At 41.7% G+C, this 72,089-nt stretch overlaps 2 protein-coding genes across 3 annotated transcripts; both read left to right on the top strand.

Annotated features, from left to right (window-relative positions):
• Window positions 1-1,149: 1,149 nt before the first annotated feature.
• pdgfra (platelet-derived growth factor receptor, alpha polypeptide) lies at window positions 1,150-19,883 on the top strand. Its single transcript, XM_083911112.1, has 29 exons — window positions 1,150-1,309; window positions 3,680-3,754; window positions 3,844-4,134; window positions 5,130-5,390; window positions 5,996-6,135; window positions 7,019-7,181; window positions 7,975-8,167; window positions 8,287-8,402; window positions 8,630-8,926; window positions 9,013-9,279; window positions 9,410-9,540; window positions 9,633-9,801; window positions 9,911-10,100; window positions 10,238-10,353; window positions 10,520-10,646; window positions 10,788-10,984; window positions 11,585-11,679; window positions 12,093-12,225; window positions 12,518-12,622; window positions 13,186-13,296; window positions 13,646-13,799; window positions 14,982-15,130; window positions 15,451-15,566; window positions 16,155-16,277; window positions 16,372-16,483; window positions 16,573-16,672; window positions 16,897-17,002; window positions 17,708-17,943; window positions 18,036-19,883. The coding sequence occupies exons 2-29, from the start codon at window positions 3,697-3,699 to the stop codon at window positions 18,181-18,183; spliced, it is 4,404 nt and encodes a 1,467-aa protein (XP_083767238.1). The 5' UTR covers window positions 1,150-1,309; window positions 3,680-3,696; the 3' UTR covers window positions 18,184-19,883.
• Window positions 19,884-44,006: 24,123 nt separating this feature from the next.
• Window positions 44,007-66,992, top strand: kita (KIT proto-oncogene, receptor tyrosine kinase a). Of its 2 annotated transcripts, none has more exons than XM_083940511.1 (21): window positions 44,007-44,301; window positions 47,621-47,875; window positions 49,635-49,919; window positions 50,066-50,205; window positions 50,899-51,070; window positions 52,110-52,296; window positions 52,819-52,934; window positions 53,139-53,253; window positions 56,342-56,526; window positions 57,899-58,005; window positions 58,163-58,289; window positions 58,826-58,930; window positions 59,319-59,429; window positions 59,554-59,695; window positions 59,949-60,043; window positions 60,130-60,260; window positions 60,606-60,728; window positions 61,449-61,560; window positions 61,683-61,782; window positions 62,065-62,170; window positions 64,016-66,992. In XM_083940511.1, exons 1-21 carry the CDS (start codon window positions 44,247-44,249, stop codon window positions 64,181-64,183), a joined length of 2,937 nt encoding a protein of 978 aa, XP_083796637.1. In that variant the 5' UTR covers window positions 44,007-44,246; the 3' UTR covers window positions 64,184-66,992. The 2 variants fall into 2 exon arrangements, with proteins under 2 accessions (XP_083796637.1, XP_083796636.1); XM_083940510.1 differs by having other exon boundaries at window positions 50,878-51,070.
• Window positions 66,993-72,089: the final 5,097 nt, after the last annotated feature.

Below are 72,089 nucleotides of genomic sequence, written 5' to 3'. Positions count from 1 at the left end.
TGAATCATTTAGAGGGTGTTGTTTTAAAGGAAGATCGCTTAAAGTGAGAACCTCAAACCGGTTTGAGAGAAGCTTGGCCTTTCTTAGTTGAGATCCTTTGTTTGCAGAACAAGGACACTGTTCTTTTCGGCAACATGTGGAAGCAATTGGGCCAAACGGCTGCATGGAGCTGGGAGAGGGGGGTGCTCATCGGCTGGCCCCCGGGGCTCTGACTGCTCCATACAGGGACATCGGTCTGATGCCCCTCTTCTGCGACCAGAGATAGGTGATTCATAGCGGCCCATTATTCTCCTGTTGCCCGTCAGGGTAGCCTCGGGGTGAAAATAAAAACAAAAAATAAATAATGGCCGCGCTTTAGGACTCGGTAAGCAGCTGACGCCGGTTAACAGGAATCCCATTAGTTTTCTGTGGAAAAGATCTGGTGTCAGCCATTTCAATAGAATTCACAACAATAAAAAAAATGTTTGTGTATGTGACAGAGAGAGAGGGGGGGAGAGAGAGAGAGGGGGGGGGAGAGAGAGAGAGAGAGAGAGAGAGAGAGAGAGAGAGAGAGAGAGAGAGAGAGAGAGAGAGAGAGAGAGAGAGACTGGTGTGGTTAGCGATCTATGATGGTGTTGGAGCGCCCTCTATGACTTGACTTCAGCCCTCCACTCTTCCCAGTATGTGATTGTTGCGCAAAAACTGTGTCCATTCACTGAGCTGCACGCATGAAGCAGAACAAGGAGGGGGGAAATGCATTTGGCATCGTAATCTGGTGATAACGTTTGGTAAAATGAACCGATATGAATCTGAACATTTGTGCACATTCAAGACAGTGAAATTGAATCAGATGCAGCACAAATTAATAAAAAAAAAAAACCCACCTCAGACCGACTTCTGTCTTCCAAAAGTTCTGTCGCAGAAATAAACCCCATGAAAATGCCATTCCTCCCCTCGTTTCGCCTAGGTTATTGGTCTGCATATTCCCCTAAAAAAAGGACTCTTACTTTGAAAAGGGGTCCAGCGCTCGAAGGGAGGAGAGGAGGGGGGTGTCATTTCCTGAGAGTTATTTACTTTAAGCCAGATGATTACTTTTTTTCAGGGGGAGGAGGGAGGACTGTAACATTGAATCAGTTACAGGTCGTTTAGCTGGAGCGCAGTTGGGAGGACGCTCGCGGATGCGGACAGAGGGTCGCACATATGCTCTCACAGCGCAGGATCTCTGAGGATTACAGCCGCTGCAAAAGGACCCTTACTGCGCCTTTTGGAGCGACCAATTCACTGTGGATATACTTACACGAAAGGAATATAAAGAGGGGATTACTAAAAGGTAATTGAAAGGTTGCTGGAATCCAAAAGATGATTGAAATCACTTTTTTCTCAGTCTTTTTAAAGAGAAAAAGTTTAAGTTGTTTTTTTTATTTAAAGGAGAAGGAGCAATGTGAGATGGAGTAATACGCTATAGGTCTAACAGGGGTTTAGTTGTAGGCTTAATTAGTGTATCCAATTATTAAATTATCATCCGTTCTGGAGAAATTCCTTGAACAGTTTTATTCACTAATATATGAGTGCACTGCTTCCCCGCGAGTTGTATGCAACTTCTGTATTAGGCAACGCATTACACTCTTTTAGATTAGATTTACTTTTCCCGTGCAACATATGGTCTCACCCCTGAGCAGGGATAAAAGCTGCTGGATAAAAGCGCTCGGCTTCGGCCTCACAGCTGGAGGTGTCACCTCGAAGACTGAAGGCACCATTGTCGGATGCTGCCTGGCATATAATGGGAAACACATTGGAAATTGTACATCACATTGTTTTCTCGTCTGGACTTGGAACGTGAGGGATTAAAACGGAAAATCGACACTGGGGGCACTGGAATGAGCGCGACTTCAGAGCTGCAGCTGAATGGATTCAAGAGGGGGAGAGAAGAACTTCAGTGTGTCTTGGAGCCACGACGCATTCTTCATTAACCGCATACCCCGCTGTGTCACCAAGGGAATGCTGTTTGTGGTCAAAAGTGCTCAGATTTTTTTTAAACAAAGAGATATTGAAAACTTTTTTTCATGCTTATTCCACAGTTTTTTTTAGACAGATTCGCTTTCCATGGAAATCAAACTTTTTTTACGCGGGGTTGAACTGAGCCATGTTACCTTCCGTGGAGGGCAGAAAGCTGAGACCAGTCTTATCAGCTGTTGCTCAGATGTATCCAGCCCTGCATAGCGATGCATTTGCTGTCTGTCACATTTGTTGAGTCGCTCGGTGGGAGCGGGGAAATAAAAGAAGAGCAGCCCGACTGCCACTCGAGGCTTGGTTAGATTTACGCGCAGTGGCTGAAGGATCCTCGCCAAAGCCAAGGCAAAAAAAAAGTCCCTTTATTTAAATTGTTTGAGACAAGGCGTGTGAACAAACACGTCAAAACGCATTCAGCTTTTTTTCTGCAGATTCCCATGAGATTTGTGTACTTTTGTGCGGAGTGGGTCCGCTAATTGTAGAGTTATAAAGAAACTCAGGTTGCCCATGGGTAATTTAGGCCGTTTCGGATAAGCCAGAGCGGACAGCCACAGGAAGCTATGCACGGGCCAAAGGTTTTATTGTTTGGGGACACAGTGTCCATGGAAGATACAGAATATCCGCAAAGAAAGGGTTACAAGTGAAATATCACACTAAGTTAAGTTAAATTAATCCTGAAGCTGAAATGGGGATTTTTTTTTTTTTTAGAAAGAACATTGATGGTTTATGGAAATCAAAACGTTAGAAGCGTTTTCTTTTAGAGAGCGCCTCTCAGACTGTGTGGCCCCTGATAAACACCCTGATCCAACATCACACAGACAGACAGACAGACAGACAGACACACACACAGACAGACAGGCAGGCAGGCATGCAGGCATGCAGGCATAGACAGGCAGGCAGAGGGGAATGTCCACTGGAAAATTGATGACACAGATTAAACCTGACAGGATCTATAAATTGAGAGGAGTCTGGACTAAACTTGAGAATGTCTTAATTATGTCTCATTTAGCCAGGTCGTTGAACAATGGTTGGATTGAACACGAATATGCAATTTAGTTATGCTTTTTATGTTTATGTTAGAGCAGTTGTAAGTCAAAGTCATGGAAAGCGAACATTTTCTTCCATCCGCCGAAAAGAAAAAAACTGTATAAAAGGCGACTGGACAAACTGCAGACGACGAGACTCAAGCAGATGAAGTGCCCCTCAAAAGGCGGACTGTGTCGCCCTCTACTGACGGTCCTCATGTTCGCGTGGAGTTGCAGCGAGAGCGGCGTCCCGTCTCTCCTCTCCATCCTGCACACCACCCTTCCTCTCTACGGATTTACAGTCTTGTCATCTTTGGCCCCATCTTACGCAAAATAACTTATATCATCCTATGGTGCAATTAGATGATTACTTTTTCAGCTCCTCAGTGATGTGGGAGACCACAAGTGTTACAGCCAAGTTCCCCAAATCCCCCTGTAAATCTTTATGGGTTTATTATAGCAAGAGCATTTCCCCAGTGTAACTGAGCACAGGCTGGGACCTCGAGAACTCAATAAGCCATTGGCGTATTGGTTAAAAAGTAATGTTATACAACTGTTTAAAATACAGAGACAGTTGTATCATATCTTATCAGCATGGACCAAATAAACCAAACCGTGTTTGCTTTGCTTATTGACTAAATAACTCGCTTTCTCTGTCTTCACAGGCTGAACATCCATAGCCATGGATGGGGTAAAGGCGTGTGTCGTCTTTGGGGGTATCCTGGTGGTGCTGGTTTCAGGTAGAGCCTAAATATATTTAAGTAGTATTAGAGGCTGTTGGTAGTATGGATTTGACAGTTGCTCTAATGTTTTCAAAACTATCTTTCAGCCATTTCCGGACTGTCACCACCCACCATAGTGTCCAACGAAGAAGAGTTCATCCTGCAGCCTAACTCCGTGTTCAACATAAGCTGCACCGGCAAAATGAACGTAGTTTGGGCTGAACCCCTGCCGAAAAACACCTTTGTTTATCCAGGATACTACACGGCGACACTTTTCATTTACAACGCGACTGTGGAAAACACCGGCTATTACATGTGTACCTATGAAGCCCCTGAGGGTGACCTGCAGGGCGAACCGGAAGAAGACAATGAGGCGGGAATATATGTGTTTGTCCCAGGTGAATTTTTATCTGTTAGGTTGTTTTTTTTAACATGGCGGCCTTCCTACAGTCAGTTTCCTGTCTATACAAAGTTAAAGTGTGACTAGGTAACTGGCTACGAGTAACACACAATCATAGAACTAGCTAACACACAGCATTATCTAATGCAGAGATCTTCAACAGGGGGTCCGGGACCCCCAGGGGGTCATCAGAGTTACTGCAGGGGGTCCGCCAAAGTGTTTGATAACCTTCCCAAAGTTTTTTTTTCTCCATAAATATGTCTTGAAATATACATTAACATGAATGCAATATTATAAGCAAAGATAAACTAGTGAAAAAACAGGTAAATAATTTACACGACCTTGAGGATAGGCTTACTGTCTCATAGGCAAGGTAGCCACTCAGGTTGCCATGTACAGATACAACCGAGCTGAAGGATTCAAAGGGCCTTCATAATGTTTAACATTAATATATGATGTAAAAATATATGAATATGTTAACAATAATCATTGTAATATCTTAGTATTTACAGTACTTAGCTGTGTGTGTGTGTGTCTGTGTATAGGCTTTAGGCTGCCCTAGCTATGAGGACCAGTTTAATATGCAACTCAATTTAATACAATATGTGTAGGAGGGGGTCCCTGCTTCATCTCTTTTTAAGCTAAGGGGTCCTTGGCCTAAAAACACGTTTAAAACACCAGATCTAAGGATAGTTAGCAGAAGAACATTAGCCACCATTAACTGGTCTTGTCAGACCGAGCAAGGCTCAGCAAAACCTGAGTATTAAACTGAGCAAGGGCGCGTTTTATTACTGATGACTTCTTTCATCTTCAAAACTTATGTAATTTACTCTTTCTTTAAAGAAAATGAGTGTAGCCCTAAACATTTAGTAATTATGAGTGTGTTATATGTGTGAAAAAGAAGTACAACGGATTACAATAATGCTTTTCAATAGAACCAAATCCCATTATTGTACATAGTGTGACCTCATTCCTCTGCTTGCACGCACCTAGATACCCAGGCTCCATTTGTCCCTGAGACCCCTGAGAACTTGGTAGTGCCCATGGACACACCTGGGGTCCCCATCTCCTGCCGTGTGTCTGACCCCTACTCTCAAGTCACCCTGAGGAGTGTCCCCAGTGGAGAGGAGATGTCTGCCTACTACGACAATAAGATGGGCTTCTTTGGAAGCCTCTTGCCTGGGCAGTACCAGTGTGAAACTGTAGTGAACGGCCAGACCATGAGAAGTGTCATTTATACAGTGGAGACTGAGGGTAAGTCAAGACCAAGATGTATATAGAGAGTTTGGAGTGTTGAGGAAAAGGGACATTTCATATTTTCTTAAATTATTTTGATGTGCTGTATGAAAACATCAATGGAAATATCTGGATCTAGTATTTTTTTAAATGAAATGAACATCTCAGACTGAACAAGAGTCGTTGTTATTGTGTTTATCTTTTCAAAAAGCACTTGAGTAAGTAATAGGATAAGGATTTACAATCTGCACAGCTGGAATCACACCCCAAGCCTGTTTACCATGATAGGGCTGCCGGGTGATCTCACTGCATGAGAGCCATGACATTATGTCATTATCACAGAGGGAGATGACTTAACACGTCTGTTTTTACTCTATGTGTGTGTGTGTGTGTGTGTGTGTGTGTGTGTGTGTGTGTGTGTGTGTGTGTGTGTGTGTGTGTGTGTGTGTGTGTGTGTGTGTGTATGTGTGTGTGTGTGTGAGAGAGAGAGAGAGAGAGAGAGAGAAATGACGACGATCTGAGCCACCACTCAGTGATAAATGAGCTCATGGTAATCAAATTGTCACTATCTTGGGACGTGTGAGATGACGGTGCTGATATGTGCTCTCTGGTGGTCCCTCTAGCCCCTGCGGAGATGGAGGATTTTGATGTGGAAGTAAAAGCCAGCGGAGAGACGGTTAGAGCAGGGCAGCCCTTTAACGTCACGTGTGTCGCTCCCACTGGACTGGGCTTTCAGCAGCAGTGGCTCCATCCTAAAACACAGGCAAGATGCAGCCCTTTCCCCTGTCTCTGTTCTCCTCTGTGGCTTCATCCATATTAAGCTTTAACTTCTCAGCGTTTCTTGCCCTATTTCCTTCAACCCCATGTCATATTTCCATGTAGTTTCCTACCCAGCAGCACTGAGCCTTAAATTAGCGAATAATGGTTTTGGACCATATCCTACTGTAGCAGCGGCAAGTGGAATATAGCTCTGAGGACGGCCTTTAGTGGTCACAAAGTATGTGTTAGGGAAGCAGCCACTGAATGTTGTGTCTTTGTTATGAGGACGTTAGCCAAACTGCTCCTGCTGCAGTTAACCCCAAAACACTGACGGGAAGTTCAGGACAAATGGCTTGAGGGGAGCAGGCTGTTCAAAAGAAGGTAAAAAAAAAAAAAAAAGGATAGTAAATCCTTTAACCTCAGTGACCTTGAGAAGTGTAGGACAGATGCTCTCTGCACATTACAGCCAGCTAAACATTTATTACGTTTGAAGTGTTTAAAGGATATGAAAGAGTTTCAGCGTATGTTTGTTTGTATTTATATTCAGATCCTTGATCCATACAGCATGTAGTCTGTTTTTCTGCATGGGAATCCTCTAAGCCCTTTTCCAGAGGCGGTGAGGGTAGGATGGCTGGAGTCTTGACTCCTGGTTTTGGTCTCAGTTGCAATTACAGGCTTTTAAAAGGCTCTGTGATCCTGATTTATCTCCCTTGGTCTAGCAGGTGTTTTAACCATTAGCCTTCAGCAGCAATGCACCGATTCTCATACCTTGTACCTGTAAAATGGAAAAGCACAGAGAGTTAAAAAATCCAAATATCTTATTACCAAGTTCTTTTCTCTTTCGGTGAGTAGGTTCTTTAACCCATACTGTTCTTCTGTTCTTATAGGCTCTGTATGCAGTCCAGACGAAACAGACTTTTCCGGACCGGGTCATCTACACCCTCAGTATCCCACAAGCCACCTCTAAGGACAGCGGCACCTATGAGTGCTCCATCACCCAGATAATCAGCGGAGAGGTCAGAGCCAACAGCGTGTCTGTCACCGTCTTCGGTAAGTCTTTGTCTGGTCGGAAACGTTTCCTGGATACCATTTGAATACGGGCTCACAACACTGACTTGCATCCACTTAATCCAGATGTAACATCATCATTCAGTTAAATTTGTCGTGATTTCACATATGTGCACAAGGTGCTTTTAGTGGTGTGTTGAACTCATTTTCTACCGACTGTAAAACTTCACCTCTGCTTTCAACATCAGCTACTGTGTTTTATGGGATGGCTCCAGCAGATGTGTGTCAGGACTTCATTTGACCTCTCTGTCACTGATGTAGAAAAACTTATACTTCTGGTTCATCTCCACTTTGATAAATAATAGAACAAACTCGATGGGCCTCAGTCATCCTTACTTGAATATACGTATATGTATTGCAACACAAAGCTGGTAAGAGAAGCTTTTGGCACAACACGTGCATGGACAGAGCTATCTCTAAAAGTACAGAATAATCATTTCAGCCTTATACAGTGTGTGTCCCACATTATACTGAATCATGTGTAATCACAACACCCTGGAGGAAACATAGCAATGTTGAGTGCAACTCTCGGTTCAGACCGCTGGAGACAGAAATATCTTATCCTAACCTCGAGACACTGAGCCTCCTCATATGCATGCATGCCGAAAGTGTAGGACTCTGAGGCCTCTGAACATCATATGTATCTCCCAGAGTCACTCTGCCTTCATCTCAACCCTCATTCCTCTGTCCTGCAGTTCTGACTCACTGAATCAATTTCTTCACCATTTTCTTCCACAATCACCAACTTATTTTTCTTTTCTGTTTCTCTCCTCAGAGAGGAATTCCTTTGTGGCACTGGACCACAGCGGGATTCTAGCTACGGAGTTTGTCAGCCTTTTAGAGGAGACAGAGTTTACCATCCTCGTTGATGCCTACCCGGCTCCCAAAGTTACTTGGCTGAAAGACGGCAAAGCCATGCCACAGAACTATTACATCCTCACCAAAACTAGCCACCTTGAAGGGAATCGGTGAGAATAAAGTTTGTGATTTGTTTATAGATTACTGGATGAGGCTTTTCCAATTTCAATTCTGGCAGTACGTTGTATGTTTGGATACAAAAAAATATCTGCTCATTGTCTTCTCACAGGTATCAAAGTATTCTGACATTACGGCAGCCTCTGGTGAAAGACAACGGGAATTATACCATCACAGTCCTCAGTGGCTCTCGCACTGCTCAGTTCTCCTTTACCCTCAAAGTAAAAGGTAAGAAAGATAGATAGATAGATAGATGGATAGATAGATAGATAGATAGATAGATAGATAGATAGATAGATAGATAGATAGATAGATAGATAGATAGATAGATAGATAGATAGATGGATAGATGGATAGATGGATAGATAGATAGATAGATAGATAGATAGATAGATAGATAGATAGACACACAGATAGGTATTTGTGACTGAGCGCTGTACATTTCTTTCTTTCAGCCCCCACATCAATGATGTTCCCACCATCCTCAGCCCCTGTGCTGCTGCCACAGCTAGAGGAGATGGTGGTGCAGCTCAACACTCCTTTCACCTTGACCTGTCAGGGAGAGGCAAAACTAGCCTGGGAGACACCACTCGATGTGCACGAGCAAACACAGGAGGACAACAGCGGCCTGTTTGTCACCACCATCACTGTGGATAAGCCCACTGCGATGCACACTGGCTACTACACATGCTTCTACAGCAAAAATAGCACGGAGGAAACAGAGGAGAGCAGCATCTACATCTATGTGCCAGGTACACAGCAGCCTCGAGCATGTGTGTGTGTTTTTATGATTTGGCTTTGTCATTTGTTCTAAGAATTCATTTTTACTCCAACTCAGATCCAGATGTTCCATTTGTGCCATCACCGGTGCCTTTCGGCAATCATGTCCTGTCCGACCAAGAGGAGATGGAGATCCAGTGTCGAGTGTCTGATCCCAGTGCTAATGTGACCCTGGTTAACGTCGACACTCAGCAGCCTGTGCCCAGTGTATATGACAGCAAGAGGGGCGCTTTGGGAGTATTCACCGCTGGAACCTATGTCTGTAAGGCTCTCATAAATGGAGAGGAACACTACAGCGAGGAATACATCGTCCATGGCTGGACAGGTGTGTGTTCACGTGTATGAGAACATATAAATCTGTGATAGAGGTGTTTGCAGTCGATTCAGTCAGCTCTATGTTTTCTTTGGTGGATCTGTGCCCCAACACATTTGACCCGTCAATTGCTGCTTCTCAGGTGGCGCTGCGCTGCATGTTGAGCTGACAGCCAAACGGACTGCTTTGCTGGTGGGAGACACCATAACAGTCACCTGTCTGGCTCGGGGATCTGAGATCCTCGAAGACCACTGGAAATACCCTGGCAAACTGGTGAGGGCATAAAAAATGATTCACACTGAGCGTGTGTTTTGGTGTCAGTTTCCTAAAACTCAAAGTTCCTGATGTTCCTTTTTGTTTGCCAGGCTAATCGTGCTGTCAAAACAGTACATGAGAATAAGAGGGACCAGGAGATCCTTTATACCCTGACGATCCTGCAGGCTTCAACCAAAGACAGCGGCATCTACTCTTGCTCCATCACTGATATTATAAGTAATGAGAGCCAGACAAAGGAACTAGCTGTTCAAGTTTTTGGTATGAAAGCCATACTTTGTTTACTTGGTGTTGTTTCAGATTTGTTTTCTCTTTCCTGTGGTGATGAATGATTGCTGATTCTCTGTCTGCCTCTCCTCTTTTCTAACAGCAAGTGAGTTTATGTCTGTCTGGCCGGAGTTTGGAGAATATGAATCGTCAGATCTGGATGAGGTCCGGGAATTCAGGGCCAAAATCAGCTCCTTCCCTACTGCTCATGTCACCTGGCTCAAAGACGGCATCCCACTCAGTGATGTGACAGCGGAGATCTCCACCAGCCTCCGGCAGCTCAGCGAGACCAGGTGAGACTCCCATACAAGGTTGACTAATGACAAGCTCAAAGTTGAAATTCCCAAACACTAACCAGGCCTGTCATTAGTGCGACTGTGAACTCTGCGTGTGTGTTTACAGCAGTTTCTGGCTTTGTTGTTCTGTTTAGTTACATGAGTGTTCTTACCCTGATCCGGGCCAAGGAAGAGGACAGCGGGAACTACACCATGCGAGTGCAGAACGGAGACCAAAGCCGTGACCTGGGATTAATCCTGGAGGTCAAAGGTCAGAAAGAGGACTGCCCCGAGTCCTTCATTACCTTTTTTCCCTTGCTCTCACAACCTTTTGGCCCCTGTTACAGTCTGTCTGTCTTTCCCCATGTTCCCATCCTTTTTCACATATTTACACACACTTTGCCATTCTTACCATCTTCTGTCCGACTGTGTTACAGTTCCTGCAGTCATTGTGGACCTGATGGACATCCACCATGGCTCAGCCACAGGCCAGTCTGTGGTGTGCATTACCAGAGGGCAGCCCACTCCTGTGGTGGAGTGGTTCATCTGCAAGAACATCAAACAGTACGTTCAGTCTACTTTAGTATGAGGGTCATCTGCTCAACAGCCAACAGAGATTCTTCCAGACTCCTCAATCCACACACATGCAGCCATTCCACCATTCTTTAATTGATTATATATCTCGCTTCCTTTGTTCACATAAAGCTGTGCAAATGACTCGTCTTCCTGGGTGCCCCTGCCTGCCAACTCCACGGAGATCACAATGGACTCACACATGGACGAGGAGAGTAACCTTGAAAGCCAGGTCATGTTTGGTCATCTGGAAAGCACACTGGCAGTGCGCTGCCTGGCCAGGAACGAAATGGCCGCCGTCAGCAGAGAGGTCAAACTGGTGTCCAATGGTAAGAACACACGCAAGTTTCATCCATGTTTGTTTCCTCTGAAGTTACTTTCCCCTTTAACCAGCTTTTGAATTGATGTTGTTGTTTCCACCTTGTTTCCTCTGAACTACCTTCCATTTCTGACACTCAGAGTGTGACAGGCTTTGTGAGTGACTGTGTTCAGGGATGGGATAGTGCTGTCAGTGTTACAGCAGCTGTCAGATGATGAGTTTGTGGTGAGGCAGCTGATAGGGGGCTATGCTTTAGTCACAAGGAAGGGGCTCTTATCCTGACAGCTAATATGGGAAAGTAAGAGAGCGTTAGGCCATTTGGTGAGTCCAGATGAGCTTTACACCCCCATTCTCTCCCACTATACTAAGTGGCTGGACTCCTCCCACACTTCAATGTTATCTTCCCAGCATAGCTTTTGGTCCTCGTAATCTTGACGCCCTATGGATTCAGTTGTTTCTATGGTCCGACAAACGGCATTTGTTACGCAACACATAAAGTGTTTTCACTGCAAGCATTTCATTTTGTCATTACAACCGATAAGTGTTGCATCCATGTGATCAAAGTGCTCTCCATCTAACATGTGTGACTGCTGGCTCTCCTCCTAAACAGGCCCTCACCCTGAGCTGACTGTAGCTGCTGCTGTGCTGGTGCTCCTGGTCATTGTCATCATCTCACTCATTGTCTTGGTTGTTATCTGGAAACAGGTACCGTTGCCACCATTCTGCATTCATTCTAACATTTTAGCTCTCATATGTGTACTTCTACTCACGCACTTGTTCATCTATTTGGAAAAATTGTTTTTGGAGCAACTTAGCTTGACAGAAACAAGCCTAAATGTGCTGATTCATGTTTTCAGGAAAACTTCTTAAAATTAATGATATTATAGTGGTTTAAACTGAATTTCAGTTTTGGGTATCCACCAATTAGCAACACTCAAAGCAAAAGTCAGCAGAGTTTAAAAAAAAAAAAGAAACACATTTAGAAGGTAAACTTAAGTTCTTTTAAACTGAGAATAGTAAAACTGTCCCAAAAGCCAAATATGAGACCCAGTAGAACATCCAACAGCCTTGACTTGACAAAGGTTTTTTAATTAGCTCTTGTATGTGTTCTTTTCCAGAAACCACGGTATGAGATCCGCTGGAGAGTCATCGAGTCTGTGAGCCCAGACGGCCATGAGTACATCTATGTGGATCCCATGCAGCTTCCCTACGACTCCAGATGGGAGTTCCCCCGTGACAGACTTGTGCTCGGTGAGTTTTTAAAGTGCTAAAGCTGTAGTCTTGTCCCGGTGGCTCTGCGGCCTCTCTGCTGGGATGTCCTGGTCAGGATGCCTCTCTCTGTCTTTGAAGGGAGGCTGCATTAAGCTTATCTTGTTTCGGCAGAAGGGGTTGGCTGGCTGGGGTTTGACTCAGAGATTAAGGGGACATTCAGTCACTAAAAGAGTCACACACGAGAAAGCAAAGGCATCCAAAGTGCATTGATGTGTTTGTTTTTTCTTAGCCGATAATTGACCCTGTGGCTTCTATGTTGTGTTTTTCTCAGGTCGTATACTGGGCTCCGGAGCCTTTGGGAAGGTGGTAGAAGGCACTGCTTATGGACTCAGCCGCTCCCAACCTGTCATGAAGGTAGCAGTGAAGATGCTGAAACGTGAGTTTAACAGATTACAGTTTGTTTACAATTACAGGACATTTAAGCCATATCACTACCAATCATCTGATATGATTCTTTACACCAGTGAAGCTCACTAGTTATAGGTGTGGGGTCAGCTGGGGGCAGCTCCAATATACTTTACATCAAAAGTTTTCAAACTGTGAGGTGCACCTGAATCATAATAACCTGTTGCCGTTTTCTTCAGTAATAAAGTAACCCGCGATAGTAGTCTGTACACTTATAAGTAGGCACATATTGGAAACAGGAGTTGTTAACAGCTAATTCAGCGTTCTTTTAATGATGCCAAACAAGTGAGGTAGATTACTAACGACAGTTGTGTTTGTGTGACTTGAATACTAGACTAATGTGAAGATATCCGAAAGAGCGCAGTGCCATGTAGTGGTTTTTGTGTGAACATGTGATTTTCCACTAGGCTACATAGATAGAGTGCTTCCTTTTAGGATTCAGATGAAAGAGCTCCTGGTTGAATGTGGATGGTTGACTTGTTTGACGGTTTGATTATGTGTGATGATAGTCACGGTTGCTCTGCCTACTTTCAGCCACAGCCCGCTCCAGTGAGAAACAGGCCCTGATGTCTGAACTGAAGATCATGACTCATCTCGGACCACATCTCAACATTGTTAACCTCCTGGGGGCATGCACCAAGTCAGGTGAATAATACACACATGCACACGTTGGAAAAACAGTTTAGTTGAACCATTGTTGCCTTTGTCTTTCCCTCGATATTTAGTCACCGCTTTACAAAGAAACACACCATAACACCAACATTTATGATGCCAAGAGCCGATTTGGCATTTGTACATTTTTATAGCTTTAACAGCCAAACAAGACTGACAGCCATGTCTCAGCTCTTGGTGGGTGTGGTATTTGAATAAGCTTTTTATGGCTGAAAGCAGGGGCTTGCCCTCTTGACTGTGCTTTTAGCATTTACGAGCATCTGATAAGATTAGCCTGCAGACTGACGCCGATGCACAACTTTATCTGCTGTATTGTTCCCAGGCCCTACCTACATTATCACTGAGTACTGCTTCTACGGGGACCTGGTCAACTACCTGCACAAGAACAGGGAGAACTTCCTCAGCCTGAACCCAGAGAAAAGTAAAAAAGAGCTGGATATCTTTGGAATCAACCCTGCAGATGAGAGCAGCAGGAGGTATCACATATACGTTTCTAAGCTTACATACATGCATTTACATGACAAATGCTCTATTTGTATCGTGAATATCATTGAAATTCAAGAAAATGTTAAAGGTCCCATGTTGTAAAAAGTGAGATTTTCTATTATTTATTTAATCAACAAATTAAGTCAAGGTGCTATATGAATACTGTGAAAGTATCGAATGAGCGATCCACAGAGAAATCCACACACTGTGTCTTTAAACAAGCCGTCAGCACTTCTGTACAGTTGTGATGTCACAACTACACTATATATACAGTAGGTAGAAAGTGCTGCTACAGTGCCGTTACAGTTATTATCTGGCTGCAATGACGATGCAGAGACACAGAAAGCACAGATGTAAGACCCGCAAACACTGACCAATCAGAAGAGACTAGTCGTTTTCAGGAGGGGGTCTTAAAGAGACAGATGCTAAAACAGAGTGTTTCTAACAGACGGTGAATACAGATTTATTCAGACAGTATGAGAAAAATGTGATTTTTGAACATTAAACATGTAAACATGTTCTAGTAGAAACCCAAAATACACGTATGAACCTGAAAATTAGCACAAGGAAAGGACAAAAAAAACACACATTCAAATACACCTTTTACATCAATTCCCTTCCCTTTTGCCACTCGCCAATATTATAGCCACTGTAACAACAATTTGCGCAATTGTCTCACACACTCACATTCTCCTCTACCCCTAAACGGTAACTTTATCAGCAATTTCCCCATGGTTCAGAAGATTGCCTGGCATCTTCAACTAATCAAATTGCAGTCTGAAGTGGTCTCAGCTTTCAACCTAATTTCATTGTACTGGAGGCACCTGTTAATTCTATCCGCCCAGACGTTCATGGTGAAACAGCAGCCCTCTCTCTCTCTCCCTTCGAGGCTCATCTGTGCTGATGGATGACTCAGAGTGACCACACCTCGAATTGACCATAACATGATTTAATCCTGGCTACCATGTTAGGCTCAACCACATCTTCCTCTAACCCAAGCCAAAGGGAGGGCGAGGATTTAAGGGCACACACATTGACATACACAGAATAGGGGACTGAATGAGATGTACAACATAATGTATTATCCCTAAAGTTCTTTATATGGCTCAACATGTCCTTGCCTTGTCACTAACAGCATTCCCTCTTTGTGTTTCTGTTGCCTACGCACACAGTTATGTGATCCTGTCCTTCGAGAGCAAAGGAGACTACATGGATATGAAGCAGACTGACACTCAGTATGTGCCCATGCTGGAGATGAGCAATGACTCCAAGTACTCAGACATCCAGAGGTCTAATTATGACCACCCACCCTCTCAGAGAGGTACGCACATACAGTTGCTTCCTCTTCTCTCTGTCCTCATTTTCACTCTAAACGCTGAGTGTTTGGTGCGTTCTTGCTTGGCTTCAGTGCTGTGTTTGAGTCAGTTTTGGTTGAGGGGTACACCCTTGTCAGAATTTAGGACTGGTACAGCCCTGTAATTACATGGAGAGGATAATTGTAGCACATGCATAATAATGCCCGGTTTCTCTCTGACATTAGTAAACGCCAGGTTTGAGCAGCCAATACTATATTTACAATACATGATGAACGTATATTCATGGCGTTTTCTGTGTGTGTTTGTGTGCGTGTTTCTAAACCAGAGGATGAGATGGACGACTTGCTGTCAGACGACATGAACGAGGGCCTCACCACCACCGATCTGCTCAGTTTTACCTACCAGGTGGCAAAAGGCATGGAGTTTCTGGCTTCGAAAAATGTGAGTTTTGTCCATAGAGGGACAATGAATGTTAATCATATTTTTACCTTTCACATTTGTACAGCTGGGGTTTGCATACTACATAGGTCCTGCAGCCTCACATTCCCCTGCTTCCCACTGCTTGCGGAATTTGCATTGTGTCCTATATGGTGACGGCAGCACCGGCCAAAGGGGGACTGAGAAAATCAGCAGTTGTGTGATAAGCAGTCTTGTGAAGGCTGCTGAGCCCACTCAGGAGAGAGGCCATGGGCTGAATATAGTAGCAGCACAGCCAGGGCTAGAATTACCGGGCAGGGACAGACTGCAGGCAGAAGCTATTCATTCAGCTTCATAGTTATTATCCCTAAATATCCAGTGGTCACAGCCATCCCTCCAACTGGCATGTTTACACAAGGACCATGCTTTATAAAGCAATATGAAATGGCATTAAAAATGAAGTTGGTTGAAATTAAATACATACAGAAATAGATGCAGTTGGTAGCTGTGGGAGCGAAATGTGTTGGTTTGGGAACGATTCGAACTGAGGACTAAAAACTTGTGTTTGAGACAATGAGCTGCTAATGACCTTTGCTTACTCTCTTTTTGCAGTGTGTGCATCGGGACCTTGCAGCCAGGAATGTCCTCCTCTCTCAGGGCAAGATAGTGAAGATCTGTGACTTTGGACTGGCCAGAGACATCATGCATGACAACAACTATGTCTCCAAAGGGAGTGTAAGTCTCTGCCTGCCTGAATCAAAGCTGTATTAGTCATTTCCATAAAGGTTTTGCAAGTGTGATTGAACATTTCCTCTCTGTCACCACACAGACTTTTCTGCCAGTGAAGTGGATGGCGCCAGAGAGCATTTTTGACAACATGTACACCACTCTCAGTGATGTTTGGTCCTACGGCATCCTGCTCTGGGAGATATTCTCCTTAGGTGAGCCCCTGCAAGAAACTATTAGACAAAAAATATCCTTGAGACTAGAGTTGAATGATAAGCTCATGAGAATCTGTTCTGGTCTTAAGGTGGCACCCCATACCCAGGGATGGTCGTGGATTCAAGCTTCTACAACAAGATCAAGAGTGGATACAGGATGTCCAAACCAGAGCATGCACCTGATGACCTGTACGTAATAATTGACACGATGACTGTACTGTTGCCACGCATGACATAAAGCTTCCCTAACATCCTGTCAGATGAGGAATGTGTTAGGCCGTAAACTCAGAACTGTTTGTTTCTGTACTGTGATATACAGTACAGTTGCTGACATGAGTCATGGCAAAATTACAAGGTAAAGGACAGGTCGTGCCGTTCTCTATGGTAACATCGCCTATTTTTTCCTTTTTCAGGTATGAGATGATGATGAAGTGCTGGAACAGCGAACCGGAGAAGAGGCCTACTTTCCTGGGTCTGAGTGAAACTGTATCTTCGTTGCTGCCCTCCAGCTACAAGAGGGTAGGTCGTCTCCTTGTGACCTCTCAGGTCCCCAGACCTCTTTGGATTCTTAACACCTGCTTTGTAGTTCACCGCCTCTCATTCCACAGTCGGACTTGCGCGTTCTGTTCCTCTCCTTCTTTTGGCTTTTTTTGGCTGATGATTTACTTCTTTTAAGATGTCATCTTTTTTAATTGTGTCGCTGAGCAAAGTATAGGTTTAAAATCATTTAAATACACTCTTGAAGTAGTAGGCTGTTGATCTTAAACCCCTTTCACTTCCTTTGAGTGCATTAGGAGTTTTTCTGTGTGCTCTCTGTGTACAAACCTAGAAGTGATTGGAGTGCAAATGCAGCATCTGCATGTCAGAGCGGCTGGCCTCAGACTGTGTAATGGCGCAGCCCCAGTTCTCGCCTCCACCACCCAACCTTAATTACCTCATTAACTCCACACCACACATGGCACATCAAAACAGCTTTACCTCTGCCTCTTTCACAGAGTTTTATAGCTGGGGACAAAGTCGGTTCCTGACTCTTGTTTTAGCACTTCAGGCTTGGATGGGATGTGCATTTTCAGTTTGGATCGCACCATCCGGCTGGCAACACAACCAGCAATCACACTCATACCACACTTCTCCTGAGGCGTTGTAAAGCTTTTTTAATTATGTGCTTACACTTGTTCTTTAATTTAAGCATTTAATTTTAATATATCCATCTATCTTTCACAGCATTATGAGAGGGTGAACCATGAGTTTCTGAAGAGCGACCACCCTGCTGTGACTCGGGTATGCATGGAAACCGACGACGCCTACATTGGCATCACCTATAAGAACCAGGGCAAGCTGAAGGACAGAGAAAGCGGCTTCGACGAGCAGCGTCTGAGCTCCGACAGCGGCTACATCATCCCCCTCCCCGACCTGGACCCTATATCTGACGATGAATATGGAAAAAGGAACAGACACGGGTAAATGGAACCAAACATTTACCTCCACTACTCTATATTGTCATTAGTACACTACAGACGACACTAACCTGCGTTATTCGTGTCCCCTGCAGCTCTCAGACGTCTGAGGAGAGCGCCATTGAGACGGGCTCCAGCACCTCAACTTTTGCCAAGCGCGAGGGGGAGACTCTGGAGGACATCACGCTGCTGGACGAGATGTGCCTGGACTGTAGTGACCTGGGGGAGGACAGCTTCCTGTGACAACTACCCAGCCTGTAGCGTAGAAGCAGCAGTGAAAAGGGGTGTAAGGACACAGGAAACTAGAGAAAAACTTGTAGATCAACCAAAGACTCTGGCTGTCGACCCTCTAGCCCTTCCATTCCTCCACCTTTACCGCCCATTCAGAGGAAAGAACAAACAACTTCACTGTCTTGATGAGTCTAGGGTGGCAGTATGGTACGCCCCTTACTTCTCCCTGGACACTGCCCCCTATTGGGCTGGAGGAGTGGGCATTGATAAGAACGCGACAGCAAGGACTCAAAGAACCAGCGAGCCTGTGTCGAACCCATCTATATGAAACGGATCCAAAGATTTTCAGAGCTTTATTCTATTGGGCATTCTTTTAACAGCATTATAAGCAAGAAGGGACAAATTCAACATGTTGGTCAGCAACGCAAAATGAACACCACAGGATATCATTCATATGATGTATATTTAACCACTACAGATGCACTACACTAAATGAGTCCAATACTAGCAACAGCATTGGCAGGTAAACTCTCTTCACACTCACCTGCTGCAAGAAAAAGCACCTGATGCTGGCACAATCAGTAGCAATACTCAGATCTGAAAGCACAAAATCTGGACTATGTTTTGTGTATATGACCACATACTATTTACAATGTCGAAATATGTTTCGGTAATTCAAATTTATTTTTTTACTTCATCATTATGTAAACATGTATTATTTGTGAATACCGCGTAGGTGTCGACCATAGCTGTTTGAATGGTTATGAGAATTGAGCTTTTGAGTTGCGTGCATCTTTGCGGCGCCTCATCTTTTGCCCGAATACAACATAATGCTCTCAAATGTCATTCCTAAAGACTTCAGTCGTATGTGTCATATGGGCTTTGAAAAACAAAACGAAGTGTGATTGTATTGTAAATAGCTCCAGAGTTGTTTTATAAGAGAGACTTATTGGGATAACAGTATTTTATGTAAGCACATATTGAGCTTCTGCATCCTCCTTCGCCCCAGTGGAGCCTATGCTTTTGTTGAATCCATTGCAACAAAGAAAATATAACAAATATTCCTCAATAGGAATCACATTTGCCATCATAGTGGACAGTATATAGTCTTTGACAATATTTTTGGACTAGAAATATTCATATTTTGTCATGTTTTTAATGTATGATATGGATAGTAATCAATTTAGCTTCTACAAAAATGGGAAAATAAAAGGGATAAAAAAAAACAACAACCCATGTCATCAAAAAAAAAAAAAATTATATCAGATAACTTCATTAGCAGGTTGTGTCCACCAGTCTCATACTGTCCTGATGTCTGTTGGCAGGTTCTAGTTATAGTAAGACACTATATGGACTAGAGATTCATGTGGATGGATGTGGATCTGATGTTATACATCAGTTATGTGTAGACTGTGTAATCCTCTGTATCTTCCAGCTACTGTACCAGCTGTGCCACTGCCTCTTCCTCTTGACTGTTATATAATAATCTGCAATCAGCTGTTGCACTTTCCTCTTTTTTGTCAAATTTGTTTTGGATGTTGCAGAAAAAGAAAAAAGTAAGGTCTTGCTTTGGCTTTAGACATGCTGTGTGAATGTGAATGTTTGTATCGCAGGTGAGTGATGTGTTGATGACGGTACAGTATCTGTAATTATAGGTAATCTCACCCAATATGATGAATTAATACCTTGTTTCATTATGTTACATCATGTACATTCAGATGATTTATATTTCAATAAATGATTTATAATGTAAAAAAAGAACATGCCCTCCCTCTCTTATTTTAAAATATTACACAATAAGATGGAAATGACATTGGTAATAACAAAAATGTATGAGGCGACGTAATGACATGCACCTCATAAATATATGTCCAAATGAAGTATTTTATGGTACATTTTGTTCCACAAGGATATATGATGCAATAGATATCCAGCATCCCTGGAGTATAATAAGAATATAGTGCACAACATAGATGAATGGTACTGATCACCATCAATATGAATAATACAAGACTGGAAAAAGAAACACCTTCCGTATTCATAAGGCTTTCGTTATTTACACACACAGTAGAAAAGTAAAGAAGAGAAGAAGTACCTAGATCATATAACAAAAATGTATTTTATCAGGAAAATAGATCCACTATGCAGTGAAATTGCCTCTATGATTGTTATATTATTATATATGACATTATTAGATTGTTAATCTAATGTTATCTGATGTAACACTGTATAAACAGTGTTTAACTGTTGTAGATGGTTGACCTGGAGCTGATTTTAATTAAGTGTGGCGTCGTAAGGTTAATTTGGGGACGAAAAGATAACAAAGCTCTATCCATTTCTTAGACTTTTCTCCAATCTTTGCTTTTCTTATAAAATATTGAATACACTTACTACACCTCTTTGATGAATGCAGTGGAGAAAAAAAGTACATCTCCCTCTTGTATGTGCTTAACTAGAAGTATAAAGTCACGACAAATGGAACAAATCAAGTAAAGTACAAGTATCTCAAACTTGTAATTAAGTATAATACAACTTCAGTTAATGTGCTTAGTTTTACTGCATGTAAAGAATAATTACAACAATAATTAACTAAAATTTCAGTAAGCTGTCATTACAAATGCAATCTGAAGGACAGCCTTTAGAGGGCAATAATCTCACTACCAGTCTTCCAAGTATGTCAACACAGCCCAAACAATCATTAAGTCATTAAAGATGCTTCCCAGTTTATTAAGTGTTGCTGCTTTCCTGGTGGTTTTTGTGGTTGGAGTTTCTGTTTTACCATCTGAAAATCCCAAAGAAAGCTCCAGTCTATTTGCTCAATACAGTGAGAGTAAGTTGCCATAGTCTCCCACTAGAGGGAGGTAGTATCTAGATAATGTTCAGAATCTTCAGGGTGGGAGATAAAGTGGGAGAAGAGGAAGGTCACTGTGATGTCCGGGTGCAACTAATGAGCTGAGCCTTTAGATGTGGGTTGACCTTCAGGCTCTCTTTAAACCTGAACAGCCTCGGGGGGCGTATGTCCTGAGGCCACGGTCCTTTACACCTGCAAGTCATTTCAAACCAACGACGACATGCTGTTTAACTGCAACTTCACTGGAATAATAAAGCACCAGTACACCATGTTGAGAAGACAAATGTTCATTTAGGAATGCATTTTATGACTCCTGTAGTTATTACTTTACCCACATCTGCCCTGTTATAAAACTTTATTCAACAACAAGATTTCCCTCATTTGTCTTACTAATTCAGTCGGGTTCAACTGGTTTTCATTTCTTTTCTTCTGTTTGCTCAAAGTGTCGAACCCTTAAGGCAGACTACAAAGCAGGGTCAATATCTGCTCAAAACCGCAGCTTCAGCTTGCAACCCCAGGCGAGCTTGCAAATGAGCTTGTACCGGATAGACAAGTAGTGTTAGTTAGGTAGAGATGTGCTTTAGGCTACTGGTAAACATATAACCGTACCCAGAACCAACTGTTGAAGGTTTTCATGCAGGTTTTCTTGCAGCAGAAATAGATTGCAAGTGCTAGGTAACTGTTGGTTTGTTTTTTTTACATCTTCATGATATATTTGGGCCCAAAGCATCAAATGAAGCCTTACATCTGGGGTTCAGTGAAAGTCCATCAAAGTCAGAGGTGAACTGCAGTCAGCAATTTTTCACAAGGCCCACAATACATCTAAATATGTCAGAGTGCCCTTTATTTAAAATGAAAAAACAGAGACCAGAACATCCCTATAGGAGTCTTTGTTCTCAGGAAAAATAAAGCCTCTTGTGGTGTACTGGGCAACGATAAAAATGTGCAATTTGAACTTTGCTCAACATGAAACATGCATGCAAAGTCTTGTGGTGAAGATACAGCTATAAAATAACTGTTGGTTTGGAAGAACGGTTATATTTATGGAAATGTATTCCAGAGCAACATATCTGATACTAATGTATTTCCAAATTTAATGGTTCAGTTCAATTCCGTTCAAAGAAAATTAAATGGAACGCTTTCAGGCTCTGTAACAAAACAAGAAAACAGAGCTACAGCCATGTTTGTAGCACTATGAAGTTTCAAACTTAAATTTACTGTGTTGCTCTTCTGTGTTTGGCAAAAGGACAGTTTATTTCTAACTCCTGCCAAACAAAGGATCAGGGCCAGGTGAATCTGATACCATCCATCCCATACAGTACAAACTGACACGATGAGTCATCTTGATGTTAAAGTTGATCCCATTATTATTGAAGGCTCCCTAGAACATATATCTGGCAACTAGAAAGCAGGTGGGAACAAATGAATACAATGTGTATGAACTCTCCACTCGTGTCAAACAACTGGTAAAAGCTAACCTATACTTAATGAACTATGTTGGACCTGGAGAACCAGATTAGATCTGCCACTTTGTGCATCATCAGAGTACCCAAATCTACAGCAAGCAGCAAAATTCTTGGGGAAAGACAACTTAGCCACCAGCTATTGAGAGGACTCATCACACTCCTACTGTCCAATGGAGTAACAGATCCAGTCAGAGGCCTATCTTGATCAAACTGCCTCACTTTCAGGATAAGGTAAAGATGCTCCGACTTCTACACTTCTGCAACAGGAACCACATCTTCATATATCCGGATTACAGCGCTGACCTCGCAAAAGCTGTAGTCGGACGGGGTTAGTTTAATGTGAGGACGTGGGATCTTACCTCAGGACGTCTGTAATATAAACGGCGACTTGGCACAGGATAAAGAAATCCCTGTAGTCTACCAGAGGTGGAATGGGTTACTCGACCCCACGCTCAAAATATGTGGAGACTACGTAATGACGGGATACGACTAGTTTTACTAATATATTTCTTTTCCCACATTAACCTAATCCCTTCCAAATGGGGTTTAAGAGAATTCGGTCCTATGACCTGGTCAAAGTGAGACTTTGTGAACTTAAATTAAAGCACTCTTTGTTGTCCCTGCACACTGGAGGTGTCGGTGGATGGAAATGAGCATGTGTTTCTTTTTAAGATGCTGGCTAACTTTAGCCAGTTACCAGTCATTGCAACTATACTGACTAATTTAAGACAGCTATCTGTCACAAGGTTTATGGAGACTTCCCACTATGAACCATTACAACACTTTGAGATATAGTTGGCGACTTTCAAAATTAGCCGGTGAGATTGCAATTGCAATTCCTCTGTGGAACATTCAGTACAACATTTTATACAGTGAAGATCAAAATTAGAGAACAGAGTATTAATTCTTGATTTATTCTGAAATGTTGTTATTCTTCATTGTTCATAATTTGATAGAATATCCACTGTGACTAAAACTGCTGTACTAGCATATTTAAAAAAAAAAACCAATGCACTTCAACAAAAAACTTTTTTTGGTTTAAAAAAAAAACAGTGAGCAACATTAGAGAACACTTACAGACACCAGTTATTAGTGTCTGAAAATCTGGCATCTAGTGACAATTATTGGACACACCCTATTTATCTGAAGCTCTCCTGGTTACTTTCCAAGATGGCGAGCTGCTCTAAGAAGACTGAAACCCTCTGACAGCAGGTTGTCCTGATGAAAGCCAAAGGGACAACCCTCTCAGCCATCAGAGAGAGGTTGGGATTTCCAAGTCTGTGATTTCAAGAAGATTGAAACTTTTATTTAAGTCCCTCAAAAAGGCCGGTTGTGCACGTAAAACAAGTGCACGAGAGGACAGGATTATGCAAAGACTCAGTTCAACACTGCAGCTCAAGTTGCTCGCCAATTCAGTGCTGAACAAGGCAAGGATCTGTCTCACCCAGTGTCTTGACGTTTAAGACTCACTGAATTTAAAGCCCAATCTGCAGTGACCAAACCTCTCATCAGCAGAAAGAATAAAAAGGCTAGACTTGCCTTTGCTGAGGAGCATGTTGTGTGAACAGAGGAGAACTGGTAAAGAGTGACTTCAGTGATGCGAGTATGTTCAATTTATTTGGGTCTGATGGGAAACAATATGTTTGGTGTCGGACTGGGGAAAGACTGAAGTTGGGCCTCTTGTTCAGCTACATGGCAGGGTGAGTGCAAATATTTATGTGAACCTCCTTCAGCCATATGCAATACATTCACTGCAATGGATCTGTTGTACTTCCTCTTAAATCTATCCTCTGCATTTAGTAAGTTCATTCTGTACATTTGTTTTATATATGTACATATAATTGTATTTAAGACCCTACTTCATATTAAGTATATGTATATACAGTATATATTTCCATAACTTATTTGCCTGTCTATCTTTGACAGCTGGATTGTATATTTGTCCCAATTTATTTATTTATTTATTTATTTACTTACGTGTAATTAGTGTTTATATTGTATATGCCTACCTGTCTAAGAGTGAACACCTACCGAAGTCGAATACCATGTATGTGTGCATACTTAGCCATTAAAGCTGATTCTGATTGTCTCCCAATCAGCTGCAATTTTCCTGCAAGACAATGCCCCCTGTCACACTGCAAAGTGGGTTAAGCAGTTTCTTGAAGCTAAGAATATTGAAACAATGAAATGGCCAGAGTCCAGAGTCCAGATCTAAACCCCATAGAGAATCTCTGGAAAATCCTTAGCAACAAAGTACTGTCTAAGAAACCCACTACAGTTACTGAACTGTGGAAGAGACTGAGTCAGAATGGACCAAGATCAAACCAGAGCAGTGAGAGAAACTAGTGATGTCCTGTGGGCGCAGATGTGCTGCAGTTATTCAAAGCTGTGGCCTCTACACTTCCTGTTCTATATGTTTAAATCTCCTCTTCTAACACAATGATTACTATTTTGCTCACTATTTCTTTCTTTATTTTTTAAAACACGCTAGTACAGCAGTGGTAAAGCCACAGTGGATATTCTATCATATTCTGAACAATAAATAATAACAATATTTCAAAATAAATCAAGAATTTATACTTTGTTCTCTAATTTTTATCTCCAGTTTATATTTCAGTCCGGACCAAAGCGTTGGACAGACAGGCAGTTAAAGCAAAGCAAATATACCTAACCTAACCAATTTAATAATGTGAAGAGATAATCATCTTTCTGAGGGGAGAGGAGAAAAGGCCACACACCATTGACTCTGTCAACACTTATTTATAAAGTGATTTGGTGTGCTGCTGATAAAGTTCACACTGTATGCTTCATTTCTCAAGCTAATTAACCATGCCACTGAGGACAAAAAGTGCCCTGCAGGGTTTTTAACCTCTGTCAAAATTTGTTGAAGAGGGTCTACTCAATCAAACCTGGGGAACAAAAAACTATTGTTGGCCAAGTTAGCACACAGAAGTATGTAACAAATCATATGATTGGATTCTAGTTGACCCTGCCTTTCCACAAGAACAATGATTTTTTCTGTGTTGCTAATGGGGGGCTGGATAGCAAATATATTGCAAACAAAGCACAAGTGCATCTAAATGTTTTGAGAACCACACTACATTTGATTTCTCTTTTAAGAACATGGAACAACTCAGTGAGACTGCGCCAGATCATAAATCATGATTGAGTTTGAGGGACATTTGATTGCATAATGTTTTACTTTTCAAGAGTGAGCGGGAATCTGATTTTGATATATTTGGCTGCACGAGTGAGTGTGAGACAATAGGATTAGCGATCTCATTGGTTTGTTTGATATGTAACATCAGTCTCCTTTGTGAAACTTGACGCCCTGTTGCCGTCTGTGTAGTCTCCATCCTCTGCTCCTCTGGGAGAGCAGGTCCAGGAGTAATCGGGGGCTTAGACATGTACTGCTGTAAAATAGATTTGTCTCTTGGCTGCTGCGTGTCACATTTCAGGCATGTCCCCTAAGGGACTGGCATGTGCTTACCAGGATTTTGTTTAACAGGGGGAATCATATCTAGATTATTAAAACACCATGTCTGTAAACGATACTGTAATTGATTTGTCACACAGGAAAGAGAAAATAAACATCTGTAAGATTACATAAACAGTACTTTTAGCCTAACCTCCCCAAAAGACCCATAAACACATATAGCCTTTGCTGCAGGAAGACCAAAATCCATTGATCTCTGTCTCTGATTTATAGCCGTACACATAGCCCTTGTTGTTCAGAACTTGCTGCAACTCATGACTGTGAAAAAAGTTTGCTTTAAGGAATCATATGAGACTGCTGGGGGCTGACACTGTTTTTATTTATCCTCTTATGTTATTAAGCCAACTTTTGTTTAGTCACATCTTGCTCCTTGACTAGATTTTTTCATTTAGCTGTGAGAGTTGGAGATGTGGACAATATATCGCAGGTTCTTTCTTCATTAATCAGCTATCTGTTATGCAGCAACAACATTTGCAGTTGCCTCAAAATAATAATAATAATAATAATAATAATAATAATAATAATAATATGGAAATGTTGTGCTAAGTTAGCCTTAGCTCTGGGAGTGACCCAGATTTAGCTAGCTAACCTACACATAAATATAACTACTTTGTACATCAAACATGTTTTTAAAAATATTTTGATAGGACCAGCTTGCTTTTTTTAACCGAACAAGGTGTGACTTTAGGAGTGTGACATACAGATAAACATCAAAAACCTGGGGGGAAAAAGAGTGAAAGTTTATGCTCAGCCTCCTTTTAGTTCCGTCCAAAACCATTGTCGCTTCCTGGAAATGGTTTAAGTTTGAATTGAGTCGTGTTTGTCAGTTTAAAAAGATCATTTTGCAAGTCAACAAGTCCCACTTCATCATAGGTTTGTCATAGTGCCGCTTTTTGTGTGAAACTGCTCAGTGAACCACATGTAACACATGTAAAGTTATCTCACCTGATCCGACAACTCTTTTTATCAGCCAGGAAGCCAAAGAACCACGTCAATAGAAAGAACAAGCAAGACCCGTTGCTTGTGTGAGTAATGTTATATATATCCCGGTACTAACACACACATTCACACACACTAACACATTGGCAGCTTTAGCAAGACGTCACTTGCGCAAATTTGGTGTGAAAAGTCTTTATTTTCGTATTTTGTAAAATTACGTATTTTCACAGCCTTATACTTAGGTGGTTTTACCACATTAAGTTTTTATGTAATATAATGTTTTCAGAGATAGTTTTACATGGCCTATGAAACATTCGATCATTTTATGGCTTATAGTTCTTGTGGGGGGTCATGGAAACATGTACCAACAAAGGTAAGTAAAGTTTCATGGGGACAGACAGAAAACAAAAACTGAATGAAAAGAAATGCTCTTCCTATTAATGTGGAGGCCTCTGCATATAATTCAACATAATGTTAATTATCCATGAAATGGAACTCTATTAGTACAGAACGTCTCCGACAGTTCAGATTTGACAAGCCTCACTTGGTCTTGGACTATAGTGGTGATTGTTGAGGATACCAGACACCAGCTATTCAGTTCCACTGCTGCCTACACCACTCCACCACATAGTATATTTAAACATTCATGTACCAAGACTGCCTCACATTACAGTATTTCCTCAATTCTGAATGACCATGCTCATTTAGTACCCAACTGTAAGTTTTTTCACCAAAAGTGTTCCATCAAATCTGTGAAATAATAGAATATACAGAGGTTTATAAAGAGAAATAATCTCTAGTATTCTCATTGGCTGTCCTGGCCAACTCTTTACCTTGTCTGCCCCTAAGCCAATTTGTATTGTAACGGCCACTACTTCCAAACTTCTACTAATCAACAAAAGCCTGCATCTGCATCACCCTCTTTCTTTTCCTCTCAAAAGGTATCTTGGAAACTCTACACAGAGCGCTAATTGTTTTGATTTTATTTTATTTTTCACCTGACCCCCTCATCTCTTTATTTTATGGCTTGTGGTCTGGAACAGACACACAGTGTTTGCTTTGGTGAATCTGCCTGTCTTTGTGGATGCATATGTACTTGCATGCAATTGAGTCAGTGTCATGTGCTTTTTTGACTTGTGGCCTTGGCCTGGGGATGACACCCTTCCATTCATGTGATCAGTGACAGTGGGCTATGTTGGTACTCTGTAGGAGCCTCAGGCTTGAGTGGGGAAAATATACTCTTTTCATATGCCAGACTGACAGAAAGAAACTCTTTAAGTCACCAAATTGCATCCATCTCCCAAACGGTTTCAAGGAATGGTCACAATATGCCCTTCATGTGATATGAAGTGAACATATTAAAATTATTAGCCACAATAAATAAAACATATTTGTCTTGAGTCCTAAAGGCCATTTTAAATGGGGCTGCGGCTTTACTGATTCAGCACAGCCAACACTCACACTGAGTCTGTCTTCATATGCACCAAGTGGTTGGTTAATCCCCACAGGAGCTTTCATGTGTAGTGGTGTGTGCAGGCCTGCAGATGTTAAGCCTTACACCCGGTTGGCTATTGAACGCGCCACAATAAGGCCAAATTAGCTTTACCCAGACCAAACCCATTAGCGAAGCTTATTTAAAGCACCTGTGTCATCATGGCTGCCTTTTTACTTAGTCTCTGCCTGTTGGTTGCTACATGGGACCATCTCTGCGACTTTTAGCTGATTGTTTATTCATTCATTTATTTTCTTTGTTTATTTCGGGCATGTCAGTTAGATCAATCATCATCACACATCATCTTAGTTCAAATCATACAATTCACATGACCGAAAGGGAAAGCTGGAGAAGCAAAAGCTTATCTAGTCCTGCACCCGTTACCAACAGAATACATTATCTTCATCATACTATTCTGTTTCAACAGAAGGTAGTAATCAGGTGCAGTCTGGCTTTAGACAGTCAAACAGACTACAGGACTCAGCTGAGTTCTTCAGTAGTGACTTTGTGATCTGTCAGAATTGTACCTGCTTGCCTTAGTACCATCTTTTATCTGCAAATTGTAGTTACACGTTATAAGAAAAAAAAAGTTAAAAAGACAAAAAACATCCTGCTTACGCACAAGTTAACATTTGACTCGTACTGTGCTTTTCAGTGTCAGCTTTTGTTTGGGTAGTGTGTGTTTTTTTTTGTTTTTTCTCCCATACCGTCTCAACAGAGTGGCCCTCATTTATCAAACGAACGTACTGCAGAAAAACGTGCGTACGACCATTTCCTGGCAAACTTCGGCATTTATCAATTTGGACGATCAAATCTCACGTCTGGTCTGAGGTCGTGTATGCAAATTTGAGCCTGTGTATTTGCGGTGCAGCACAAAACCTGGCTGAAAATAATTAACAAACCTCAGCTGTCATTAAGCATAAGCAGTCACACATTAAGAACAGATCAAAACGGATTCTTAAAACGAAAAATAAAAATAAAAATTGTGGTTGGAGCGATTGATTGTACTCATGTGCGTCTGAAGGCACCATCCATGAATGTTTACGCATTCATCAATCGCAAAAACTACCACCCGATAAATGTACAGGTGATTTGTGATGCCAAGCTGTCGCTTTTTAACGTGGTGGCCAGGTGGCCAGGGGGACACACACAAGGTTGAAGATGAATGAATGAAAGGAAAGCGCACTGCAGAGCCAAAGTCATCTCCTCGGTTGGTGGCTACCCTCGATAAATTGCATTAAATCAAACAAGGTATCAGATGATTAACATCTTGGTATGGTTCTTCTAGACAACAAAGGTATCCTCTAACGGAATACCATATAACCCCGCTGGCAAACCCCGCTACAGAGCAGGAGCGCAGGTTCAGCAGTGCGCACACGCTCACATGGGTCATAGTGGAGCGCTGTCTCGGGTTGACTGCCTCCGTTATTCTTTTCCATACAGCGTTTTTATGGCCCCCTTTTATTCCACTCTTAAGACTGCCAAAAAATACATCTTTATTTTGCTCCATCTCGGATGTCAGGATGCCGATCTGTGTGTCGAAAAAATGGCCTTTCTTCCCAGCGTTGCTCCTCTGCATGTTTGACCTCAGTGGGCGAGGCCTCCGAACCAGGAATATTTAAGGGCGTAACATGTTAATGACGATCGAATTCAGCCGCCGCATTTATCAAGGCCCGCTCATTCGTACGCCGAGATTGGTCCGATACGAATCTTTCATAAATCCCACGTGGGTCCTGTCATACGACCAATTCTGCGCTCAGATCTGCGCCCGTTTTCACGCAAGATTGATAAATGAGGCCCAGTGTCTGCTGACTCCTGCCTTTGACCTTCATCAACCCTCATCATGGGTCATTCTGTAATGATGTGTACATACTTGCATGCAGTATGCAGATTTTTTGACCTCCTGTGTTAAAAATCTGTTTATGCTTTCAAGATTTTTTCAAATTACTGCCTGCCTGACTGGTGTCTGGTGATTCCAAGCTCCCCTGCTTGGAATGGTGTGATGAACTCTAAATGGACTTTTACTTATATAGCGCCTTTCTAGTCTTCCGACTACTCGAAGTCGGCGCTTTCACACTACTTGTCACATTCACCCATTCATACAGACATTCACACAGATGGCGGTGGACATCTACATACCATCTAATCTAACCATTCACACCACATTCACACACCCATGCGCAGCACGGGGAGCAAGTCGGGGTTCAGTGTCTTGCCCAAGGACACTTCGACATGTGGAGCGGGAGCTATTGTGGAGCTATTCACCGATCTCTCAAATGGAGGACGACCCACTCTGTCACTCTGCCTTCTGTCACCAACCACGACCATCGTCCAGTCCCTCCTGGTTTCCGTCTGCCTCTCTCCTGAGCTGTTTGGTAAGTCTGTGCAACGGCTCCTCGACTCCCTGCCTGGCATCGTCTCTCTTTTTGCCTGTCCCTTGTCGTTTAATGAAGTTCGTTCCCAAGTTCGTCACTGGACAAGGCCCTAAAGAGAAATTGTTTGGCCTTAGATCAGAGTATCTTGCCTCAACAGTCTTTCAGCCAATGTGATTCTTAATTCTCTGATTCACACTCCTCCCTGGATGAGTTGGGTTGGGTTGGACCTCAAGGGTCTACCCACACTTGGCCAAGATGATCCGAGCCGTGATTGTCCCCCTTCCCTTCTTCCCCACGGCCCAGGCCTGGCATGTACTCACACTATTCAAACGATCCGGATCGCAAAATGATTGGCTATTGCTAATACGTCATCAGCACACAGTTTTTGTTTTGACCAACTGCTTTTGAATATTTTCATCTGACCAATTCTGCATTAACACTCCTCCACCGCAAACCCCTTGGCGGCATTTTTTTAAATGTCCTGTGTGGGGAGCAGTTGTTTATAAATAGCCTTGGGACTACCATACGTGCTCGTACGTGTGCAATCGTGCTTTACTAAAGCAGGGCCACAGCCGGGGAGTGTGCTGTGCATAAGCACAGAACAGTTGTACTCACATTGGTCAAACAATCTAGACTTTAGCCATGATTCGTGCTTGGGCACGGTACAAATAAGTGTGAGTAGACGCTAAGGCTGCATTCGGAGACATAGGTAGAACCGGCAAATTGTTGCAGGGTTGTCCGGCAGTGGGAGTGTCCCTTAAATGGCCTGTTTGAGTGATACTTTGTCATTATAGTTGCGTTTATCTGATTTGTTACTTGTTTTTTTAACTACTGGCTCATGTCTAATGAACTGCCCAGATGTTACCCTTTAATGAACTGACAAATTAACTCTCTTCATACATGGACTGTCATTGTATTTGTGCTCTCATGATCACATCATGTGAGATTCTGAGACAAGGGGGGGGGATGTTTCCAGTATAAACTTGTTCATTTCTGAAACCTAAACTGGACTTGTTAGGAAGTTAAACCAACCACCATTTTCAGGTTTCTACCTCTTAAAAATGGCAGCTCTTCTGTAGTCCCACAGAACATGCCATTTGGAACTCAACTTCCAAAGACTTACCAGTTTTCACACCGCTGAGATGTGAGTTGACGAGACATCACCAAGTCTTTGAACAGCAGCAGCTGCCTTTCATTCTCTCTCTTTCTTCTTGGCCCCATACAGCAAATAGGGTCTTCTCTTCTCCTCCCTGTTGTGAGAAGGAGCTACAAAAAGTAACTAAAAATCCATGAAAAAACAGACTTGACATGTCATTTGTTCTATTTAAGAATAGCACACTGTTGTACTGTTTGTTTAAGCAATAGCTCATGACAGGCTGTGGTATGTTGGGATTATATGACGGCTACAGGGTGTTGTTTGGCCCGGGGAAGCAACATACTTGGTTAAAATAAATGGTTACCAACTATTGCAAGTTTAAAGTGATGGACATATTCCAATTTAAACAGTGTCTATTAACAAAAATAATCCATAAAGCATTGTTCTTACAAAGGTTTAGTCCCTCCTGGCCGGCGGTCGCTATGGAACATACTATCTTGATGTAATTTAGACTGTTGCTGCCCTGTTAGTTTAACCGAGCGTAGCCTAGCGTTAGCGTAGCTTGTAGACATCGTGAAGTTTCTCAAACTGAATAAAGATCACACATATAAACACTAAACTAGCTGCATTGCTAGTTTAGTGTTTAGTGTTTAGCTCAATCCTGTTATAACTAAGGTATCCTTAAAAAAAAAAATTCTATGGACAGATTTAGCTACGACTACATCTGAACATGTAGTGTTAGCTTAAGCCAAGATAGCACTCTGTCACAAAGTGTGTAGGGTTGCCAACTCCCTGAAAAAAAAATTAGAAACCTTATTGGCAGGGCCGGCTGGCCCGGCTGCCTTCATTTTTCTGGCGTAGTGAATCTTTAAGCTCTTTTTTGTATATGTGAAGCGATTTTTAAATTTTTTTTTTACTATTTGACTCAAACCTGAAATGAATTAGATGCATATTTGAGTTATATAACACATAGAGAATAAGTAATTATCAGCATTTTCTAATACAAAATAACTAAAATTAACAGAATAAAATAATAAATGTCCTGCTTAACTTAACTGTCTAAATTAATATAAAACAACACAAAGCAGAACATAGTACACAAATAATGCAACAAGAAAAATATTAACCTTAACCAGAGTGTTAAAAACATTGTTTACACATCATATCTGCCTCTGGCGTTGCCTGGTGGATAATAAATTGGTCTGGGGTTCCCCTGGTTTTGGTGTCCCTTATGTTTCTTGTGTGCCCACTGCCTACCACTGTAAGCCTGTTGCTTTAGGTCAGTAAGTCCACCATGGGCTACGGAAAAAGTCACAGCGCAGTGCGCTTCATAGATGTTATCGTGCACTTTTTCCACCCATGTTTTTCCTTCTAACCATTCCTCTCTGTATTTTTGCATTATTTCCTGGGTTTTTTTCTCAGAGGAGTAGTTGCATTGCTGTTAGAAGATGTGCTGCCTGAAACCTGTAAAGTACTGTCTGCATCACTGCCGTCCGTGCTGCTCTGTTGTCTTCCGGTATCTTCGTCGCAGGCAACAATAGCTCGACCAATGATATGAGCGGGATTCTGGATGGTCATACTCGTGTGTGAGTGTGCTGTCAGCTCATTGGTCACAGAGCAGGAGGGGCTGAGAATAAGTTTACTGCAACTATATTGCGACTGTGCAACCATTACTCTGTTAATAACAAAGCACCCAACAGTTGGCAAGAAGAAAGTTGTATGAAGCAAGCAAGATAAAACTGGAAAGAAATAGACTGGAAATTGGGGCATTTGTACACTCTGCACTCTCTGCAGAAGCTAGTCAACTTGACCTAAGGTTAACATAAGCTTTGTAGCGATAAACACTAAACTGTTGTGCTAGCTTAATCTTGTTATAACTAAAATATCTGTTGAAAAAAAACAACTTTTTCATGGACAGATTTAGCTACTACATCCACAAACATGTAGGGTTAGCTAAAAGTATAGTGAAATGTTCCTACAGAACAGGCGCAACATGGCCCAGTGATAAACAGTGTTCTCTAACTTGTTTTTAAACAAGTTACCATAGCAGTTTGAGGGACAACTGCAACACCTGCTTTAAATTTTTAGTATATAGAACTATGAGATCATGAAGCTGACCTACGGCGCAAGCGGCAAAGGAGTTGTATGTCTTGTTTCTTCATTAATCATGGGAGTGTTTTTGGCGTAACATGAATGAAACCAGAGTGTCATCTCCAATTGCCTTTAAAAGCCAGGTGCGTCTGCAGAGAATACATTGCCATTTTTATGACTGATTTGGGAAATTGGAGAAGTGAGCATTTTTCTTGAAAAGAAAAAGGGGAAGCGCTGCTGTGCATCTGTATGTGTGTGTAACAAGCATGATGCACAGACCGGCACAGATGCCATCTGAATTCACTTCTACGCTTAAATCATTCACTCGCCATCCACCTGAATAAGTTATTTTCACCCCCCCTCTACAGTCTCTACTCTCACTGAAGCCGACACCATGCTCCGATAGAACAACATAAATTATCCGGTTTTAGAAAAAAAAACGTGTCTCTACGTGCATGTAGAGCCTGTTGTTTGTTTTGCAAAAGTCAACAGTGCTCGTATCATCCTGTCCACTCAGCGCAGAGCTGACTCTCAGGCACAGTTCGTGCACACACCACAGATCCCCCCCTCCCCGCTTGGATACGTTACAGGCACACGCCTCTAGCTAGGCTTACGCTAAAAGATGTTAGCAGTTGCTATCTATCAGTGCGTTTACATGCAGTTTAAAAACCTGATCATAATCGTGTTAATAGCATACCCCGGTTTCTTAAACACCATGTAAACACCTTACCCTGGGTAAAATTGAGTTCCCATACCCTGGTTAATATACCTAGATAACTCCTTGGTGGGTAAGGCCGTTTTCGGGTTACTGATGTGCATGTAAACACACTGTATGAGTAAGTTAGCTAGCCTATCTCCATGTAGCATGTACTCCATGCCGTTTATGGATGAAAGAAGATACGGGCACGTTCACAGGAACCTGGTGCATGCGCAATGACAATCACACGATTCAAAGGCGCGGAGGAGCTCCGTGATAGTGGAGGAGGGGTGTGAGAGTTGTAAACATTCGAAATTTGACTGTGTTAACTCGATCTGCCTGACTTGCCAGCTGCAGCTTTAATGATGAGAGGCTGCTTTCAGTGATTGTAAATGTTTTCATGTGTACAGTAAAGTCAGTGCAGCAAATATCGTTGGACATTTAAGAAGCAAAACTTAAGTCTGTAGTCAAAACTTGACAGACGAAACACAACTAAACTTTTAGCTACTGAAATAATTTATGAAGTTACTGTTTCTTGTTCGTAAATGCGCACAGTAGAGCAGCACAGGGCAGCAGTTCTGCTGTGCTCTGTTCACATTTTAGAGAACGCTATTCATATTTTCCTCAGTAATGATGGATTATTTCACTCATAATCAGAATGTTAATTTTTGATTTGGGGATTTACCACAGGGCTGTTGATATAACGGCAGTCTGTGTATCACTAAACTTGCTTTCTGGATAATGAGTCCTTTAAAAAGCAGGATTGGTCAATGGTGCTTTCTGCTACCTCTAAATAGCAATGCCCACAATGCGCCAGAACACACCTCATTCTAAGACCAAAACACCAATGGGCATACAGATGAATGCAAGTACATATACTACCTACACAACGTGGGGGTTGAGCACGAAAATGCCAACTGCATTGGTCTGAAAACTAGAAACTGTGCTCTGGGCTGCTTTTTGCACTGGGTGGAAGAGTCCAATGTCTTCAGTTTATGTAAACTAAAGAACTAATTTTAAACTATTAATCTTAACATTAATTTTCAATACAAGATGCAGTGGTTCAATAGAGGTTACAACAGTATTTATATACCTGGGTTATTAAACCATGCATTCATATGTCAATATTGGCACAAGCAAATAAGGCCGGCAGGGAATGCTGCAGGAGCACTGCTGAAGCTTTTTTAAAAAGGTTTTATTTTCCTCACCTATCTGGTCTAGAACATTTTAAAAGCAAAACAAAAGGCTATAAAGGGAATTTGAGAGTCGTCTTATTATGATTCATATCCAAGAAAACTTTCTTGAGTAAAATAAAAGTAAAAAGTCTTGGTGGAGTGAATAATCACGCTAACATAAAAATGTCTATCAAAGCTGCAATTGCCAGTAATCCAGTATCACTGTCGTAAATATGTCTGAACTCAAGAAACAAACAGCCTCCCCACTCTGGGAAACTATGTTTTTCATGTCTACAGGGCTGTAGCTGACAGCTGGTTCTACCCACTGTACAAGTGGAGTATAGACAATATAAAAGTGTAGCTTTGTCAGACATGTTACTTCCTCGATTGTGATTCAAAGGTTCATTGCAGTCGGTTAGCATCATGTTGATAGGTTTGTGGCTCATGAAAAACACAGCATTATAGTTAGAAGGGAGTGCTACAAGTTCATGTGATATGTTTAAAATTGAAGGAAGTGGAAAGTTGACAATTCACACCATACAGTACTTCAAGTGATAAAAGCTCATTTTTCATTCACATGCAGCAGTTATTATGACTCTGTGTTCTTGAGAACAATCAGGGGCCCAATGAGGAGCCCTGTTCGATGGATCCTGTGTAACAATAGTTGCATTCGTATATATCTGTTATAGTGGTTTGACTACTTGACAATGACCTCTAAAAGCACTGACACATCAGGTCAGCTGTTGGTCAATTTCAGGTCATCAGTGAGCATCTGTCCGGCTGTTTTTTTTGCAGCGTGTCCCGCAACGTTGCCACTAGTTGGTTTTTGTTGACACATTGTATAGGAAGGAGACATTTTATTTATGATTAAAAGTTTGACAGTGTGAAGGAATATTTTCTTCTCTTACCTTTGGACATTTCCTTCTCCACACCTGTCCACAAGAAATTGAAGTTGTGCATGAACCTTCACAGTCAAGAATGGTTGGTTGGTTTGGTTTGGTCAGAGATAAGGAAAAAGCATATTTGCATCCAGAAAAACTATACAGAAAAAACGGCACCAAACGTTAAAGACAATTTCAAGGGGATGGTTATTATCTTGTAGAATCTTTTCCAGTTTTGGAAGAATCAGTTGTTTCTTTTTACTGTTTCTTTGTCAATGCTTGATTTTTTTTGTTTGTGTGTGTGTGTGTGTGTTGTCCTGATTTTCTATTGCAGCCTGGCTTAGTCCCGATTGCGCATCTTGCTAGGGACACAGACAAGACCAAAAGACTGAACAATCTAGTACTGTACTGTACAAGTACTGATGAATAGAACATTTACATTAAACTGGTTTGCATAAAAAGGACATTTTCTGCTGCAATTTCTTGATTTTATAGTCAATTTTATAGTGCATTTGAAATTACAAGGCAATTATATAATGTGACCACTTCTACTGTTTTGTAGCAGTGCGGTTTTGATGCAAAGAAACAACACAATCTCACAGTCTGCAGAACACTCGACACAAGGAAAAAGCTGACTCCTTGAGAAGCAAATGTCTATTTTTTGCACATTTGGACACAGTCACATGAGCAGCAGCTGCAAAGAGAAAGCCAAGTGTCATGAATGCTCTTGACTCCATCCCACACTGCAGCACATGAACTCTTAAGTTTTGCAAGAAGAAAAAGCCAGAGAAAGTTGTGAGCAACAATCCTGTCAAGTTCACAAATGATGTAAACTTTAGTAGAACTTTTATTAGTGTATTCGCAAAAAAAACACCATCAAAGCAGAGGCTGGATTACACATAGGAGCAAATGTTCCCAAGGTGATGGGCTACAAGCCACTACAAGTGGTCAGCAGCGCTGATGATAGACCATACACTTTGACAACAATATTGGGTTGCATGTTAAATGGAACACTCAGAGGTGGAAGCAATACAATGGAGACAAATTTATTGAAGTCACTGCAAATTGAAACTTAGTAGCTTACATAGTATAACTCTGGCAAGTTCAGTTGGAGACTTTCCTAATGCTGGACAAAACAAAGACATTAAAGGAAGATCACCAGTTCATTAACATGGTGTCCTAAATGCTTGCAGATGGTCATTGTGCATGCCAAACAACTGAGCAGTCATGGAGCAATGTGGATTGAACCCAGAGAAATTATTCTTTAGAGATCTCAAGTTTCATGCACTATTATTTTGCATTAACGGATGACACCCTTGAGAAACACTAAGCCGTGAAGCTTGACAGCACTGAACATGAGTCAACTGAGGGGTTAACATGGTATATGCCTTACCACAGAGTCACACAACAGCAAAGCAAAATCTGTGTGTTGTCTTTGAGTATGGAGCAAGACACATCGCTGAACCAGCCCCTGCAGGGACTGGACCTTACAAGCTCACTAATGGGTATTCTAATGCGCTTCCTTTGCGCTTCAGCAATTTGGAACACAGAAAATAAATATTTTCAGGATGAATTGAGTCATGAAGCTCTCAAAACAGTGACATAGACAGGCTGTTAAGTCAACAACTGAGAGTAATTTGAGAAGCATGTTGATGAAAGGTGGATTTTGACTAAAAGAATGGCCAAGTGATAGCCAGAAGTTGCTCAACTCAATTCCTGAAAAGGAAATAGCGTATAATAGTTTTGAGATCAGGACTTGGATAAAGTCAATTTGCCCTGGAGAGAGCAGTAGGATTCCAGTCATGTCCAAAATCAGATCAATTGAAGTTCAAGATCAACCTCAAGGGTCGACCACACATATGGAAAGGCGTGCCTTCCCTCATCAGTTCCATCTTTGATCTATTGGGCTTTCTCACTCAGGTAGTAAGCCCCCACCCCCACCCTCTTAAAAAGAAAATCCTGCAAGATTTATGCTGGCAGAAGTATAGCTGGCATGAAGACCTGCCAGGCAGTTTCAAAGACTGTGTTTTAGTTCTTTTGAAGTTTGATATATAACAGAGACAGCAAGAACTAATTTTTCCCTTCACCAGTAATTGTACTTGAGTATCACTTTTATTTTCAACATTTCAGGAGAAACATCAGCCTTTTCAAAAACATGGCACTATAGTTTTAAATGTAGGCTACATCTGCTTCCCCTTAGCAGGAAATTAAATGTGTTCACACTATTGCAAGCATTGCTTCACAGCCAACTTTGTTACCTTCCTGTGTGATCTCTTATTTATTTGAATGTAGATTATCACAAAATAGAGTTAGGGTTGTAGGGATATCTTGTGTATTACATCTGCTTTTTTAACATTTATGTTTAAATCCATTGACGTATGGTTTTACTCATAAAACTATGCAGTTCTATAATAGGGACATAAATTATAGTGTAGATGCAAGCAGCATTTTTGCCTGGTCACCTATTATCTATAACTGTATTGAGTTGTACACTGTACTAAAGAACAGTGATTACAAATCTTGGAGTAAGTGATTACAGACCCACGGCTGGAAAAATGGCTTCTTCCAGTGCTGGCTTTGGTGGAAACAGATGCCAGGACAAAAATGCATCTACAGTACCTGGATGGTGACAGCACTGGGTTGATGATAAACACAGGAAGAGATAAAAGAAAACAGGAACTTATAACATACAATAAGAGTTGCAACACATGGTCATTACTTGACCACCAACACCCCCCCCCCCCCAAACACACACACACAGACACACACACACACACTACTTGTTTTTTTGTGGTGTCTTCTAGAACATGCTTACATGCTTTAATGTTAGAAAACCACATTATTGTTCTCATACTGTCTATCTTAAAATACCTGCATTCACCCTCTTAAACGCTCTGTTTTATTGATGTCGCGATACGATACTACCACAAATAAAATTTTTCATAGAAAGAAAAAGAGGAAAAAAGTTCTAGGCACTCAAAGAATGCAATAATAACCTGCACACTGTGCTGGTACAGAGACGTCAGATGGTGGAGGGGTACTTTACAACAACAGGCTGAGTTTCCCCGAGGTGCACCTAAATGCATCACGTCAAGTCCCGTTAGAGCCCACCGCTTTACCGTAGTTTGTTTACATAACTCGCGGGAAGGCGACATATTGCCACACCGGTAACTTGAGGGAAGCAGAAGGGATTTAACAGTTCTGTTGTTTCACCGTCATCTCCATTGTTGTTATTTTTTTTTATAGTTTTGGTGCTTTTGATACTATCAAGAAAATAAACCAAGATTATATCATTTAAAACATGTGGTATCATAAAAGTATTGAAGTATTGATACTTTTGATATCCTTACTCTGTTTTAGAGCCTGTGTCTTTAAGCCCCCCTCTCGAAAAAAGTCCTGTCTGCTCTGATTGGTCAACGTGTCCGGATGTTCTGCACTCACTGCGTTTCTCATTGCAGCTGGGAAATGACTGTAACAGCACTGTAGCGGCAATTTCTACCTGTATATTGTATAGCTGTGACATCACAAGTGTAAAGAAGTCCTCACAGCTTGTTTAAAGGCACAGTTTCTGAATACAGGCTGTGCATTTCACTCTGGTGTGTTCTGATACTTTCAAAATATTTATATAGCAACTCAACCTGCTTTATAATAAAAAAGACATGGGGATCTTTTACAGTACGGTAATTGATTTCAGTTGTGGCTTTAGTGTAGGTAGTAGCTTTTAGTTGAATTTATTTCTCATGTTCTACATCCCTTTTTTTATTAGGTGTCATCCTATCAACAAGATTCTCTGGGCGCCGAAGGCTCCTCTGGGCTTGTTAAATCGCACACGCACAAGTTTTAACAAACCTGAGTTCTCGACCAAAAGCCCTCTTCCATGCATCATTTCATTCGAAATGTATTTAACAAGGAAAAGCCTCCATGAGATTAAAAAAATGTGTTTACATGCAACTTTTTGGCACTAGGAAAGTTGATATGATAATTTTAATCAAAACTGACAGAGCTGTGCCCAAGAGTCAGTTGCTCGTGGGCGGGTACAAACTTAAACAAACATTATTTAGCATGATGACAAGTATCATGTCCCTACTTCCTTCTCCCTGTGTGTAGCATATCAGACGAATGTTTAGGACAGAGACACAGTAAAATATTGTCATGGTGGGTTAGACACAGATGTTTCCTCTCTGATCACAAAATAGACAGAACATCATGTTTTTGTAGGTCTAGATGGTATTCTGACTAGAGATAAAAAATAAATAGCTATGTTTATTGTGCATTATCTATAAGGATGCTCTCAGAAGCAACTTGTGAATTATTAGATTTCATTTTCCCATTCAATGACCTTGCTTTTGGATGCACAAAATGCTCTCATTGATGTATTTGCCAACAAGCTGTTGTCACGTGTTTTCACATGTTTATCAGGCAAAAATAATTTTCTGCTATTCTAAATGACGTTTATGTGAATGGAAAAATCAATGTGTGATAATTGATGGGTATTTTACAGGAGTTAATGCTTCGAGGAAGTTAAATTAGAGATTTGGTTTCAGTGTGTAAGCCATTAGAGCCGTTAAGCGTGGTCTGTGGTACTCACGTAATGAGAAAGGATCGCGGAAGATATTAAATGACAGAAAGAATCTATTCCAGCTTGAATATACGGTTCATACCTTTGATAGTGAGACATTAGTAGTTGAGACACTTTACAGTTAGCGTGTTTATTCACAAAAATACTGTGTATAGGTCCAAAGTTGTGTGTTTGTGAGGAAAGCTCTGCACTAAAGAGCTTGTTCGTTCCAACTGTCCTCTGGGGAGCTCTGTCAGATGGCAGGAGTCTAAAGTACCTATAACATGACCAAACACACATATGAGCACATTCTATTTACTGTGTAGTATTTACTGAACACATAGTGGTTCAAGATAACAATTGCTGCCAAATACCAAACATGAAGTCACATGCGTCACCATGTGTCATTGTGGCCACATTGTTGGATTTTGAGTGATTGACTGTTGCCAAAGAATGCGTCTCACCTTCAGTGACGTTTGTTTAATGGGCTAGTGGTGAAATTCATGGCCCCGGGTTAAAATGCCACCGCAAAATTGTTTGTTGTAATTTGTTGAACAAGTAGCCCAAGTATCGCAATACTCACAGAATGTTTGGGTTATGGGTGTTTGGGTCACACCCACAGCCAAAGTAATTTACAAGCGTGTCCAAACATTGGATGTTTAAGTGGCCCTGCCTGCATGAACCAACAGTGGAGGTGCAGCTTGCCAGCTTGGGCCCCAAAGAGCTGACTTTAAACTACAGCAGTGAAAATAACTAAAATGTGCCCTTTTGGGGAAAAAAATTTTTTAACAATTGTTTTTGTCAGATTATTCATAACATAATGGTGATGAACGTTGGTTCAATGGGCCCCCTGTGAATTTTTACCTAGGGTCCCAACAGACTCTACAATCGCCTCCAACAGATGCTCAAAACAGGTTGATTGCTTGGTCAGATGTATCGGCCCCGGACAGCGATAGATTTCCATGATGTTTAGAAATGAAAATACTGAATTATTGTAATTCATTATCCTACAAAATGACAACTGTATCCTACTTACTTACTGTGTACTCTCACATTTACTTCAAAATGAATCTGATAGAGAAATGTTACTGGTTATGTATGCGTTCAGATTTTACTCCCAAAATATCACAATTAAAATATGATGTATAATTATTTCTTAAACTATTCAGAGTTATAATAGAATTGAAAGCTTTACCTTGAACAGACAATAAGAAAATTTAAGTAGATTGTGCTGATAATACATTTTTCACTCCTCACTTTAAGTGAACATTTGAATGCAGGTATTTTCCTGCAGTATTAAAAGTTTACTCAATATTGTATTTAATAGTTTTGCTTCAGAAAATAAATTTGCCCCTGAAAACTCAACCAAATTGTAGCTCCTCGTGGTCAGAAACTCTGGTGAAATTCACTTAGCTGAGGTATCTAACTAAAAAAGCAGACAATCTCTGTCCGTGTCCTTCCGTCTGTCCTTTGCATATCCCCAGAACACTTCTTCCAATCTACTTCACACTTGGCGGGTGAAATGCTGGAGGCCCACTGGCCCATTTGTGATTTCCCGGGAAGGAATCTTTCTTTATATGTATGTAGGTGCAGTATGACTGTCCTTCACATATCTCAAGAAACATTCATTCAGTCAACTTCACACTTGGCAGGTTTATTGCTTAGGACCCAAGGGAGTGCAGTGTCAAGCGTGAAGTCGATCACAGAGGTTCCTGAAAAAATGCCGAGCAGCTCTTCCGGGGGCCAAGAATTTGAAGCGTTACAGTATTATAAACTGGGGGCGTTGGAAAAGGAAAATAAGGGAATATAACAGGCAGTAAGGGTCTGCGCACATTACAAATGCTATTTTGGGGCCTTATGGGAAATCCAGGATCAAGTGTTTTGGAGCAATTCCCTAGTAAGGAATGAAAGTTTTCCTCTGCTGCTCCAATTTTGTTCATTCTTTTTAAATCTTTCACTGGAAGTAGAGGTGCAAAACTAAATAACTGTAGTTCTTTAACATCTTTTGACCTTTGCAAAATGCCCAACTCTGAAGATGTGTAAATGTTATAATATTATATAGTGCACATAGTATGCACTATGTTGTGCAGGAATCTTTGGTTGAGATTGCGAAAGATTTCCCCTAAAAAAAAGTGTAATTAGAGGAATACATTTCTTTTATGAGGATTACAGACAGCTGTTTTTTCTCATTTAAATCAATAAAATAATGGCTAATTACTTTAAACAATATACAGAGTGGTCACTATGCATGCATGTTTGACGGCAAGTGGAATCTAGGCCAATTGAGCCTGTGAGTGCGTGCCAGTGTTAAAAAATGTCATGTGTGGTATCGTGACGCGGCAGAAGACAAAGGGTCCTTATGTTGTCTTGTTTCTATTTCAAATGTATCTCCATTTGGTATTTTTCTTTTTTGTTCAAGCGCGTGTTGTAACAGATAAAATGCTGCTACTGGAGAAAACCGTCTCCTTATGATGTGGAAAAAGTTCATGAGTTATCATAACAGATTAAAAAAAAAGAAAAAGAAAGAAAAGACATGTAAAAACTGGAGTGGATGGTTGTTGTCTTGATCTGTCAGTCTGTCTCTGCGCTCGATCTTTATTTGTCGGGAAGCAGACAACAGGTCCCAAACACCTCCCTCTCGGTGTGTAGCGTGTGTAATAGGCTCCACCACTGTCTCCTATAAACATGTTGACGCCACAGTCAGTCAGAGATACACGGTCGGCCCGTATCGTCCCCTCTTGCGCGCTCCAGGAGAACACTATGTTTGCAGAAAGGCGACCGCTGCTGCTGGTGCGAGCTGTACTGAGCATCTGTGCCTTTAACGACTTGTAAGTGCGCCTCTATCAGAGTCCGCAGTCAACTTCCCACAACTCCGACGCGCTCTGCGAGTAGAGTAGAGACACCTTAACTAGAGAGGCACTGGCTCACCTTCACAGCTAGACCCATGGAATAATCACTATGGAATACCACTGGATCCTGCTGTCTGTGTTTTTACAGTTAACCTTCCATCCAGGTAAGACGGAGCATTTGCACTTGATGCGCCCGTTTACGCACGCAACTTTATTACTTATGTTTACTTATGGACAACACAGGGTCGACACGTCTGAATGACCACAAGTATTAGTATAAGTACGGTAGAGATAATCCACATTATAGTGATATGAATTGCTCCACTTGCTCCGCATCGCCTTTATGATGCGTTTCTCCACACTTTCCTTTGTTCTGGGAAGTGGTGCAATGAGATCTGAATGCTGCTGATAAGACAAACCGAAGTGACTGAAACCCGATGAGGAAAGTGGATACTTTGGCTGACGATCTGGATGCCCATACTTTAATAATTCATGTTTTAGTGAGAGAACAGGGCGCTATTAACAAAAAAGTAATCAAGGTAAAGTCGGATGCTGAATAATATAGCCCACATGAGCGCGATGCAAAGAGACATTTCGATCGTGTCAGGTTCATGCGTTTTCCACCCCGCACACAATAACCGTCATTATGGAAATACATAGGCAAGTCCTGATTCATAGGAAGCATGCAAACTAGCAGCTCTCTTTGTTTACTGACTGATTTGCATGCTTGTGTAATGTATCACCTCAGATGTTGTCACGCGTGTGACTTTTACGGATCACTTAACTTTACAGAAACATATTTGGTTGGTCGGGCTTTTAGAAACACATTGCAACTATTATGGCCTGGTCAATAAACCTATAATAAAAATAATTACACTGTATTTGTTTTTATTTGAGGGTTTTTTGATAACAAGGGCTGTTTATTATGTTCATATGTGAGTTAGATCCATCCAAAGACAACTTTTTTATCCCTTCGGAAAATAAAGTACTTTATAATTGGCTGGCTCGCAAATTTATGGAAAGATGTGCTGGCAAGCCGCACACATAACTAAGCCATCCTTGTCGAAACAAGCATTGAATCACAAAGTGTTGCTGTTTAACTTTGCGCTCCTTTTGCGCCTTTGGTGCGCCTGCGGACCCCCTGCAGCTCAGGGCGGCATCGGCTGGACTAGTATCCTCTGCCCCCCTGTTTCCATCTCATCGACAGCTTGAAAGTAGGCTAAAGGGCTGCGATGTTCACGCCATGTCGGCATCATCAGGGAATTTGAATCGTCATGCAGTGCACAGGCTTGCATGTCATGTGATGCAACAAGGCACGCTATGAAGTTTGCCTTATGCTCCTTTCCGCAGGCGAGAAACCTAATTAACCTCGACCAAGTTTGCTTAGTCAAAAAAAGAAACACAAATAATAAATCAATTAATTAAATAAGACCTCACGTGGAATACTTTCCTCTTTTTTATCTCTGAGCTGCTCCGTTGATAACCAAACATGCACGTTAAATTCCGCAGTTGTTAGCCAAATATTTAGGCGCAGATGCTCTGCAAACACAGCAGCCATTAGAACTAACCGACTCCAAACAGACCCTTTTCCATACAATGATACATTGCTGTTTGCTGTCCTGTGATTATACCATTATAAGCCACCACACCCTTTTCACGTTTCATTGCAGATCTCAGTTGAAGTGCAGATTGTGGGAATAGGGGAATTGTGGATTTCACATGAGATGTATTTATTTATTGTATTAAAGGAGTTATAAAGGAGAATCTTTGCCAACAGCACTTTGTTTCTGAAGCTGCCGTCTCAGTCCTGCAGTGTGTTTTTCACATGTGGCTTCAATGGAAAAATGACCCCGACCATGGTGATGTTTTCTCCAGGAACATAAACATTATTTGCTCCCCCCACCTGTTTTCAGTTGCTGCAGCTGAAGATAAAGCAGATACGACCTTTGTCTTAAAATGCACTTCATACAACACACATTTGTTTTATCTTATATACTGTGATTGCAAAAAGGCTGAAGAAGGAATTTGATGTTTGATATAATATAATTTAAAGCCTTGTGATTACTAAGTTCTGCTGCTCAGATGTCAAGAAGCTCTATGCATCACTCCAATTACCTCCAGTGTGATGATAGAATTCAAAGGCTATAAGTGTAGTCACATCGTTAAAGTTGGATTTGTAGATGAAAGATAAGCATATTTGTGTTTCTCAAGTGATCAAAATAAGCATAGTTCTGTTCGGGCTGTTTTTTCACATGGTACTGATGAAGACCAACCTTAAACACAGTGGATCCCAACATTGAGTCGGTACCAACCGCAAAAAGAGTTCCTGAGATAAATCTGGGGGTTGCAAAGAGTATTTATGCTCTATCTTTTACTTTTGACATGCATATGTCAACTCTTTGTTTGAACTGCTCTCAGCTTGTGTCCATACAGGTTATAATCTGGTCTGAGGGGATGCAGGGATAATAATAAGCCATTGTCTGTGGGGAACCACTACTTTGTCACATAATATAGATGCTGCCACGTGTTATTATGTGCTTTGAAGTTTGGACAGCATAGAGGAGTGGTGATCCTGTTTACTTGATGAGGGATTGTACCTTTAAGCTGTACTGCACATCAGTCTTGTGGGGGTGTTGGATTTTGATACATCTTGACTTCACAATGATGAGTAAATGATTTTATGCCTGAAAATTCTGGATCAGGTATGAGCGTGTATATGCAAGGCTATGCACTATACAACATCACATCGTTTTTTAGCCCAGAAAAAATTGTTTTAACCAGTTAAAACAGCCATCTGGGAAGTGGCTAGTTGTGCTTTGCTGCCACTTGGCAACTAACGCCAATGTGATGACATCACATTTTATTTTACCAAGTTTCAGCTGCACTTTAACATTTTTATATAGGAATCATTATTTATACCTAAATATATTTAGTTCATTTTTTTTCTTTCTGACTGGCCGTCAAACTAAATAATAACAGAAAGTTCAATGGCATGTATTTGATCATGTTTTACAAAGGGTTTAACCTGAGCCAGGCCAAAAACAACACTTTTATCTTTACCTTTATTCATTCAGGGGAGTACAAAGAGAGACCAATACCCTCTGAAAATACAGATACACCACTGCCCAACACTGATAGCAATCATATCACATCCATACAGAGTTAGTAGTAAACAGCTGTTAATAATAATAATAATAATAATTATTATTATTATTATTATTATTATTAATAATAATAATAATAATAACATATTTTAGTGCACTGGCATTGGTACTCGGTATCGGCTGATATGCGACAGATATTGGAATCGATATCGGAAAAGGAAAAAATTGTCAGTAATGTGGCCATGATCATGCATGATGTTTTCCTCAAAAGTGTGGTGTAAATGGAACTACTTGATAGCATATAAACAACACAAATTGCTGCATCATGGTTTTTGGTATGTTTCACACGCAGTTGATTCCCCCTTCTATCCCTTTATAGGCAACACCAAGCCCACCATCACCCCAGCCGGCTCCCACCTTGTCGTCCTGCTAAACGCACCCCTCGAACTGCTTTGCCAGGGTGAGAAGGAGATGCAGTGGCAGCGGGAGGACCGGCCGAAGGTGCGGGGAGAGAAAAAGAGTGCTGGGATGTCCACACTGCGCATCCCCAAGGCTCAGCCTGTTCACATGGGCCGCTACATCTGCCTGGAGGAGAGCTCCAAGGAGCAAACGTCCATTTACGTCTATGTGAAAGGTAGCCGGATTTTGCCGTCAATGTTTGAGAGTATTTAGAAGATGACATGTGTTTGAGACTATATGGTGTTTGAGAGACAGAGAGAGAGAGAGAGGAGAAAGAGAACTGAAATGTAGAGCAAGTGGAGGAAGACTGCAGAGTACAGCGGAGGAAGGGAGCAGTGTGTGTGGGTGGGTGAGTGCGCAGAGAAAGGTGTGTGTTACTTTGCCCTGGACAGGTACAGTAGATACTAGAACTATTTATCGAGTGCATGACTGAGTTTTACTGTATTTCCTCGTCTTTGGAACTCTGCATCCCGTTGGCCCTCTGCCATCACTGCAGGCTTATATCATGTGTTGATCATTCACTACTGTTAAGGCAACAAGCTACCCTTTTCGATGAGAGGATCAGGAGTAGCGATGTTTAAAGATATTTGAATTTGATTAATAAGCTGAATTCTTTGCCTCTGTACAGAAGATATTTCTGGTTAGATAACTACAAACAAGTCAGCACTTTGGCAGGTCACGTCTGCTTGCCTGTCAATTCTACACATTTAAAGAGAGGAAAGTCAGCGGAATAAGTACATTTAAAGTTGTAACCTGTAGGATTTCAGTTGGGTTTGATTTGTCGAATTTGGCGGTATAATAGGTCCCAGAATTCTGGTGACACTAACATGTTAGAAATACAACAGAAGAGCAGCTGGTTTATCTGTTTACAGTACAGCTCCTCAAACTTGTGATCAGTGCTCGTCACAGTGACACATACATTGTTTTTCTTGTGACTGCTTACTAGACAAAGGCTCTTAATGTGAAGCAGCAGGAACTGTCACATTTGCATCCTTGAGGGCTAACAAACATTTTGAATGTATGAATAAGCAAAGCCATTTTTTGAGGTGTTTAAATTCCTACATGGTTTAGGCCTACATCCGTGTTAGCTAGCAGTCTTGTCATTTTGTTTGCCTTTCTCGGTGCATTATTGCCACCTCTGGATCAGGGGAGTTATTTGAATCACGCCCTGTGCTCAACTGGGTTGATGTAAAATTAGCTAAAGTTTGTGCATTTGGATGGAAACCTGATTAGTGAGGTTAAAATTGTGCTTAATTACATGCATGCCTTATTGTCTGTGAATCACCCGTGCATGTGAGGGCAATTTGAAGCCAGTACTGGAAGGGCGGACCGGCACTAAAAATGCAGACCATGAATAGTATCAAAAATGGGGTTTGATTTCATGACAAACGGATATTACTTATGAAGAAAAGACAGAATGCCAACAAATATAGCTGTCATGATTTGTTCTATTTAACAGGTACACACACACCCGCCAATCACAGGGCCCTTCACACTGTCAGTTATGAAAAAACAAGCAGTCATTCCTAATAATCATATGGCAATTTTCTATGAAGACCACATCTATAGTGCATTTGAGGCATTCATAGTGAATAGTAATGCTTTCATGATAACGAATGGCACTACATTGACTACATACCACAGCTGATTGTTGATGTGTCTATAGGTGTGTATAGGTAGTCATAATGTATTAAGACCGATCAGTCAACCTCTAGTTTATAACTAGTCAAGAGCATCCATAAGACACTTGAACTTATCAATCATTATAAGTCACATCTATAATGTTTTATGACTGCTGATGCATGACATGATGGAGCATCAGCAAGCATTATGTGTGTTTATGAGTGTAGTCATTAAGCGTGGTTATATCATAGCTATCACAAACGACTTTGCTTATAGCACTTTGCTTACAGACTCCTCCATTTTTTTGGCAGATCCTGACAATCCCTTCAGAAAATCAATGGTGTTCAACATTCTCACTCGTGTGGGAGACAACGCTTCCATCTCCTGCCTGGCAACTGATCCAAGCCTGGACAACCTGCGCCTGGAAACATGTTCCAGTAGAGCCCTGGCCTCTGGTCTCCAATTTTCTGCGAGCCTGGAACAAGGCATCATCATCCACGACGCACAAAAGGCCTACGAAGGTTGTTATGTGTGCACAGGAAGACTCAGGGAAAAGAATGTCAGATCACATGACTACCGCCTGACAGTTAGACCAGGTAAAGTGGTGTAAATATGTGTGTGTGTGTGTGTGTGTGTGTGTGTGTGTGTGTGTGTGTGTGTGTGTGTGTGTGTGTGTATGTGAATTGTTGATTCAAAAGCACAGGTTGAATATTCAATCATGTTTGTTTTGGCTTCTCTTCAGTCCCTGTTGCTCCTCCTGTGATTGAGATGCAGGCAACTAAAAGAGTGATTCTCACCTGGGATGAGAGTCTGTCTCTCACCTGCAACACCACAAACGTCAACGGAGAAATCCAGCTAAACTGGGTCACCCCACCCGGCTCGGTGAGACCCCTCCGCCTTTTCTTTGCTGTGCGCTGTGCTGTTGGTGGAAGATTCAACTGGGAAAAACGCACGTTGTTTAGAGGGCTTTGAGCAGTTTGAACAGATAATTGACATAAATGTTTGGAAAAATCAACCACTAAACATCAGCTGTCCAGAGGATTTAGACCTACCATCAGTGTTATTTTCTGAATCCATCGTAATCGCTTTTTATGTGCAATTAGAAAATGTTATGACGTGATAACCACCAGTCGAAACGATTATTCCCTCAGTTGTTGACTTTAAATGTCCCAAACAAAAACAAAAACGTGACAATCTTAAGAAGTTGTGTTCTAATCCAGACACAAAAGAATAACATATTTGTTTTGTGTATTATTTCAATTTTTGATGAAACTATTTCCATTTGATTACTTTTACCTAGGGGTTTTTTTCCTGTGTACCTGATATCAGTGGTTGTTTCTTCTTCAGAATTAGAGTGGAAAGGAGTCAAAGTTCACGCTGTCAGGCTTCAGGATCTTGGCTGTGTGTGTGTACCATGTGGTGTGAGCGGCCTTGTTTGTGTATTTGTGTGTGTACCCGCATTTGGGCAGTTGTGTGTCCGTACAGTATCTGTGTGCTTGGCAAGGATAGATATGCAGACGGGTTTAATCTCTAGAGATCTCTGGGCGTTGACAGGGTGCCGTCTGGTATCCACAGCAACCACCAAAGGTTGAAGGTGCTTCGCGTATCCTGACGGAGAACTTCACTCATGTGCGCAGCGCCGCGTTGCACATTGCGGCGGTCAGACCTGAAGACGCTGGGAGATACCAATGTGAAGCGAAGAATGAAATAGGGGTCAGCTCACAGTCAGTGTGGCTTGATGTTTATGGTGAGTAAATGAAGAGATTTGCTTTCAGTTAAAGCTGCAGTTGATCACTTTTGAAGTCTAATATATCTATATATAGATATATAGATATATCTATATATAGATATACACACACTGGAGATCAAAATTAGAGAACAAAGTATTAATACTTGATTTATTCTGAACTGTTGGTATTCTTTATTGTTCATAATTTGACAGAATATCAGCTGTGGCTATACCACTGCTGTACTAGCATGTTTTTTTAAATAACCAAGACACTTCAACAAAAACCTTTATTTTGTGGGAAAAAAACAGTGAGCAAAATCAGAGTACAGGAACCACTGTGTCAGAATCAGTAGATTTAAACAATGTTATTTTAGGGCTGTAGGATTCAAAATTGAATGCAATGCAGTGAAGGTATTGCATGTTGTCGAAGGAGGTTCACATAAACATTTGCATTCACCCTGCCATGTAGCTGAACAAGAGGCCCAACTCCTGCTGCAGAAAACATCCACCAAACCGTGAAAAAAAGTTCAATTTATTTGGGCTGATGGGAAACAGTATGTGTGTCGTCGGACTGGGGAACGACTGAACCCAAAGTGTCTAAAGAAGTCAGTTAAATTTGGAGGGGGAAGTGTCAGGGTCCAGATCTAAACCCAATTTTAGAATATATATATATTAAAACATTACTGGCAGCAACTTTAGGTATCCCAATTTTTCCAAAGTTCCCACATTTTAAAAAGGGAGATTTCCATGTTTTTTTTTTAATATAAAGCAGTTTGGCTCTGTAGAAAGGTAACAAAACCCAGCTACCAGCACCTATAATGCTTACTAATTAACATGTTATATCTCATTTGCCTAATATGTGTCAGACCGTTGAACTTCCTGGAGTCTTTGCTGATTACCAGCCTTGGTTCTGTCTTCATTTGCATGTTTGGTTAAAGTGTGACTTGCCTAGTCTCTGGAACAACACCACTTAAAGCATTTTGACTCCAGTTGATATCGACTCAATTTTACTTATGCGAATCATTGTAACAATTTCTCATTTCCTTTTTTTCCCCAGAAAAAGGATTCATCAATTTAACACCAACAATCAACAAAGTCATCCATGTCCGTTCAGGTGAGAGTTTTCCACTAAATGTTGACATGGAGGCTTATCCAAAGCCGCACACTTTCTCCTGGAGCTTCATGGGCCACAAGTTGAGGAACACGACCGACCATGTCATCACCACACACAGCCATGAATATAGGTGAGGCAGCCCACAAACACACACTTGTTTTCAGTGCCCTCATTTTACCACATAGATGAAAATGTCCATTACCCTCGTTCAGTGGAATTCAACACCTTTGGTTTGGCTGCAGGTCAGTGGAGCTGCACGTGTAACAGCTGCACTTGTCACAGCTCCTCGAGAAATACAGCTTGAACTCTAAAATTGTCCGGAGTTTCCAGTGAAACGGGAACTCTCTGAATATAAATGGCTTTAAAAAGGAAAAGAAACCACAATATATTTGCAGTATTACCTCTGTGCTGCAGTAACATTACATAATATTATCCACGGCTGCATGTTCAGTGTAATGCCCGCTTAAGAAAATGGTATATGAGTGCACAGTAATCAATAAATCCATATCAACTGTGGGAAAAAGAGAATTAAGTAGCCTCCAGAATAATTGGAAACTGCAAAGACTTAACAATTAATTCTCAATTCTCAATGCAATCTGCTCTTTTCCGTTAAAAAAAGAAATAGAGTAATGCTTACAAATCATCTGTTTAGGTACAGCAGTGAGCTCAGGCTGGTGCGACTGAAAATGTCAGAGGGTGGAGTTTACACTTTTCAAGCCTCCAATGGTGACGCTTCAGTGAACCACACATTCACCATCTTTGTGATCAGTAAGTTGATTTTTAAAGGTGTTTTGTTGCCTTAAGCCACATTATGAATTTCATTACTGGTGTTGACATGTGGGAATCGGTTTCATTGACCTTTTCTTTTCTTAGGTTGTTTTTTCTAAGGTTCAATACAATTGAATAAAAACCTCTCCAGCTTGCCATTTATCTCTTCCCTGACATATTCTGACATTAACTTGTGTTTGTTAGGTAAACCTGAGATTGTCTCTCATGAGGGTCCAGTGGACGGACAGGTACGCTGTGTGGCAGAGGGGTTCCCTGCCCCGCAGATCACCTGGTACTACTGTGAGCAGCCCTATGCCAGGTGAGATTTTTAAAGTCCCTGAAAACCTTCTTTTTTTTCTCAATCAACTTCTTACCCTCTGGGTGCTACACCACATTTTCAGTTATGGTTGTTTGACATGAGAGATTTGTGCGCTTCCGTTTTTTTTGTGTGCTTCTCTCATTGGGGCTAAATTGGGAGATGTGATGTCATATGTACCTGCACCAATCAGAATTGAGCGGTGACGGTCGTTCTTGTGCAGCAAGGCCATTTCCAGTCAAATCAGACCAATAACAGTCACAATCTAACAGTCCTGATGAGTTTGTGAGCACAATAACTCATAATAATAACTTTATAATTTGGTTATGAATATTTAATGTTATAGAGAAATGCTTATTCGAAACCAAGTTTTTAGGGTCTTAAGAATATAGCAAAAAGTCACAATCCGTGAGAATCGAGATACGTTGTTTCTAGCGGCCTCTTAGGCAGTAAGATGTAGCTGTAGGCGAGCCTGTTCTTTCAGAGCCCCTGACTCAGAAGTTGGACGTTCCCGATTTTCTGATTACGAAGAAACGCAGCATGCGCTTCAGTGACGAGCTCCACGGGCAGACCAACCGCTGCTTACTGACGTACACAGCATCACTAACCTTGCAGGCATTTACATGTAGGGAGGGAATGTCTCCACAGACACCGCGAATACTTGGCAAAGAGGCAACAAGTGCTTTCATTAGTGGGTCATGTGATCAATCACCACTGTTTTAACTCGCTCTTCGATAGATAGTAACTTAAAAGACAATTAACTAGCTGAAAAAGCTTATAGACTACATCTTTAAAAGTGAGAAATAAAGTAAACATGGGCTTGTCGTCCAATCCCAAAACATTATCAACATTTATGCATATGCATTGGTGAAAGCTTCCCTTTATTTATTATTTTAAAGGAAAAAAACAATTGGCAAAGACAGAATATGCTGGAATTGTGTAATAAGTGCACTGAGGAGAACTACAGCTGAAAGTCATTACAGGGATTTGAAACTGATATTAGAGACTGACTAAACCAAAGAAAAACTGCCAAACTTAAATCCAAAGCATCACACGTTATCCAACAACCAGAATGTTCTAAAACACTCTAATTATTCGTTAAATAATGGCTTTTGCAATGGAAGTGAGGCATGTACTGTAAGTCTGCATGTTCAACTGTAGATTCATTGTGAGGCATCCACCCACCATTTTGGATCTGTGCTTTATTTCAGTTTTACGTTCAGACATTTACAAAACTCATACGAACTGAACCTCGATGGTCCTAAAGATCACAATTAAGACACATTTGATAGAGTCAGGAATGATGATGAAGGTTGAATGTGGAATTTTAAAAGGGCTGACTTGGTTGACAGTGACAATATGACCTTCATGTGACTGGGAGGATAGGAGAGTTGCCTTGTGATTGGTCCATGACGTCGGCCTGGTCACAACTAGACGCGGCTCATCTTGTGTCAAACATGAAGGAGGAGCACCTGGTTGCTATAGCGACACCAATCCCAAGCAGCAGAGGCAGTGAATCATAAGTGATTATCCAAACTTGGTACTTGAATACACCTAGTGTTGCAACATGGACACATCGTCAGTGATGCTCCCGGGGTCATAGGGTGTTTCGGGTCTTACGTCAGACACCCTCACCTGGGCGACCCAGCCAGGGGTGATTAGGCCCTCTCTGCAGCTTCTAAGATGTTCTTGATGGCTCTTCGCCTGTGCAAATCCCCGATTGAGGGCAAATCCCCAAGAGTCCTAGGACCTGGTGTAGAGACTTGCCTGCGAAGCCCCTACAGCCTACTTCAAAAGGCTCACAGTGGGCCTTCCATCCGTTCCACCCACACTCACCTACCAGCTCAGCATACTTGGCCCTCTTCCTTTCCTGTGCTTCATCCATTCGATCTTCCCAGGTGACAGTTAGTTCCAGTAACACCACCTGCTTGCTCGCCGCGAACATCAAGACCATGTCCGGTCGGGGTGATGTTACTGCAATGGTGGCCGGGAATCTCAATTGTCTCCCTAGGTCAACCAGGAGTGCCAGTCTCTTGCTGTTACGAGCAGGCCCCCTTGGGTCTTTCTAGGGGGCTGAGGCTTCTCGCCCGCTCGGACAAAGGCAATCGCAGACTTGGTTGGGTGATGCTGCTTGCAGATTTTAATGCCAGTGCAGATAGTGTTGGCTACTGCCTTCGGGACCTGGTCATGGTGCCAACGATAACGCTCATCTCCCAAGGCCTTTGAGCAGCAGCTGAGGGTGTGCTCTAATGTTCCCTTTTCTGGCAGAGTTGGTAAGCAGGTGAGTCCACCAGGCCCCAAGTCAACAGGTTGGCAGGGCTAGGGACGACGTCATACACTGACTGGACCAAGAACTTGAAATGGAGTGGCTCTGCCTTCCAGAGTTCTGCCCAGCTGATCTTACGGCCAGCTTTATGCTCCCACTTCGTCCAGGCCCCCTGCTTGGACATGCCCACCATTCTGCTGAAGGGAGCTTCCTCCACCTCGGCTCGTACCTCCTCCTGGATAAGCTTCCACTCCTCCTTTCCTCTGGCTTTGCTGTAGCACGGCTAGGGGTTGCTGCCAAAACCAGCCCGCCGAGTGGCCAATGTGCCCACCACGGTGCTGCAGCCTTGCCTCCGCCGGTTCCACTGCATCCTGGGCACACCACTCCCTTCCTGCTCTGACCTCTAGCCCTGCTGAGGAGACCTTGGTGTCAGTTGAGTCTCGTTAGGGCATTATCCAGTAATGTTTTAATTATAATCAAATCCACTTAATACTCATTACATACAGGCATGCATAGTGTATGTATGTACAGAAAGAGAGCGAAGGTGACCCTAGTGAACCTGTGACCAGAGAGCACTTACTGTAGAAAACAGTTTATTTTTATTGTGCGGTGGTGTAAAATATGGAGCTCATTTTTCACCTATAACTCATGAGCACAGGAAGAATTCCCCACTGTTGTCTGTGGTTGTGCATATCATGCAGGGAAGTGTTTTCAAGACTCAGGAATGTGTCTCTTGTAGAGACTTAGGGAGCCTGAGTGAGGCAATTGATGTATAACTCAGTGATCCTGTCATCCCTTTATCAACATTGTCTTTTTTGCCTACAGGTGCTCCCAACTAGAGAACGCAACCCAGGAGGAGCACAATGTCGTCACCGTCACACTGTTCAGCCCCATGTTTGGGAAGACGGAGGTGGAGAGTCGGGTGAACGTAAGCAGGGGACGGTTCAGTACTCTGGAATGTGTCGCAACGGTGGAGGGAGAGCAGGCCTACACACTCTTTTCCATCAGCGGTGGGTTGATGTACATATATGCTCGCTCACGGCAATAAAGAAGCATTCAGTCCGCACACAGTTATATGGGGGACATGTGATAGTGAATTGGACGCCTGTCAGTCTCAAGTTTTGTTTCTGATTTGATGTAATCCTCTGCATGTCCTCACCTTCAGATTAGAATTACGCACAACAGCACAAGAGAGGACATACGGACGTGAAAATCTCCTCTTTTCAGGTTGCAAATTTGTCCACCTGATGTTAGTAGTGACATTAAAAAAAAGAGCTTGTGACTCCCTGCCCTGTGCACTAAAAAACAAAGTTATCTTAGCAGTTCTGTTAACCCCACATCGGATTTAATCTCTAACTCAAAATATTTACTACACACATGATTTTGTAAGGGATTAACCCATAAAGGTGGTCTTACAACCCGAGGTTGGTCGTCTATAATCTGTTAGGTAAACAAAAGCAAGGAGAGAGACCTCAGACGATGATTGGCCACGATAAGATGTTGTCGCTTACAGGAATCAGCTTTAGCCTATTGTTCACATTATGTCTCCAAATCCGCTCTGTTATAACGGCTTCCCCATCTGCTGTATAATGTCCTCCAAGTGGCGTGAGTGCAGGAACTGAAAGTACAGCAAATTTGTCCCTGCCTGAGCTTGGAAACCCGGGTTTACGCAGAGTATGGGGTGCTGTAGCTACAGCGGGCATGTGGGCGAGCATTATGAAGGAGGACAGTGTTTGTGGCCAGGCAGGATAGGCCCCTTGGGAGCATGTGCCCAGGATTTTAATGCTTCACAGAGTAACAACAGACCAGGCGGAGGCGCTGAGAGTGTGGAGCACAGTAGGAGTCCTGGCGGTGCTGGGCGTTCTGGGGCTGTGGGAGGCTTGGAGGTGTCAGTGTGAGCTGCAGCAGAGAACACACTTTTAAAGAACACGCTTTAGAAACCACTGACAGGTTTACAGGGGATTAGTTCCTGCAGACTCTGCATTCTCAGATTTGAAGTGGAGAGAAAGCTTCTTATCTCTAAAGAGCTTATTACACCCCACTGTACAGAGGAGCAAAACAATAAGGCATCACAAACAGCCAGACACAAAGGAACAGAACACTGATTACGTATAATTACTTACAGCCACAGCTGTAAACGCAACAGAAATACAGTAAAATGCTGGATGATCAAAACAGATTTCAAGCAGTGTGTTTACATATGTAATTGGATTAGTTCGCTGTTATTTGACCAAAGTGAGATTCACTGTGACTTAGCCCTCTCTGGCTTACCTTAATGCCCCTTTGCAATGTCATCTAGAGTGTAAACACAGCAAACCATTGAAAGAGGCACTGATTCTCACTCCTTTTGAATCTAACATTATCATTTCTGTCTCCCTGCAGAGAGAACTGTTACCCATGATCTGTTCACCCCTCTCCTGATTGGCTCTGTATCAGCAGCAGGCATCCTCTGTCTCGTCGTTATCATGCTGTTCTACAAGTACATGCAGGTAGGACAGCTCTTCACTTTTCCCTGCATGGCACAACCTCCTCTGTCACATTTTGAGACATTGCAAGTCAAGAAAAGGAGTCAAGCATGTTGAAACCCCATGAGTTAATTGTTTATAACAGTAATTTATGTGCATGTTTTTGTCTGCATTCCTCCAGAAACCCAAATACCAGATTCAGTGGAAAGTTATTGAGGGTATCCATGGGAACAACTACGTGTACATTGACCCCACCCAGCTGCCATATGATCACCAGTGGGAGTTCCCTCGGAACAACTTGCGTTTTGGTGAGCACCCTGCCTGCACTCCTTTATCAAGATAATCTGTGGCGTGTGCTGCGTCTCGGCCTCCATAATTCAATAAATCTGTCATATCTGACACTGAAGTGCTGGTTTGATGGGTGTAAATCATTGTAGAAGCAGAATGATTTGCAGATAAATGAGGGTTTGTGTCAGTAATAGTCCCAGCAATAATGCATATGACAGGCATGACATCACCGCTCTCGATACTGATTGACATATACTCTGGTTTCTGTGTATATGGTCACAGGCTTAAGGTTTAAGCTATGTCTGTGGTCACTAACCAGTTTGACAGCTCATTATTGATGAATCCCCACTCCCTCACAGCAAATACAATATTGTTGACATATTCTGGGTGTCGTTTTTAACAAACCTCCTCAAACAGGATCCTGCGTGTCCTGGTGCCTACGTACACAGCCCGGGGGCTAAAACTGCTGTTGTCCTAGGAACACTGGCAGTGGGCCAGGTTGTGGGAGGGAAACAGCATGGGGAATAACAGTTTGTGTCTGTCTTCTTGTCTTCAGGGAAGACACTGGGATCTGGTGCATTTGGGAAAGTGGTGGAAGCCACTGCATATGGACTCTCCAAAGCAGATTCAGTCATGACGGTGGCTGTGAAAATGCTCAAATGTAAGCACTGCGAACACACGTGCAAATGAAGTGGGACGAGCATGGCGTGGCTATTGTGTGACAAATAACAAACTGTGCCCCTTTAAGAAGTAGTGGCGAATTAATACTTTTCCTGCAGGTGTTCAAAGACATGCAGCAATTATGTATACTAAAAATAATATTGTTTTTTGTTGGCTTGCATACCGCTGTCAAATGAACATATTTAACGGGCACATTTTTATTTTCATTAGCCTCCAGCAACATCTATTTTTTGTTATTCCAAATACCACATCACAATACATCATAATAATTAAATTTGATCTGAGATAACAAACAACAATGCTTTTGATTCTGATTCTGAATATGTTCCAATATTTATTTATTTATTCATTTATTTTTCCCCCCACAGCGAGTGCTCATGCCACAGAGAAAGAGGCACTGATGTCAGAGCTGAAAGTCCTGAGTTACTTGGGAAACCACATGAATATTGTCAACCTGCTGGGAGCCTGCACTGTTGGAGGTGTGGCAGCCGTATTGTCCTGTTTGATCATTTAAGACTGAGGAATGAAACTGAAAACTGCAGATTGTTGACAGAATTCATTTATTTGTTATTAATTTAATTAATTTGGTTTCTTTGTCTGCAGGCCCTACCCTGGTGATCACAGAGTACTGCTGCTTCGGAGACCTCCTTAACTTTTTACGCAGAAAAAGGGAATCCTTTGTCTGCTATAAGCTTGAGGAAAACAGCTACTACCGCAACGTCATGCCACAGAGAAATGCAGCTGGGTCAGGTTCTTTTTTGTGTATAACGAGAGGTGTGTGTGTGTGTGTGTGTGTGTGTGTGTGTGTGTGTGTGTGTGTGTGTGTGTGTGTGTGTGTGTGTGTGTGTGTGTGTGTGTGTGTGTGTGTGTGTGTGTGTGTAAGAGAAAAGAGAGCACTAGTATTTACTATCCAGAATGAGCGTAGGAGGAGGGTATTTGGACATCAGTGTGTGTGGTTGTGCTCATCTGAGACCAGACTGCTCCTTTCCTCTTCACAGTGACAGCTTGAACGGCTACATGACCATGAGGCCTTCTGCTGCTGGCAACCTGCCGTTAAGCTCTTCCTCTGAGAAGAGATGCTCACTACGCAAAGGCAAGCTAGCCAGCCATTCATTAGATATCTCAGCCTTAAAATACACAGAAAAGACTTCAGGAAAATAATCCTTTTTCTCCTCTCAGGTGGCCCCTACGTTGAAGCAGATGCAGAGAGTGAGATGTTTGACGAGGATGGTATGTCTCTAGATACAGAAGACCTTCTCAGCTTTTCTCACCAAGTGGCCAAAGGCATGGAGTTCTTAGCCGCCAAAAATGTAAGTGTCAAATGAAAACTATCATACTTCTTTCATTTTGAACGCTTAGATGTGAATTCAACAAATGGTATCTGATAGAGCATGGATCATGTTTCCACCGCTAGTAAACGGATCTAAAACGCATGTTGGAGCATGCTGTTGAAAGATTTATTAGCCGTGGATACTGCAGCCAGTAAGCTCATGTATCAGTGTCAGTGGTTGTGTGTTACAAAGTCAAGTGTGGAAATCCAGTAACTAACTGTATTAGAGAAAGCACATTATCCATGCCAAATGTTAGATTATTGACTCATCATGTATATGACATGTAGGCTGTCTATTAAAGGTAGTGGTGCATTTGTTTTTCAGTGTATCCACAGAGACCTGGCTGCCAGAAATATCCTTCTGACTCAAGGAAGAGTAGCAAAGATCTGTGATTTTGGCCTGGCCCGAGACATCAACAGTGACTCAAACTATGTTGTCAAAGGCAATGTAAGTCTGCACTACAAATGTAATACTTGTCTAAAATCAAACCCTGTTCTTGTTGGAAGTTGTCTAGATAGATTTCAAAAGTAATAATTAGTTTATTGGTGCTTAGTCCATCATGTCTTTACTTGTCAAAGCTACTGTGTAAGCAGACCTCCTCCTTAGGGCTAGTACAATTAATTTGAAAGCTATTTGAGCTGTATGTGTTCAGATAAGTCGTAAAATTAGATATTCTACGACACATATCCAAGACCAAATTGTAAATCCAGTAGCCTTTGACTTACTTCTTCTAGGAAGTATTAAGCTAACTCTTTCCTCAAAGCTATTTGTCAGTTCAAACTTAGCCTTAGTACCCGTAGATATTCTGTAAAACCAAAGATCATTCCTATTCTTCTTATGCAGTATGACACAACTCAAGGTATACATTCCCTTCTAACTTTTTTCCTTTTTTCTGCAGTGGCCTAATGTGAAGGCTACTGTCTCATCAGTCTCATTGCTACAAATATAATATTAACTAAAATGTAATATATTTGCACAGGTATGGGTGGGCTGAACTCTGTGTTTTCAGATCATCAGGTGAACACTGTGTGCTGCATACCTGGCATTTAGTACAGTCAGTCACAAATGTGTTTGAGCTGAACCACAGTAGAGAAAAAAAGGAAAGAAAGAAAACATCAGTAGGGAAAGGTTTCAAATGAGTTCAACTTTCCTTCTCCTTTTTTTCAGGCTCGTCTGCCAGTGAAATGGATGTCTCCAGAAAGTATCTTTGAGTGTGTATACACATTTGAGAGTGACGTGTGGTCCTATGGCATCTTGCTTTGGGAAATCTTCTCACTAGGTAAGTCTATCCGTGTGTGTGTGTGTGTGTGTGTGTGTGTGTCTGTGTGTGTGTGTGTGTGTGTGTGTGACTGTGTGTTTTCAGAGGTGCACAATGTAACTGGATCTCCTCATTGAATGTAGGGAGCAGTCCTTATCCCGGTATGCCTGTGGACGCCAAGTTCTACAAACTGATAAAAGAAGGATACAGAATGGATGCTCCAGAGTGTGCACCCAGTGAAATGTGAGTTGTTCTTAAAGTGTAATACAAATGGGCATAACAGGGTCATAGGCGAGATGGTGTGAAATGGTAAATGGTGATGGTGGTTAGACTATAAAGGATGCAATGTGGGGGATTGTCGAGTAGCTTTCATCCTGTGGCATTTGGCTTTTCATAAGCACAACTAAAACTCTTAGGTTGACCTGGGAACAGAAGACAATATATACACACAAAAAGACATGGGATGGAATAACTGAATAACTGAATAATTTAAAAGTGTTTGTGTGTTTCTATGCTGTTATGCAGGTATCATATTATGAGGTCCTGCTGGGATGCTGACCCCTTAAACCGACCCCCCTTCAGGAAGGTCGTGGAAAGGATTGAACAACAGCTGTCCGATGCCACAAAGCATGTAGGTTGCACAACTTTGAGACTATTAACTTTCACTATAAATGGTTAAAAACTCCATTCCTTAAAAACAATGAACCAAGAAGACGTATGAGGATTATGAGGTAGTGAAATAGAAGCATCTCCATGGTTATATTGGTAAAAGCTGATGCGATGTGATTCACGTGAGCCTCCACGAAAAAAATAGAGCAGAGATTGAATATATCAGTTGTCCAGATTGGGCAACATTAATCAAAGCATTGTCTGACCAGTTTTATTTCACACTGAAAAGCTGAAAAAAGTTTTTACAATTGTTTTATAATATATTTCTATATATTTAATTTTATATTTTCTGATATAAGTTTCTACAGCGAGGCCAACTCCTGTGTTCACACATAATTCAGCTAAAGATCGGGGGCCTCTCATAGCATGAAGGCCTCCATTGTTCTCACGACTGTCCTCCTATCACTATTACAGCTCTGGCAATTCTTCATGTCAGTGTTTGGTAGACATTATCAAGCCACAGCCAGAAAACTGCTAGTTGGGATTAGCATAAAATCTAGCCTGGCACATCCAAAGATAGAAGGTTCTGCACTCCAGCGCCTCGAATGCTCGCTAAATATGTATCTCATTAGTTTAATCCTTACGAAAAACAAAGCAAACAGATGATGATTGTGGTTTTATGAGAGATTTTATGCTGAACTTTTTTCTAAACCACAACTTTTCATTTTAACATTGATTGTTTTTGTACAGATTAAACTAACAAGATACAACATGTCGGGTTAAGATGACACAATATGTTGTCTGTTAAAATGGTCATTGTGTCAGATTAGGTGGGTATAAAGTTAGGCCTACATTTTAGCATGCTAACATACAACACTAAAATAGTGACCATTGTAAATAGCATATCAGTGTAGCATATGAAGATGTTAGCATTTAGCTAAAAGAAAAGCTGTGCTTCAGTACCAAGCCCCGAGGAAGAACGTGGCCTTTGAAGCCAATCTGACACAGTGGCCAGACCGTGTAATGACAACATCTCGACTGTTTCTTGATGCCCTGTGGACTTTTTCATAGACTGACTCTGTGATGTCAAGACAGCATTATGCTCCAATGTCGACAGTTTTTATTTATCACTGAAGCGAGTGTCTATAACGGTTCCAACTGTTCCGTGAATTTCAAAGCATCCAGCAGCAGGGCAGACAATGACAAACAGTGAAATTGTCAGTAAATGTACAACATAGATAACAGTTTGCCCATGAATGAACACTACAGCTCCTTAGTGCTCCTGTGTCCCAGCAGTTGGACAAAGTTGAAGGGAGAGCCTGTGGGATTAAGCCCACCCAGCAAAGTATTAATAAATATATTTATTCAGTCTTTTTTACACTTGTATTGTCGAGAAAATTAGCCTTGAAGTGTATATATACGATACGTTTATGGCCGTCTAAAGGAAACCTCCTGCTGTATCCAGGGAATTTGTACACGGAAGTTGAATTTCTTTAGTGTCATGCACCACTTTTTTACACATCCATGTTCAGTACAGCCTCTGGGAGCTGCTGGCCGAAGACTTTTAGTCCTGATTTTGAGCTAGTTGTTTCCCACTGCTTCCGGTTGTTATGCTAAGATATGCTAACTGCGTCCTGGCTCCACCTCATATATTAAATGAATGAATGCACATTTACCCGATAGCAAATTATTCTTTTATCTGCATGATGTAATGACATGTATATAAAAATACGGAGTTGCAGGAGAGTCAAACTGTGCAGATGGGATACTAAAGTTAAACAGAGATGTTTGAAATTGCAGAATGAAACAATATAAAATATATGTAACTATGTCCCCTCTCTCTTTTCCCCGTCTGCCTAATCTTCAGATTTATCTGAACTTCAACTCCAAGCTTCCAGTGACGCCCAGAGCCAGGGAGGAGCCCAGTTCCCACCCTCTCAACACAGCCAGCAATAATAGCGCTCCGACCCAGCCCTTACTGGTCCAGCACGAGGTCTTCCTGGAGGGAACAAACCTCCGAGCCCAACGGGTGTAAGGACCCGCCCAACCTGTCTGGCTGCCTCATAAAGTGCCTGTAATGTTCCGCCACAAACCACCAAACCACTACACCTGCCAGCCGCCCCGGTACCAGCAGCATTTGTTGTCACATTTTTGTGAAGAATGGCAATTGCCATCTATAACCAGACACAACAAAGGATGAATGGCTTTCATCATTGTTATCAGTCGGGGGACAATTGGACTAATGCTCCCCTGCTCATAGCAAATAACTATTCAGGCATCGGGAAGACTGGAGGGACATCAAGCGTTACTCTGAAACTACATTATTACACTGTTATCTGTTTTATTATTTTCCATTTTTTTCAGTTACAGTTTTCCTACACATTTCATAAACGTTGGTTTTTTTTCTTTCTATCGCATTTTATTTCTTTTTACAATTTGTGTTTTGCTATTCTTTGTTGTTTTTCTGTCATGGATATTTATGTAGCGTTTTTATTTTTGTTTGGCTGTTGCAATTGCTGGAGGAAAAGCACTCGAGGCACTTGAACTTCACATCATAACATACACCACATAATGCAGCTTTTGTTTCTTTTTTTTGTTTTGTTCTGTTGTTGTCAGTATTATTTCCAACTTTTCAGATCATTGTTGATATGAAGGAGACTGGGGGCCAATTTAAATATAGATATCAAGACACTGGTATATAAGCTATTAGACAGCATGGTCGGTCATGCCTAGAGTCCTTAAGTGCTTCAAGTCGATTAGGAAATATGTTTATGCTCTTTTTATGTCTGCTGTCACTACTAGAGAGCAACTAACTGTTTTTATTAGACATGTTAACACATTACATGGATCGGCCCTGGATTACTTTACACACAAACACACAGTTGTCATCAGAGATATGTTATAGACATGGTACGCAAGCTTCTCATTTATGTACTTGTTAACTGTATATGTGTACATATCTGTAGGTAATATTAATCATTGCTATACGATGAGACGGGAAGTTAAACATTTGACAAAGAAGACACTCTGAGAAGCCGTTCGTCTTAGCTTTGTTACATAAGCATGTAATGCAGGTGTATAGTGTCACTTTTTGACAGCTGGGCTGCTCGAGAGTTCTGTTGTAAAGGTGTAAATAACTGTTCAGGTTCATATGGTTGACTCTCCTGCCACATCCAGTGTATGATCTTTGTTTACAAGCATGAGACAGGTACTGCCATTTTTTTAGATGTGTTTTCTCTGCTTTTCCCCATCTTCCCCTTCATGAAGGACCACGAAACAGGAACCTTTCTGTTTTGGCTGACAGGCATCTGGTGTGTTTTTTTCCCATGCTACCGCTGCAGTTCTCTGTTGTACAGTATAAATCATGGAGAGAGTCAGGGCGATGCTCATGTGCAATATCATTAACTGGATTGCAAAGTTTCCCCTTCACAAATGCAGCACAAAACAGTAGATTTTTTGTGTCAGATGCATTTTCACTTACCAGAAATAAGCCATTTTGTTTAGGCAAGGGGTGGCCCCTGGGTAGAGCGTGCTGAGGGATAACACCGCAGTAACACAACTGGGTCATGAACAAAAGAGTCTCTTGTCGTTCTTTGAATTTCTCTGACAATTTTGGCATCGTCTTTGTGTAAAAACCCTTCTTCTTCACACTCGGATGTTTGTTTTTGTCCGATTTAGTGCATGTTGTTAAAAGTCATCAACACACCCAGTCGCTTGCTGTGAATCCTCACAGCTTGGGCTCAGTCAGACATTACACAGACTTTCTAAAAGGCATCTGGCAGGATAAAGTCAGTTTGATGGCCGGTCCAATTAATTCGTACATCTGCCTTTTTTACGGCCAGAAAATTTCAGCTTGGCAGTGCATGTGTGAAAGGGGCTCGAGGTGACTAGCCAGTCAGTCTTCAAGGTTCTCTGTTCAGTGCTCGACACTGTTTCACTGTCGGTCATCTCATTGTTCTCTGACCAGTAGCTGGTTTCCGAACAGTCCTTCTCTTCTTTGTATCCAGCTGTTTCCTCCATCAGAAGTAGAACTTTCAGCACCTTTCAGCCAGTAGTCTGTTTCAGTCCAGACCCTTATGTTTCCCCTCCTCCCAGTGGTGGATGTTGTTGTGAAGAGCACCATGAAAGTGTCCTGTTTATGTGTGTGTGCATGCGTGTGCATGTGTGTGTCTGTGTGTGCGTGCATGTGAGCTTGTATGTCTACTTGTCTTTGTGTGCATGCCTGTATGGTTGCAGAGTTAAAGGAATTACTGTCAAGAGGTGCCACAACTAAAGATTCATCAAGTCGTTTAGGCTACTAAAACCCCACAGTCTTATTGCTCTGTCTTTTTGTAAATTTAAATGTGCATATCTTGTAAAGTTATGTTAATGCTTTTGAAGATGTTTATCTCAAGGACGATGTGGTACACCGATGCTGAATTGTATTATACTGTATTTTCTTATGTGTGCATAGATTTCCAACTAGCTTTAATTGTAAAAAGAAAAAAAAAGCTGCTTGTGTCTCTGTCACCATGGCAACTTCAATGGAAGAGATTCACTTCACTGGCTAATGTTAATTTAATTTTGGCTGATTCATCATTTCAGCCAATTATACCTATTCACTTAGTAACTGCCTTAGCAAATGGGACTAAACTGCTCCTAATGGGCATAACTGATCACCAACACAGCAATAGGGTAAAGAAAGGATATTACAACTGCCAAGCAGATATATTGTAATAATATGTGATTGAATAGATTATTTTTCATTTCATTGCTCCCAAAAGAATTTTTCCTGCATTTTGCTATATATTTATTAAACCTGAAGCTTTAGTGTTACGGTGAAAATTTGATGTGTTGCTAATACTTGTGTCAATGTAAATAAAATTGTGTATATTGAATTCCACATTTTACATTGTCGGTCATTTTTTGGTCACAGAAACATGCTCAACACACTGCTGATGATAATGCATGGAAACTTGGCTGGCTGACATATGACAGTCATATTAGTAGTAGTAGTAGTGCCAGCCGTGTATGTTTGTGTGTGTGTGTGTGTGTGTGTGTGTGTGTGTGTGTGTGTGTGTGTGTGTGTGTGTGTGTGTGTGTGTGTGTGTGTGTGTGTGTGTGTGTGTGTGTGTGTGTGTGTGTGTATGTGTGTGTGTCTCTCTCTCTCTACTTTGCAGTGAAATGGAAGTTTGAATGCCAGAGTGAAATACAGTAATGGATGACACACAATCAGATTTTTTTTAGCCATTCTTCCTGCTCTACTCTTAATCCTTTGGCCCCATCCCAGAAAGGGACATCTGGCCGTGAGGGGAAGGCACAAGGAAGACGACAGCACTGGGAGCAGACAAGCCTGGTACACACATTTGCGTGGGCAGAGTCTATTGTTTCAGGATCTAACTGATAAGAGACAGGCAGGAAATCCCACCATTGAAGTAAACGTTTGTCAGATTTAAGGAAGTTTTAAAGAGAGAAAGGCTGAGATGCAATTTGTAGCATCATAGTAATTAGACCTGTTGTACAATATACAGTAGAGATCAAAATTAGAGAAGAACTAATTAATACTTGATTTATTCTGAAATACTATTTTTATTTTTTATTTTTTATTTTTTATTGTTCATAATTTGACAGAATATCCACTGTGGCTATACCGCTGCTGTACTAGCATGTTTTTAAAGAACCAAGGCACTTCAACAAAAGCCTTTATTTTGTGAAAAAAACACAGAGCAAAATTAGAGAATACTTTCAGACACCAGTTATTGGTGTTAATCTGGCATCTGGTGACAATTTCCTTAACTACTGGACACACCCTATTTATCTGGCAGCTCTCCTGGTTACTTTGGAAGTTGGCTGAAAACCTGAGACAGCAGGTTATCCAGATGAAGGCCAAAGGGACGACCCTCTCAGCCATCAGAGAGAGGTTGGGCGTTCAGTCTGTGATTTCAAGAAGATTGAAACTTTACAAGGACACAGATTTATTTAAGTCCCTCAAAAAGGCCGCTCATCCACGTAAAACAGGTGTACGAGAGGACAGGATTAAAGGAAGACTCTCAATGGAGAATCAGTTCAACACAGGGCAAGGATCTGTCTCTGCACACAGTGTCTCGTCGTTTATGACAATTCGGACTGAAAGCCAACTCTGCAGTGACCAAACCTCTCATTAGCAGAAAGAATAAAAAGGGGAGACTTGCCTTTGCTGAGGAGCATGTTGTGTGAACAGAGGAGAACTGGTCCAAAGTGACTTCAGTGATGGAGAGTACGTTCAATTTATCTGTGTCTGATGGAAACATTATGTTCAGTGTAGGACTGAGGAAAGACTGAACCCAAAGTGTGTAAAGAAGTCAATTAAATTTGGAGGAGGAAGTGTCATGGTTTGGTGGATGTTTTCTGCAGCAGGAGTTGGGCCTCTTGTTCAGCTACATGGCAGGGTGAATGCAAATGTTTATGCGAACCTCCTTCAGCAACATGCAATACATTCACTGCAATTGTCTCCCAATCAGCTGCAATTTTGATACGAAACAATGCCCCATGTCACACTGCAACGCGGATTAAGCAGTTTCTTGAAGCTGAGAATATTGAAACAATGAAATGTAAACCCCATAGAGAATCTCTGGAAAATCAATATGGAGAAAAGGGGGTTCTCATGTTGTTATATTCATGCCATACTTTCATAAATTTACATTGTTTCGAGCTCAAAGACATTTTACATTCAACAGAATTCCCACTTATTAAACAGGAGTTAAAATTGGCAACTGCAGCGGACCGCTTACATTTACACCTCGCGGGTCACATTCATCACATTACTAACATTCTCTTCTCCTGCCCTCAGAAAGATTTGGGACATGATCTAGGTCCAGAAGAGTAGATTTATAATTTGTAACATAAAATGTATAAAAACAAGTGAGAACATGTGCCTGTAACACTGTGTTTTGTGCAACAGATCCCATGTCAATGCTGGCCGCTATTGCTCAACCCCCTGCGGTTCCTTGCTGTGGTTGTAAATTTGATAAGCATGTCACAGTCCTTCCGACACTGTTTGTGGTAAATTTGGCAGTTTAATATGAAACACCTCCTGTGTGTTTTTATGTTGAAGGTAAGAAGGAAATGGAGAGGTTGGTGCACTGTGGCCTGTACTAAGACTGGATGTTGTTTCTGTGGACAGCAACATTTAAGATGAGTCATTCTTCAGTTTCTGTGAGGTTGCTTTATCATAAGGGTATTTAGAGGAAATAAATATTTAACAGTATACCTCCAGGGCCTCTGTTAAATGACTTTCTTTGACCAAAACAGAATGTCTTTCCTCAGCATCATGTGATGCTTCATACCTTACCATGTGATGCTTGTAAACTACCAACGAAGATAGCATCAAGTCTTGGGTTAGAAAAAAAGTGTTTTCTTGATGTACACCAGAACAAATTGCCGTTCCCACTAGCCTCCCACGGCTTTACAGAGCTGAATACAGCCATTGTCCCAGACTGCTCCTGCATGAAATAAATAAACCTAAAGTCGCCCAATTATTTTTATTGCGCTTGTAGCAGCTAACCGATGGAGTGAAAAAGGAAGGCAATGTGAGTGCCACATATGGGTTACTTTTCAGGTCACCACCACTTCCCATATTTGCTTAAGTTGCTCAGGAAGCGCGTACCCCTGTGTGCACCCTGACAGAGCCGAGGAGAGGTGCGCCAGAAGTGATACACGGACCGCAGAGGGAGCAGGCGGGGATGGTTTGGGGGGGATGAGTAGCGTTTGTCTGTGTGTGTGTGAGTGTGTGTGTGGGGAGGGGGGGGGCAACATTTTATCTAAGGTACACTGCACTTCCTCATGTGAGTGAACCTTCTGTTCCCAGCACTGGGTGTTGGGTCAATCACAGTCTCAGGGCTCAGGACTGCGGCAGATGGCCGATGACTGTTGTAAATATAAAAACACTGAGCACACTTGGTGGACAAACCACTTTTTCATATTTTGTCTGATATGTAACATTTTATAGGATTTTCTCATGGCATGTAAAGGGACATACTGTTGACATTGTCTTGTTTGGTTATATTGGCTGAATGTTTACAAGTCTTGGAAATTTAAGGGAATAGTTAAACATTTTGGGAAACACCCTTACTTGCTTGTTCATTGACAAAACTGATGGTACTCTCATATCTGTCTGTTTAATATGGTGGAGCGAGGAGACATTTAGTCAAGCTTAGCATACAGACTGAAAACAATCCTTAACCAAAGGTTAAAAAAAGTTCTGCCAATCAGAACCTCTATAGATCACCAAGTTACATCTTATCTTTTTTTTTCTCTGTATGACAGACAAGTATGAAAGACATTACTGTCAAAAGACCGGAAACAGTGACATCTTGAAGCCATGTTGTTGTCACTGTGAGTCTAACTGTTACCCCCATTTCCGATATTTATGCTAAGCTAAAGGAACTTTAAATGCATATTTGCTCTCTGGCAGAGCGTCAGATGAGAAGATACGTAGACACGACTCTCATACCTGTCACTGAAGCTATGATGCATAGATAGTCCATACCGATACATGTAGCCAGATTAACTGTTCACGATAACTGAACTGTGGGTGATTTTTTTTTATATAACTCACTGTTAAAAAGATAAGGTATTTCCATATGAAAACCCACATTTGTAATTTAACCAAGTAGTAGACTGGAAATAGGGGAAATTGTAAGCTTGGCTCTATCAGCCGTAACAAAAGCCTTCTACAAACACCCCTAAAGCTCACTAATTAACACGTTATACTTGGTTTGTTTAATCTGTTCAAAAAACAAACACAGATAACCAGCGGAGACCAGGAAATAGACTGAGCATAAACCCCTGTACTAAGCTATGTCTACATAGTCTTTAAAGTACGCACAAGCAGGATCAATTACTTTCTTTTATCCCATTATATTGCAAGAAGACAACAAAGCATACAGTATGTTTCAAATACTGTGTTTTCATGAAAATCCAACCAATCTTTCTTGCAACAATACACTTTAAACCAAAAATATCACACTTTGCGTGTGGGGATTAACAGTCAAGGCATCGCCAACGTCAGCTGGCTTCATCCTCTGGACACCATGACCATCTAAACGAAATGTCATCCAACCATTGTTGAGATATGGCAGTCAAAGTGGTGGACTGACAGACATTGCTATCCATATCTGAAAAATTATGTATAAAATAAAACCATATATAAATTTTTGAATGTATGTTAATATCAGTAAGAAATAAAAGTTAAAGGGGATGTCAACATTCTCGTGCAGTTAAGGTAATCATTAATGTGACCCGTCACTGTTCATCTCAGGCTTGCCGCCACATTGTTTGTGTCGGCTGATAATAGAACACTATGGCAACCTTGCTGTCTTTTTTAATTGGACTTTATTGCTGGGTGTGAGCCAAAAGATGACTGTGTTTAACCTCAAAATAGTGACGCTTATTTTTGACAGTTCTCACAGAATGAGGCCTCATGCTGCCATCCCATTTGCATTCACCCTGCCATCGTTCTGCAGCTTTAACAGTAGGTTAATTATTTAGGACTTCAGGTGATAATTCTGACACATAACAAATCAACCTCTCTGGTTTGGGGGTTTTAGGAACTCCCTCAGCCTCACAAGACGTTCAGCTGGCCATTAGGGCCGAGCTTTTCTGTGAAACATTTTTCCGAGCCATTCTGTGTGCTGGAACATTCTGTTGGGCAACAGGATATCGCCTGTCTGCTCTTCAAATATTTAAATGGTGCTGCAAGGCTGACAAAAGCAAGGTATTGAGTTCATTTGAATCTCCAGTATCCTTGGAACTGTCACACAAGTAGATCATGATGTTTACCCAGAGTTTAGTCTGCCAAACTTGCCATTCATGCCATTTTAAATTATTGTTCGCTCCACTGTTATATCTGGTCTTGACTCAGGAGACATTGTGTATCCTCATGCTGCAATTAAACCCACTTGAATACAGCATATTGCACTTGT

This window comes from Echiichthys vipera (assembly GCF_963691815.1).
Source record: "Echiichthys vipera genome assembly, chromosome: 3".
Lineage (NCBI taxonomy): Eukaryota > Metazoa > Chordata > Actinopteri > Perciformes > Trachinidae > Echiichthys > Echiichthys vipera.
The sequence above is the reverse complement of the archived record's forward strand: the minus strand, read 5'-3'. Positions and strand labels throughout refer to the sequence as shown.

Coding starts and splice junctions, on each gene's coding strand:
- pdgfra (XM_083911112.1), top strand. CDS start 3,697: ATGGATGGGGTAAAGGCGTGTGTCGTCTTTGGGGGTATCCTGGTGGTG. Junction 5,391..5,995: donor TTATACAGTGGAGACTGAGG/GTAAGTCAAGAC, acceptor TGGTCCCTCTAG/CCCCTGCGGAGATGGAGGAT. Junction 7,182..7,974: donor CGTGTCTGTCACCGTCTTCG/GTAAGTCTTTGT, acceptor TTCTCTCCTCAG/AGAGGAATTCCTTTGTGGCA.
- kita (XM_083940510.1), top strand. CDS start 44,247: ATGGAATACCACTGGATCCTGCTGTCTGTGTTTTTACAGTTAACCTTC. Junction 52,935..53,138: donor ATTCACCATCTTTGTGATCA/GTAAGTTGATTT, acceptor TGTGTTTGTTAG/GTAAACCTGAGATTGTCTCT. Junction 60,729..61,448: donor ACTATGTTGTCAAAGGCAAT/GTAAGTCTGCAC, acceptor CCTTTTTTTCAG/GCTCGTCTGCCAGTGAAATG.